General features: G+C 45.5%; 2 protein-coding genes across 2 annotated transcripts; both read left to right on the top strand.

The window, feature by feature from the left end:
* Nucleotides 1-43,571: 43,571 nt before the first annotated feature.
* On the top strand, nt 43,572-54,409 carry LOC132388024 (uncharacterized). Its single transcript, XM_059960365.1, has 5 exons — nt 43,572-46,212; nt 46,725-46,891; nt 49,780-49,951; nt 50,050-50,115; nt 54,192-54,409. The coding sequence occupies exons 1-5, from the start codon at nt 46,044-46,046 to the stop codon at nt 54,407-54,409; spliced, it is 792 nt and encodes a 263-aa protein (XP_059816348.1). The 5' UTR covers nt 43,572-46,043.
* An 8-nt stretch (nt 54,410-54,417) lies between these two features.
* LOC132388019 (NACHT, LRR and PYD domains-containing protein 3-like) lies at nt 54,418-60,385 on the top strand. The gene is made up of 6 exons (XM_059960355.1): nt 54,418-55,929; nt 56,740-56,826; nt 58,202-58,372; nt 58,897-59,067; nt 59,223-59,390; nt 59,555-60,385. The coding sequence occupies exons 1-6, from the start codon at nt 54,524-54,526 to the stop codon at nt 59,643-59,645; spliced, it is 2,094 nt and encodes a 697-aa protein (XP_059816338.1). The 5' UTR covers nt 54,418-54,523; the 3' UTR covers nt 59,646-60,385.
* The last annotated feature ends 11,704 nt before the right edge of the window (nt 60,386-72,089 follow it).

Genomic DNA, 72,089 nt, shown 5'->3' with positions numbered 1-72,089 from the left:
TAACTTTAATGACAATGTTAGTTAGAATGAAAGGGTTAGAATCCTTGTTTGGGCTAGATTTATCTTCAGCCGAGTGTGCTGGCATTGGGTGAACAAATGCAAGCAGCAATTAATTGACTCTATTCAGGAGGCCCATTCTGCTGCCACCTATAACAGGAGTCGGAAGAAACAGAAGAGCAAAGCTTATTTCGAGGTGCGAACAAAACCGCGGGTGTTGGAAATAGGACAGAAGGTTATCATGTTTCTAAATCAGTCAAGCCACTTTACAGCTTCGCGATTTGTAGGGTCATATGATATCGCTGACAGAACCGGTAGGATCAGTATATCGAATTCAGACTGCTACAAATAAGTTGGGTTGGTATCATGTTAACGAACTCAAACCCCTTGGAGATAGTCAAAGTCCTCTCGTAGCTGAGTTCCAGCAAACCTATTGCCAATGGGTTGCTCTGGACCGAGATGAGTGATCCTCTTAGATTTATGTTTCAGGCAATCGAAGGTGATGGGGATGAAGGAGCAGTTGCCCCCTCAGTGACTTGGGCAACTACTTCCAGTTTGCTCCCGTAGGATGAGGATAGGTCAAATCTTTGCACTCGCCCGAGCTAAGGTGGTGTCAATGGAAAAGAGAAACAGATGGGAGAACGTGTTTGTTGTGTGGTCTTCTGGAAATAAAGTGGGGGAAAATTGATATGATATGAACGGATTTTAACAAGGCGTTAAGCTTAGTCATGGTAGGACCATCCATAATGGCAGAAGGTTTCGTATCCAAGGAAAATTAGCTGCTAGATTCAGAAATGACGCCACAGAAGGCAGAGGATAGTTGTGGATGGAACGTTTTCTCTCTGGATGTTGGTGACAGGTGTCCTGAAGAGATCTGTCTGAGACCCAGGATTTTATTGGTGTTTTTATGTGGAAGGATGGTTTATTGTATTTCCAGTGATGTGGAGGTTGGTGGATTTATAGACAGTATAGAAGTTTGTCACAGATTACAACAGGACAGTGACAGGACGCAGAGCAGCGCTGAATAGTTACAGATGGAGTTCCACCCGGAAGGTTACGGAGTGATCCATTTTGGGAGGACGAATTTGAAGTGAGAAGTGATACTTTCATGAGTCAATCGAGGGCCGCACATCAGTATGAATTCCGCAATGGAAACGGAGTGATGACTCTCTCCAATCAGCCGAGGGACGCTCATCGCTACGTGTATCACAACAGGCACGGAGCGGTGCACTGCAGAAGGAAGTGTGATTGACAGGTGAGCTTGACCACATCCGCTGATCTGCTCACACTCATAGTGACGCTCGGAAGGCAATATACCTGACAGTAAATCAGGAGCAAAAAATGCAACTTCGTGGAAAATGACAGAACGGCCTGAAAACCTGCGGATTGTCCATAGATTTTAGTTAATATATTTACTGAAACAGAGAATGGATGGAAAATTAGCGGTAGAATAGTGGCAGGTTTGAGAATATCTTTAAGGTTAAGTAGACTGCATGGCACGTCATGGGTATGAGGGCATCAAGTCATTGACTGGCAGAGATCAGGTTCCTGCCAAACGGCCCATGTGTGCGCTGGGAAACATTGTTCTTCAAACTGTCCACAGCCCTCGCTAATCTCCCGAGGACACGCTCCCGTTCTGATCACAGGTCTCTGGGATATCGCTGTGGATCTTTACAGTGCTTGCAGGAATACGTGCAGTGTATTTTATTTTATGTCAACTGTAACTGTGATTTCCAACACACAAACAGACTGAAATGACTGGAACGAACGAAAGAAAAGAACAAACGAACGTTCCCCTTTAATAGGGAAGTTTTGTTCATTTCACCCGCCAGAACAAACTCCTTCACTCAATTTCAGAAGCGAACATGCACGCTCAAATATTACAAAATAAATCAACTTCAAGATGAATGCCGGTTTTAAAGCAATAATGATATAAAAAATGGCATTTAAATAGCTGAGGCCAGGTATCATGCAAAATAACATGGAAAAAATCACTTTCTATTTTGTTTTACAGTAATGGACTCTATTGAGGAGTCAAATTCATGACACGGGGACAGAGTGAGGATAAATAGTTTAAGATAAGTGTTTGTGCAGTTGGTTGTCACTAATTTCCCTGACGTGATAGCCACGCTAATTGCCTCAGTGGAATTGTTCTCTGCTCAATAAAAGTCTGCTAAACCGATCACCAGTCCACCTGAGCAGTTGAAACGCTCCGTACAACTGAACGCTGCTTCTGACGGAATATGGGATATTCGACGATTTACCACATCGCGGACATTTTCTATCCCACACTTGTAGCGGTTGGTGTCCCCGGTAAGATGCCGGAGCTGGTCTCTTTATGTATGGTGCCGTCGTTACTCTGCTGCGGTATCCGCACTGGTTCTAAGCACAGATGCTACCGTCGGCTGAAAATGGAGGACTCAGGCATCTAATGGTTTTATTTCTATTGTCTGTACTTTGATCGCTGAGTTTTCTTCTTTTCTCAATTAAGTTGGTCCCGATATTGTCACTGTTTCATAATTTCACCTCGTTAGGCTTTTGGAAGTGATGATGGTCTCTGCTTTTCTAGGTCCGTGTCTCTATCAGTGCAGACACTTCGACTTATAACAACGTGGCAGCTTATTTGAATGATGTTCCAGTCTATTTTCGACACGTAGGTCTGTTCTTGAAATGATAACTTGTGCTTTGTATCTTTTGATTCCACTTAGTCACGGCTGCAAACAATCCCTTCAGTTCTTTCACCACTAGTAATGGAAATGGTGTTGTTTACAGGAGCGATCGACTGCTCACCGGTACGTGAGTCAGGGAAGTTGGATACCTCGCTCTAAACTGTCGGAAGTTCGCCAATCCACAGACACTCACATCCGTCATTGTCCTCCAGCCGGAGTGCAGCGACGGATTCCAGCTTTCCTCTTCCAAACAGACCATACCCTGCATATCATCGGTAGAATGGGGGCATTCAGGGAGCTGACCATATTTCTATTTTGTTTCCAAATTGTTGCAGTTAACTTAACGGCGATTGTGATCCTATCTCGGGGAAAATGCGGACTCTCCAAATGCATCACCCGTTACCTGGTTGGAATGGCAACAGCGGATCTACTGGTTGTCATCGTTGCTGTTTTATTGGAACAGACCAACAATATCTACATTTATTCTGGATCCCTGCTCATCACTCCTGTCTGCGCTCTGACACTTATATTTCGGGTCGTGACGCAGGACTGTTCTGTTTGTTCACGGTCAGTTTTACCTTCGATCGCTTCATCGCCATATGTTGCCGAAAGCTGCGGGAGCGATATTGCACCGAGAGAACAGCAACGGTGGTTATCGTGACCGTGGTTATAGTGAGCTGCGGGAGAGGTGTCCCGTTTTACTTTGCCGTTGAACCTTACGTCATCATTGACAACACGCCCTGGCGTTGCGCCCGCACACATGAATACACCACTTCACCCGTGTGGAGAGGATACCAAGTACTGGGCAGTATTTTAACACCATTGTTACCAATCGGCTTAATCCTGGTGTTTAACGGGTTAACCGTAAGTCATATCGCTGTGGCAAATAAAGTCCGCAGAAAGCTTCGGCACAGCAGCGACAATCAGAAAGATGCCGAGGTGGAGACACGCAGAAAATCGATGATTTTGCTGTTTTCTATCTCAGCTAATTTCATATTTTTTTGGATGCCCAATGTAGCCCATTCCCTGAAATGGCAAGTGCAAAACTATTATTACCAGGACAGATATTTGAGTTCCCCTGTATACATCCTACATCAAATTGGGTTTATGTTACAAATTCTCAGCATGTGCACCAATACTTGTATCTATACACTGACACAGAGGAAATTCAGAGAAGAGCTGAGGAATGGAATGAAGTATGTGTTGACATTAAATGGCCATCTGTGTAGATAACGCCCGTGTCCTATGGCAATTCTGCGAAGTTTTCAAATAAAGCCGATTGACAATGAACAGTTTTGGCAAATTGTTATAAATTCGAACAATCATATGCCTGGCCATCCTGAAATTGTAAAATTGGCAGAAAATTGCTGACTTCATACAGTTCAGGTAGGTAGCAATACAAACGCTCAATGCTGCTTGCCTGATTGTTACATTGGTTGAAGTATGTTCCAAACGATCACAGACACTCGACTGTCAAAAGGGCAGGGATGGATTTAGTTGTTACAAAATGGAAAGGGTCGGGTAACATAGTTTTAAGGGGGCGCAATAGGAAACCAGGGATAGTATCGCAGCTGCAGAAAGGGAGGACAACGTGGAGCGTTTGCTTATTAATAGATAGTGTGACTAACACACACACATGAAGCTGATCACTCCGTTTGGAGTATTCTATACAGCCGCCCACCAGATCAACCAAATAAGTGCAACGGGAACGGTAAAGATCCGATCGGGAAGACGATATTTGACATCGGCCAGTTATTGGCATGGGTAACTGAAACTTCCAGAATATTCCCTGGCACCTCCCCAGGGTAAAAGGTCTTGGTATGGCATAATTTCTCAGTTGTGTCCAGGAAGGATTCATTTCACTGTATGAAGACAAGCGGACTGGCGAACAGTCCATACCGGATCTAGTATTAGAAAAGGAAACGGATCAGGTGACAGATCTCTCGGTGTGTCCGGATTTCAGAGCAATAGGGCAGATCTGCCCTCTATTTAACTTGCACATGGATAGGACCAGGGAGCATAGAATGTGTTTAATTGGGGGGCTGCTGTGTATGGTGCTACCTGTCAGGAACATGGGAACGTAAATTAGGAAATGATGTACTCTGGGAAATGTGCAACAGGTATGTGCAGATTGTTTAGGGAGCACTGGCATGGGGTTCAGTAAGGGTTTGTCTCAGGGCAAGGATGATAGCATAAAGTAACACTCAGTGGCAATAAAGTTGGAACAACTCGTCAAGAGGAAGAAAGAAAGGTACTTAAGGTTTCGGGACAAAACGATCTGGCAGGGTTATGGAAGGTCACAATGCACACAGAAGAGAATTTAGTAATGGAATTCGAACATTTAGAAGGGGTTTTGAGAAATCCTTGGCGAGTTGCACTGTGAAGAACAGGAGGAGACTGGAGACAGTGTGGTCAGATCAGAGGCAAAAGAGGAAATCTTGCGTCTGGAGTCCAAGCTCCTCACTGAATACATTAATGAATGTGAACACAGCGTCAAAAGGCAGACATGCTCGAAAGTGCCAGCGCCGAGAAAGAGGATGCGCTGGAAACTTGAAAAACACTATGATAGATGATTCCCCGGTGCCGGAATGGATACAGTTCAGCTGATTTGGGAAGGGAAACGAAGATATTGCTGAGATTCTGGACAGGATATTTCTTTTTTCCTTGACCACGGAAGAAGAACTAGAAGATTAGAAGGTGGCAAATGTTATGCAAATTGCAACAATGCATTCATATCTTCAAAATATTTCAGAAAGTGACATGCTCTTATTTGTTCAATGGTTAACAAACATCTGTAATTGCAATCGTAAACCATTTAATGAAGCCTTTCGACTCCAAGACAAAGAGGCGCAGAAGGTAACGTATCGTCCACGAGTTAATATTCAACACAATTAAAACATGACGTCTCCAAACCTCCAACGACTTGCAGGATTACTGACCTGCAATTTCTGACCAAGGATAGGATTCGGATTAAATGAACCTTCGTTGTATAGTATCGTGGCTAATCATCCCTTTTACCTACTAGCACCTCTGAAGCAACAGATCTGTTCACCGTACTGAGACCACTGTCACACCCACCTCCAAATCGGAACTACAGTCTTCATTTGTTTTCTGTATTCTTTCAAACTTATTTACATCTTTCCTGCAGGTAGATGAGCCCAACAGCACACAGTATTCCAAATTAGGCAGCAATGAAATCTTAAACAGCATCAACATAACATCCTCACAACTGTACTCAGTACATTAGCCTATGAAGTCAAAAGTTTATTTTTTTACGACCTGGACCGTGGCCATCCACAACTTCCAAAGCAAAAGGCCTCAGCACGTATTCTAAAGAACTTAGGAGAGTGAGACGTGGGAATCTGAGGCGAGGCTACATCAGCACTTCAGAGAATTTCGGAAAGATATGCAGCCTTCGAATTTCCCATCAGTTCCTGCAAATCACTCTCATCCGTGTATTTCTCCAATCATCTCTTAAACATTAACATCGGTATCTCAGTTACCATTGGTGTTGTCAGCACTGTCTACTCTCTGACCACCCTCTGGGTGAAGAAGCCTCCCCTCATGATTCCCTTAAACATTTCACATTTCACCCTTCACCCATGATCTCCAGTGGTATTCTCGCCCAACGTCAGTGGAGAAAGCCCGCTTGCATTTACACTCTCTATTCGCCTCATAATGTTGTATACCTCTATCAAATCTCCCCTCTGTCTTCTACTAGCTCGGAGTAACCTTTCCTTTTAATTCAAAACATTCAGTCCCGGCAATGGCCGTGTAACTTGTTTTTCCTGCATTCTTTCAATCTTATTTGCATCTTCCCTGCAGGTAGTTGAGCCCAAGCGTAAACAATATTCCAAATTAAGCCCCAATAAAGCCTTAAACGACAGAAACGTAACATCCAAACTCCTGTACTCCGTACTTTGGTCTAGGAAGGCCAATGTGCAAAAAGATCACGACGCTCTCTAACTGTGCCGCAAATTTCATTGAATTACGGACCTGCATTCCCAGATTCCTTTGTTCTATCGTACTCCTCAGTGCCCTCTCTCTCATTGCGTCAGAGCGACCCTGGCTTGCCCTCCCAAAGGGCAACATCTAACAGTTGTGTGCGTTAAATTCGATCTGACAGTTTTCAACACATTTTCCCTGCTGGTGCAGATCCTGACTCATGCTCCGGTACTCTTTCCGCCGTCGACTACACCCGTAATGTTGTTGTGATCGGCAAACTTGCTAATCGAGTTGATGACATGATTATCCAGATCGTTGATATAGATTACAAATAACAACGGACACAGGAAGGATCCCAATTTACTTCCTCATTGTGAAAGCCAAGCGACTGACCCATCCCGAGCATCCTCCCATGTAAAACCTTTCAAGTTCCTTCCATCCACTGCCTTGCCGTCAACACCATTGCTGGTCACTACCTCGTAAAGCTTTGTACGTTTCGTTAGACATGACCTAATACGCACTGGCCCATCCTGACTATCGCTAATTTTCCTGTTTGTCCATATACTTCCCTTCATACCCCATGACCAGATTTAACACTGAGGACAATTCCTCCTTACGTAGAACTTGACGAGTCCTTTCTCGGCAAAACTATGATTATCATCCTGTGGCTGTCACTGATATTTATGGCCTATTGTTAAATGATCCTGCAATATTATCAGGCGCATTGAGAGTAGTCTGGAAACGGTGTCGTAGCTTTAAATAAATAATCGACTGCACTTAAATAATGAGATGCGGTACAGTAGATAGAGCACAGAACATCGAACATTACGGCATTGTACAACCCTTCGTCTCACGAGGTTGTGACATACTTTCAACTAATTCAGAATGACACATCCCCACTGCAAGTGAATCAGAATTAGAAACAAATTTAATATCACAGGCATACGTCGTGAAATTTGTTAACTTTACAGTAGCAGTAGAATTAATCTCCCTCCCGGTGGTAACACTGTGTCGAGGGCATGTCCTGTTGGTGCGCAACTTTAGTGATGGACGCCACTGTTACAGAAATCATCACTGTAATAATAATAAGTGATGCACAGAGAATCTGCACTTATCAGCAAGTATATTTTATTATTTCAACTATAAAACACGAAGGTTCAGACGCCATCTTCACTCCACGACACTCCATGAGCAGTCAATGAACAGAAAAGTCATTACCCGGGAACCGATTCGAGGCTGGCCAGAGAGAGGGACTCGGGAGAAAGAGACGGGGACAGAGACTGGTGAGGCAGCGAGAGAAAGACGAGGGCAGAGGAAGACCCTAGGGAGGGGGCCGGGGAGGTCGAGGTATCTGGTGTGGAGAGAGATCAGTGTTTCGAGAGTGACACTAGATGTGGACTGAGATCGGAGTCGGGAGTTTGGTGTCGGTAAAAAGCGGGAGAGAGATAGCCAGGAGAGAGAAACGCAACGGAGAGGGGGACGGAGCAGAGACCGGAGGCCGATAGATTGACTGGATGAGAAACAGACTGGCGGAGTTAAAGTCCAGAGGAGGGCGAAGGGTTGGGGTAGGTAGAGAGAGAGAGAGAGAGAGAGAGAGAGAGAGAAGGAAAAAGCGGTCGAGGTGATGGAGAGATCAGATAGAGATAATGTGAGAGACGGGTGGGGGGAGAAAGAGACTGGGGAATGTAGAGAGACGGCGGCGAGTGTCTGAGAATAGAAGGACGGTGTGGGGGGGGGGGGGAGAAGAGAGATGCAGCCAAGATTCTAGGAGAGGAGAGCTGCAGAGGGAGAGAGAAACTGAGCGAGACAGAGTGGGGCGGGGTAAAGGGAGAATTGAATGACAGAGCTAGTGTAGAGAGATGAGGCAGAGACTTGGGACGAAATGACTGAGGGGAGAGTCTGGGAGAGAGACCGGTGAAATAGAGAGAGATCGACGGGGAGGGGGCAGGGGAAGTCGGAAGTTCTGGGCTGAGGAGAGATACTTGGGAATCGGGGTGTGGAGGGAGATTGGAAGAGAACTCAGAAGGGGAGATTCCGAGACGCGGCTGTGTGATGGGTAGAGTAGGAGTGACGGCACGTAGAGAGAGAAACTTGTGGGAGGGAGAGGTGGGAGGGAGAAACCAGGATTGGGAAGTCAATGGAGAGAGAGAGAGAGAGAGAGAGAGAGAGAGAGAGAGAGAGAGAGAGAGAGAGAGGGAGAGAGAGGCGGGCTTAGGTACTGGTGGCCAGAGGTGTTGGGAAGATGGGTGAATACAGGGAGACGGGAGATTATAAGAGCTGGGGAGGGAACTAGACACTTAGGTTGAGAGAGAGAGTGAGAGAGAGACTAGGATGAGGTAGGGAAGTGTGAGTCAGAGAATACTGTCCAGAAATACACTGAGCGATTTTGACTTTCCTACCTGCGGGGCATTCTGGGATTACAGCGCTTACATTCTATAATCCCTCTGAAACAAGCAACCCGTGCCATCTCTCTGATCGCTCCCACCCCGCCTGCTTGACCCGAGTCCTTCCCACACCATATCCGCGATCTCACTTTCTTCAAACGGTCTTCGCGATATTCATCCTCCCTCCCCGTCTCTGTGACCACAAAATACTGCTGATGTAACGAAAGCGCAAAGTGGTATGATGAAACTCTCATACAGCGTCATGTTAGTAACGGAACACTCTGGGCAATTTCTAGCGTTGGAGGCAGGAACCGAACCCACCCGAGAAGAAAAATACGGAGACTCGAAAGTCGCCGCGGAGACAGCGCCTAGTACGCGCAAGAGGTCCAATCGACCATGGTGGTTCAACTCTGTTTTGCCTCAGGATTTAAATTTTGTTAATTTCATTAAAGAACAAATTGTATTTTTCTTTTCAACTAACTCAACGGAAGAAATTTCCAGTGGAACATTATGGGATACCTTTAAACTATATAGCCGTGGGCAATTTTTTTCTACTTTGCAGGAAGAAAGCAGAGGGTAGCAGTGGAAGGAAAGTATTCTGCCTGGAGGTCGGTGACTGGTGGAGTGCCGCAAGGATCTGTCCTGGGATGCCGGCTGTTTGTGATTATTATAAATGACCTGGATGAAGAGGTGGATGGAAGTTTGCAGATAACACGAAGATTGGAGGAGTTGTGGGTGGAGCTGTAGGTTATCGAATGTTACAGGATGCAGAATTGGTTGAATAGCGGCAGATGGAGTTCAATCCGGGGAAGTGTGAGGTGATGTATTTTGGAAGGACAAACCAGAAGGCTGAGTGCAGGGTTATTGGTCGGTTACTTAAGAGTGTGGATGAACAGAGGGACTTTGGGGTTGAAATTTATATATTCCTCAATGTCGCTGCACAGGTTGATAGGATGGATAAGAAGGCCTATCGGATCATAGGGGGATTGAGTTCAAGAGTAATGAGGACATGTTGTAAATCTACAAACCTCTGGCGAGAGCACACTTACAGTATTGTGTTCAGTTCTGGTCATCTCATTATAGGAAGGATGCGGAAGCTATGGAGACAGTACAGAGAAGATTTACCAGGATGTTGTCTTGATTTGAAATCAAGTCTTATGAGACAAGTTTAGCAGAGCTGGGACTTTTCACTTTGGTGCGTAGAAGAATGAGAGGGGACTTGCTAGAGGTCTACAAGACTATGAGAGGTATAGATCAGATGGATATTCAGCACCTGTTCCCCAGGGCACGAATAGCAAACACCAGAGGGCACGGGTACAAGGTTAAAGGAGGGAAGATTAGGGGAGACATCAGGGGTAAGTTTATTACACAGAGGTTAGTGAGTGCCTGGGATGTTGGCGGAGGCTAAAACATTAGGGGTATTTAAGAGCCCCTTGGACAGGCACATGGATGAAAGAAATATAGATTACGGGGTAATGTGTGTTTAGTACATTTTAAGGAACATATGGGTCGGCACAACATCGAAGGCTGAAGGGCTTGTACTATGCTGTAGTACTCGAGTGTCTAGTGTCCAGAAGTCCCACTCATAGCAGATAATTCAAAGGTTAATTTGTTATCAAAGCATGTATCCATATACACCTCTGATTTTTTCTTCTCCAGACAGCCATGAAACAGAGAAAGAACATGAACGCCGTTCAGAGAGAAACATAAAATTCCTCCCCCTCCCCCACACACACACACAAACATAAATGGAATGGCAAGCCGATCGTCAACCTCAAAAAACTCCTCTCCCCGCACAAAACGCAACAACAACATCGACAACCCTCCCCGCAAAAATAAAACCTAACGCCGCAGAATGTGGAGGAATTGGTGTCACCAGTGTAGAGGAGGCCGCATCGAATTAGGCGACCCCAGGGGATTCACAGGTGAAGTGTCACCTCACCTGGAAGGATGTTTGGACAACGGAGAGAGTTCATCCGTCAGGCCCTTTCACTGTGACACCCCGAACTTAAAACTAAATCCATCCAACCAAGTCTGGGCGAGGTTTTATGACCAATAAACTTAATTTCTTTCTGCTCTCAGCTGTCCAAAAGATTCACTGACTTTTAGATGAAGGGGTATCTATGGTCCACATGTTAAGGTTGTTGAGTTTACCAGGAGACAAAGGCTGCCGAGACGAGAGGTTTTCTGTTGACTAGTACACTGTGTGTGGACCCCGCTGACAATTCTGGTGTTGTGACCCGAATCGAGACAAACACCACGCTGCCCATTCCACCAACAACACGGCAGAGCCGGACACATAACAGAGGACATTACATCCCACAACGCAGGATTCAGCGATGAACCCCATGATTAATGTTGTTGTCCCACTGAAATAATAAGAATCGTTCATTCCGGTGTTTTTAAATCCGAGCTCTCTCTCCACAGGTGACGTCACCCACAAACGGCCGTCAACAGAGGATTCTGGACCTGAGCTATCCCATTGGTGCGAAGTGATGTCAATCACTGGTGACACCCAATAGCGGATGGAGAGCATCCAAGAGGGCGGTAGCCCAGCTGAATCCGTCTCCCGCTCCCTCAGCGAGCACCCCGTCAAAGCGGTGCCAACCCCAAAGTAAATGTCCCTCTTTTTGATTTATTTCCATTTCCATCCGAGGGAATTTACGGCGCTTGTGAATTGTCTCCTGCGGCCGGATTTTGATGTATCGCTGATAGGTTGGAGGAAACTGCTCGGCCCATCGGCTTGAATCAGCTCCCAGGGGAGTTAGGGATCCCGGCAGAAGACGGAGGGGAGGGGGATATTATTGAAAAGATACCAGTGGTGTGAAAAGGAGCAAACACGATATTTGTCCCTGTGGGAATAGGAGGGGTTTAGCTTTGGAAATGTCTGAGACCATGGTGGTGGTGAGCTGGTGGACAAACACAGAAAGACTGTTTAACTCCGGGTCGGGCCAATGGTCTGGGAAAAGTGGGGATAGGAGTGGTGTTGGGGGGTAATGATGGACTGGCCCGGGATCTTATTGAATGAAAGTACAGGCTGGAAGGGCCGACTGGCTTGCTCCTGTTCCTGTTGTCTCTGTGTTTAAGGAGATGGAATAACCAAATCCTTCCTTGGTCTGCAAGATGTTTCACTGTGTGTTGTAAGGACCGGTGGTAGAAGCCCAGTTTTTCCCAAACTGTATCAGCAATCTGACCGAGGGACCAAATCCAACATTTCTGAGTCTGTTGTAGACACGAAAGTATAGGTATATACTGATAATGACACAAATGTATATTAAGATATTGTTAAGGACATAAAACTTATATCTCTACATTGTTAATGAGATTTCTAAGTCTGCTATTGATACATAATATATATAATATCATTGCATACAACCTGTATTTAAAAACATAAAACACATTTCGATATTGTTAATGACGGAGAATCGTATAATTTGTGTTCCGTGTGTTATCTGAATGTACTTGCCTGTGATGCTGCCACAGGTCAGTGTTTCTCTGTACCTGTACCTTCCCGTACTTGTGCACTTCGTTATGAATTCCACAGGACCCCACAAAACTCAGTGAGATTTGATTATCATCTTGTCATCTCAGTGGGAGAAATGTAAAGAGACAGTACATTGTTAAACACAAGAGCCTGAACATTGTTGATGAGCAGAGGGAACCTGGAGTCCAAGTTCACCGCTCCCTGAAAGAGACTACTCAGATCGACAGAGTGGTTAAGAATGCAAATAGTATGCTTACCTTTATAATCAAGGCGTTGATTTCAAATGCCAGGAAGTTATGTTAAAGCTCGAGTTTGGCCACTTCTGGAGTATTTCATACAGTTTTAGTAACATCCTTCTCGGAAGAATGTCGGGGTTTTGGAGCGATTGCAGACGAGCTTTACCAGGACATTTCCGGGATTACAAGGCATGCATAATTTCAAATGGCATATGGCAAAGTTTACATTGTTTCGTTCTAGCTTTTTCACTTTAGGATCATTTATATCATAATATAAACTGTTAATTCAGTAACTGTCTATTTCTGGAGGACCATCAATGATTGTCCTTGATGTGTTCTTCCACCAAGTTCTATCTGCTCACTCCGTGCTATATTGTTCATATTTTGCCTGTACTTTATCAATAATTATATATCAGCAATCTTCCTCCTACTCTCACCTAATTGTGAAGTATTCTGCCTCACAGAGTTATTTCCGCGCTCAGTGCTTGTTACCTAGAACTAGAAGAGGATTTATTGAATGCAGCATGAGCTAGGGTAAAGGCAGCCATTTCAAATTTTAGTTTCAACGGTATGATATGGCAGCTGTGTTAATTTTATATAAAGGCACTTTACAGGACAATGTCAGGGTAGCAGACTGTCACCTGAAGTTTAATTGAAGTTGGATAACGCGACAAGAGAATGGTCCAAAAGACAAGAGAAAATAAATAAGACAATAATTTCAAAAGAAAATTTCGCGTTTTGGAATGGCCGAGCCAAAGCCCTACCGTTAATCCCATAAGAATGTTGTGGAATGGCCTGAAGCAACAGTTCAGGCAAGGAATCCCACCAACATCCCAGAGTTGAAGCGCGTTGAATGTGTGTACTGAATGAAGAGAAAACTAATGATGATCCCTTTTCCATTCTGGTTCCATCTGCCCATTCCCCACACATCTTGTTTAAACTCTGTCCAGCCTGTATCCCACCATCCCAATGATATACATCAACCATCTTCTTCAAAATCTGTCCAGTCTGTCTCCCAACACATCAATAATACATATCAGCTATCATGTTCAACCTCTGTACAGCACTTATCCCACCACCTCAATGATATACATTAAGCATCTTGTTCAACCCAGGTCCAACCTGTATCCAACCACCTCAATATGTATCAAGCATCTTGTTCAACCTCTGTCCAGTCTGTATGCCCTCACTTCAATGATATATATATATCAAATTTCTTGTCAATTTCTGATCAGTCTTTATCACATCAATAATTACAATTTTAGGCTCAACTTTACAAAATGGCGAAGTGTTAATCTTGACAGTATTTAAAGTGAGTCTGTTACTTCATTGTCATTTTTGGAGAGCTACTTTCTCTGTTGCCAGGGTAACAGCCCATGTGACTTGCAGGCAGTGGTGCACATTTTTATCGCTCTCTGGTCACGGTCACTCAGTGAGAGACAGCGGCCTCGGGAGCAGATGTGACAGACTGATAGTGGGGTGGGGAGAATTTTGTGAGCAGTGAATGTAACGACTGTATTAGCTGTGTGTTGGAATGAAGACGAAACTAATGAATGTGGGCATTACATTTCTGCAACTTTGTTCAGGCCGTCACAGACATCCCGTAACCAGTCAATAATTGTGGATCATTTAAAGTTAAAGGAGAAAAAGCTGGAAACGTTCAGCAGATCGGGCAGTAACTTGAACAGTCCCAGTCCTGATTCCGGATCTTCCACAGTTTCTCTTTCCACAAATCTAATCTGATGAAGCGAGTTTCCAGCACTATTATTTCAATTTTATATTGAAAACATTTTATTCCTGTTAGCCTACAGGAAATATGATGACCAATTGTGCTGGGCAAGACCTGATTTAACAAAAAGACCATAATAAATTGAATTCGGTTTGTTTGCAGGGGACAATGTGAAACGTATCCCCGGTATCTGGTGACTCACGCCCAGGTTTTCCAGCCCGATCATTGGTCCAGTCAGATGACCATCAGGTTCCCATTCTGCCATAAGTTGACGCAGTGTTAGTTTTTGAGCCCTGATAGACCGAAACACTGCATCATATTACAGGTAGCAAGGAGTCCTGGGAGAGTTGCTGTTTGGACTGTAATCATTGAAACTACTACTGTCGCCTCATTGTGAATTATTTTGCTTCACTATCGGTGTTTATTAACTAGAAATATCAGAGGATGTATTGAATGGAGCCTGAGGTAAGATAAAGGCAAACATTGCAATTTTAGTTTCAACGTTATAAAACTGCTGTGTGTTAATTTTATATCACTTTACGGGAGAATGTCAGTGTAGCACTCTGTCAACTGGACTTTAATTGCAGTTGGGTAATGCAACAAGACAATGATCCAAAAGACAAGAGTAAATCAATAAGAGAATAATTTTAAAAGAAAATTAGAATGGCCTAGTCATAGTCCTAACGTTAAGCCCTTAGGAAGTTGCGGAATGGCCTGAAGCAGCAGTTCCGTCGAGGAATCCTACCAACACCGCAGAGTTGAAGCGGTTTTGTAATGCGGAATGACATAAAATTCTTCCAAGCCGATGTGCAGGAAGATCAACAGTTAACGGAAGCATTTGGTTGAATTTATTGCTGTACGGGGGATTGGGGGCGCGGCGGAGTTGGGGGGGAGGGGAGGGAGGTCACACCAGTTAATGAAAGCCAAGGTTCACAGAATTATTTTGAACAAGTACATGCAATATTGAATGATGTTAATCTTGTCATAACGAGACTCACAGCGTTTGAAATTGACCCTGTTTACATTTTCGGTCATTTTTGGAGAGCCGCTTTCTGCATTGCCAGGATAACAGCCCACTTGACCGGTATGGAGTGGTAAACATTTTTATCGCGCTCTCGTCACCGTTGCTCAGTGAGAGTTAGTGGCGTCAGGAGCAGATGTAACAGACTGATAAAGGGGTGGTGGTGATGCTGTGAGCATTGACTGCGTGTACTGAATTATTCCTGTGTTGGAATGAAGAGAAAATTAATGATGATCCCCTTTTCCATCCAGTTCCATCTGCTCATTCCCCGCGAATCTTGTTTAACCTCTCTCCGGGCTGTAACCCACCACCTCAATGATATATATCAATCATCTTGTTGAATCACTGTCCAGTCTGTATCCAACCAACTCAATGATATATATCAACCATTTTGTTCAATCTCCTGTCCATTCTGTATTCCACCACCTCAGTGATATATACCAACCATCTTGTTCAGCCCCTGTCCATTCTGTATCCCACCACCTCAGTGATATATATCAACCATCTTGTTCAGCCCCTGTCCACTCTGTATCCCACCAGCTCAGTGATATATATCAACCATCTTGTTCAGCACCTGTCCGTTCTGTATCCCACCACCTCAATGACAATCTGTATCGCATCAATAATTACAGTTTTATTTTCAACGTTACAAAATGGCGAAGCGTTAATCTTGACAACATTTAAAGTGAGTCTGTTATTTCATTTATTTTTTGTCACTTTTGGAGAGCCATTTTCTCTGTTGACAGGGTAACCGCCCATGGGACTTGCAGGGAGTGGTACTCATTTTTATCGCTCTCTGGTCACGGTCCCTCAGTGAGAGACAGCGGCATCCGGACCGGATGTGACAGACTGATAGTGGGGTGGGGAGGATTTTGTGAGCAGTGAATGTAACGACTGTATTAGCTCTGTGTTGGAATGAAGGCGAAACTAATGAATGTGGGCATTACATTTGTGCAACTTTGTTCAGGCCGTCACAAACATCTTGTAATCAGTCAATAGTTGTGCATCATTTAAAGTAAAAAGAGAAAATGCTGAGACCGTTCAGCAGATCGGGCAGTAACTTGGACAGTCCCAATTCAGATACTGGCTCTTCCACAGTTTTTCTTTCCACACATCCTATCTGATCAAACAAGTTTCCAGCACTATTATTTCAATTTTGTATCAAAATCATTTCAATCCTGTTAGCCTACAGAAAATATGATGGCCAATTGTGCCGGACAACTCCTCACTTAACAATAAGATAACGATAAATTGTGTTCAGTTTAGCTGCAGGAGACAATGTGAAACGTATCGCTTGTATCTGGTGACTCACGCCCAGGCTTTCCAGCCCGGTCATTGGTCCAGTCAGATGATCGTCAGGTTCTGCCATAGGTTGATGGAGTGTTAGTTTCTGAACTCTGATCGGCCGAAATACCGGTAACAAGGAGTCCTAGAGTTGAGGTTTGGGCTGTAATTCTTAGTACTTATACAGATGGGACACGATGTTCCTCCTTCCAAATGAATCAGAAGTCTCGGGCATCTGGACATTGGTTGTGGGTATATCCCTGAATACACCACTTGCTGTGAGATGTGTGGACGATGTGCGAGGCTTCTGGCGTCGGTAAGTGATCATCTGTGTGACACTGTGAGGTTGTGTCATGGGATATCCTAGTTTCAGATCAAGTAAAATGGACCCGGGGGGTCAACTTGCCCAGGTTTATAAGGTGTTGAGCGAGTATTTCTGGTCTGTAAAATAATTGTTCAAACCGTGTTTGTAAATTCCCCCTCACTGTCACACGTCCGCCAGGCAGTGGAAATCTAACAGAAACTAAAGATGCTGGAGAGCTGCAGTAAAAACTGAAAATGTTTGAAGTAATTGTGACGAAAGGTGTAAACCTGAATCGTCAAATTTGTTCCTTTCCCCACAGCTGTTCCTTACCTGCTGAGTGTTCCTGGTAATTCCAGTTTCCTTTTATTACATTCACCCTGGACTGGTTTATATTTCCTGAAATTAACCTGATTTAACCTGGGAATGGAAATGGCACTAAATTGTTCTGGTATCCATTTGCCTGTTGTTCCTGGGAATCTGTTCAGTGTATTTGTTAATAACAAGGTTCACATGAATAATCTCAGAAATGATCGGCTTTATGAATGAGGAGCATTTGATGGTTCTGGACCTGTGCTCGATGCAGTTCAGAGGGACGGTGAGGGTGGTGGAGGGATGTATGGTTAATAAACCTACCGAATGCTGAAAGGCCTGCATACAGTGGACATGGAGAGGATGCTTCCATTAGACAGAGAGTCTGTGATCTGAGAGCACATTCTCAGAATAAAGAAGCCTACCTTTAAAATTGTGTTGACAAAGGCAGACAGACAGACAGACATACTTTACTGATCCCAAGGGAAATTAAGTTTCGTTCCAGTTGCACCAACCAAGGATAGAGTAGAAATATAGCAAAATAAAACCAGGAATAATTAAGTAATGATAAGTAAATTATGCCAGTGGAAATAAGTCCAGGACCAGCCTGTTGGCTTAGAGTGTCTGACACTCCAATGGAGGAGTTGTAAAGTATGATGGCCACAGGCAGAATTGACTTCCTATGACGCTCAGTGTTACATCTCGGTGGGATGAGTCTCTGGCTGAATGTACTCCTGTGCCGAACCAGTACATTATGGAGTGTTTGGAAGTCATTGTCCAAGATGGCATACAACTTGGACAGCATCCTCTTTTCAGACACCACTGTCAGAGAGTCCGGTTCCACCCCCCACAACATCACTGGCCTTACGAATGAGTTTGTTGATTCTGTTGCTGTCTGCTACCCTCAGCCCGCGGCCCCTGCACACAACAGCAAACATGATAACACTGGCCACCACAGCCTCGTAGAACAACCTCAGCATCGTCCAGCAGATGTTAAAGGGCCTCAGTCTCCTCAGGAAATAGAGACGGCTCTGACCTTTCTTGTAGACAGCCTCAGTGTTCTTTGACCAGTCCAGTTTATTATCAATTCGTATCCCCAGGTACTTGTAATCCTCCACCATGTCCACACTGACCCTTTGGATGGAAAAGGTTCACTGGTGCCTTGACGCTCCAGAGGTCCACCACCTGCTGTTTAGTTTTTTTTTCCACAGTAAGCTGCAGATGATTCTGTACGCACCAGGTGAGAAAGTTTCCCACTGTAGCCGAGCTCAGCCTCACCTCCCTTGCTGATGCATCCAACTATGGCAGAAACATCAGAAAACTTCTGAAGATGGCAAGACTCTGTGCAGTAGTTGAAGTCTGAGCGGTAGATGGTGAAGAGAAAGGGAGACAGGACAGTCCCCTGCGGAGCCCCAGTGCTGCTAACCACTCTGTCTGACACACAGTGTTGCAAGCGCACGTACTGCGGTCTGCCAGTCAGTTAATCAATAATCCATGACACCAGGGAATCATCCGCCTGCATCACTGTCAGCTTCTCACCCAGCAGAGCAGGGCGGACGGTGTTGAACGCACTGGAGAAGTCAAAAAACATGACCCTCACAGTGTTTGCCGGCTGTCCAGGTGGGCATAGACACGATTCAGCAGGTAGACAATGTCATCCTCAAATCCTAGTCGGTGCTGGTAGGCGAACTCGAGGGGGTCTAAGTGTGGCATAACCAAAGGCCGGAGCTGCTTTAGAACAAGACTGTCCAGCGTCTTCATGATGTGGGAGGTCAATGCCACCCCGTCTGTAGTCATTGGAGCCACTGAAGCGCGGCGTCTTCGGTACAGGGATGAGGCAGGACGTCTTCCACAGCCCAGGAACCCTCTGGAGACTCAGGCTCAGGTTGAAGACATGGTGAAGTACCCCACATAGCTGGGGGGAGGCACAGGCTTTGAGCACCCTGGGGCTGACACCATCCGGGCCTGCAGCCTTGCTTGAGAAAAATCTCTTCAGTTAAAGGATGGCTGCTGTGTGGAAACTGTTGCCGCAGAGGGTGGTGGAGACTGCCCTTTGAGTATATTTATGGCAGATTTTAATATGTTCGTGATTGCTCAATAGCAGGATGAAGGCAGGAATATGGTGTAAGAATAAAAATCATGTTTGAATGGTGGAGCAGACTCGATGGACAGAATCATCTAATTCTCCTCCTACATCTTGTGTCGGACCATAACTGAACGATGACTCCTTCGTATCCCGTATCAGACATTGGGAAGTGCGAGGGGAAATTTCAGATTTGTTTTTTGAGATCGTTATATTTGTCTTCAACATTTAAACTTCGATAAACGGAAATAGTTTTTTTTTCTCATTTGTATTGTTAATGTGCTTTATTATCTCCCTAGTTAAAGTTAGACCTGCGGTGAGAGATTTATTGGAAGAAAAACCCCAACTGGAAGGAAACCGCGACTGAAAACGAGGGAACAGCAACAAATGAACTTGCCCGAAGACTGAGAGCATCAACTGGACAGAACCCTCCTGACTCAGAGTTTCCATTGATTCGTTCAGCAGAAAGTCAGGTGAGTCTCATTTAGTCAAACACTGGTCCTTTAGACATTACATATCTATACAAAGGAAGGTAGGAAACCATTGGAATGAGACTGAATGTGCCAGTTATTCCTCTGCCAGACCCAGCTGGTAATGTGTTGTCCGCAGCCCAGCTCTTTAAAGCCACTCACATTCCCTCAGTGTTTGCACATTTCAAGCTTTTGCGTGTTTTGAAGCAGTTTTTGGTCAGTTCTGAGTGGGGAGAGGGAATGTCTGCGGTTTGTTTATACTTACTGTCTTTCAGAAATGTAATTGCTTGAACTTAATTTGTGCCGACTCACTAACCATATCCTGTACCTTCTGAACCAAATTATCGATTTACACGACAGGTAGGAATAGGTGTCACCCCGGGAACATCACTAAGCGCGTAACTCAAGTCCAAGAAACAGCTTCTCACCGTCAGCTTCCGCTTCCTAACAACCACCTGTTTGCAGACTCTGGGGCCCTGTAACAAACTCAATGTTAACAACAAGATTAGACAGTATCTAATATAAAGAGGAAGTTGTGCTTCCTGGGGGCAGGTCTGGCACATGTGACGCTCGCAAGGAAAACCTCAAGGAGGGCGATCAGCGGGAAAGGAAGAATGGACGAGGGTGTCGCGTAGGGTGCGGATGTGTGGGGTTGGGGGGTAAGGGAAAGATATGTTTGTTGCTACTATCCCGTTTGAGATGGCGAAAGTTACGGAGAATTGGGCGCTGGACACAGAACCTGGTGGTGTGGTAGATGAGGACCAGAGGAAACCTCTCCCTTGTGGAGCCGCGGGTGGATGGGCTGAGGGCAGACGGAAGATGGGCGGAGGAAATGCGGTTTAGGGCAGCATTGCTGGGGAAGAAAGGAAGAAGGAGGACATCTCATTAGTTCTGGAATGAAAAGCCTCAACCTGAGAGCAGATGCGGCGGGGACAGAGGAACTGAGAGAAGGGATGGAATAGGTATAGTGCAGGTAGCTGAGAGAATCAATGGGTTTATACAAGATGTCAGTGGATATACGACCTCCTGAGATGAAGAAAGATAGTTCGAGAAAAGGGTTCGACGAGTCAGTAAATGGACTAAGTAAACTTGAGAGCAGGCGCAGGAAGAAGCACCAATGCATTCTGAAGTGTTGTGTCAGAGGAGTAGGAAAGCGATACCGGTGCAGGCTTGGAACAAGGATTATTCCACATTCTCGGCAGTGGGTAGCGGTTAGGTCGAAGGTACATTGTGCTTATTGTAAATGTTATTGTGTAAGGGAGTGACATGACTTCACTTCTTTGTGCTTTGTTTAGATTGTACCTGTATTAAGGTGTAAAATCCCGCTCCCCATACTAACACTGGTTATCCAGACCAAAGAAAAAACTGCCGCAGGAACTCAATGGGTCAGACAGCATCTGTGGAGGGAAATAGACCGTCAACATTCCGGGCCGAGACCCTCCCTCTGGAATGAGAGTGGACGGGAAATAGTCAGAGAAAAGAGGTGAGGGGTGGGGATGGGGCAAGAGCCGGGGAGTAAGAGGTGGATCCAGGTGAGGGGGGGAGGTGGGAAAGTGGAAATAGTGACAAGGGTGGGGGTGTGAGTGGTTGGGGCAACACGAGGCTGCAGAAGATGGAATTTAATTCCATAGAGGATTAACAAAGTGGTTAGAGAGTATTTGTTATAGAGAGTGCGATGAAGATTCGCCAGACTGATCCCTGGAGTGGTGGGTATCGGCAAAGTGAAAATTATTTGGGATTTGATGAGATTTTACCTGGAATATGGTGTAATATCCTGCTCCTCATAAAAACACGGGTTATACAGACCAAAGAACAAACTGCCAGAAGAACTCAGTGGGTCGTGCAGCATCTGTGGAGGGAAATGGACTGTCAACATTTCGGGCCTAGACCCTCCCTCTGGACTGAGAGTGGACGGGAAATAGTCAGAGAAAAGAGGTGAGGGGTGGGTATAAGGGTGGGCTGGGGAGGGAGAGGTTGATCATGGTGTTGGGGAGGCAGTGGGGTAGAAGTGGCGACAGTGGTTAGGAACTGAGTGGTGGGGTCAGAACAGAGCTGCAAATGATGGTGCCAAGATGAGGCCACCCTCGCGGTGGACGGTCAGCTCGTAAACTTCCAGCTGGGTTCCCTCACCTCATGGTATGAATATCGATTTCTCAATTTGGTGATCAACATTTCCAATTTCCACACTTACCCTATTCGCCAGTCTGACCTTTTACTGCTTTTCACCTGCCCACTACTTCTTTGTGGAACCCCTCTTACTTATCTTCAGTCCAAAACGAGGGTCTTGGCCCGGAATGTCCACTGTTTGCACATTTCTATGAATGCTATCTGACCTGATGCCTGCCTGCTGCATTTCGAGGAAATTATTATCATAGAGTATTGACAAAGAGGTTAGGGAGTATTTGCTACAGAGAGTGCGATAAAAATTCAGCAGACTAATTCCGAGGCTGTTGGAATTCTTAAATGAAGAGCGATCAAATTCGAAAACTCTTCCATTTGGGGAATTGAGGACTGACAAGTGAACACACTGAAATACCAAACATCTTTAACGAGTGAACTGAGGATCCGAGTCTCTGAGACAGGTGACGACTGTTCGAGACTGAGATGAGGAAATGTCTCCACTTGGAGGGTGGTAAATGTTTGCAAGTCCCCAGCACAGAGGGCGGTGAAGACTCAATGACCTTCTTTACATAAAACAGTGGCCGGCAGATGTGTGGAGCCGAAGGGATCGAGGAAATGAAGATCGGGCAGAAACATGTGGCTGAGATGGAAGAAAAGCCTCCATTTGTTGATGGTTAGACGGGCTGAATGGCCCCTGCTGGTGTTTCTGACTTGATGTTTCAGTGTTCCTGTACATTAAGGCCGGAGGATTGTGAATAGAAATTAGTGTTTATAAACATAGACTGATTTAGATCAAACCTGCACAGTTCCGTTCTGTGTATAAATTCTATGTGAGCCCGGCATGGGGAGGAGCTCTTGACTCTATGACCAGGGAAAGCGGAAAGGGGAAGTGTACAGAGCAAAGCGTTGAAATGTATCTGCTGTCAATATGAAATACTGTGGAAAATGCAGCATGTGGGTCGGGCGGTATGTGATGGGCGATCAGCGGAGTCACCGGTTCAGTAAGGAGAACCCCCACAAGTCACCTGATCCCGTTTCCCGCTCCCATTTTACCACAGATCTGCAGCATCTGCGGATCACCCCCCCTCCCCCCCGTGTATGTGTAGATTCATTTTCCGTCCGTTCAGACAAGGCAGTGAGATCCCGATCTGTCACGTTCACTCATTGAAGGCTTTTTTTTTCTTGACTCCACTCCACTATTATGACCTGCTAAGCGTAGCCAATGTTTCCCGATGTTTGATCGTATTTCTGAGAGAATTAAGCTTTTTCCAATCATCTGGGCTTCTCAAAAATTTTTAAACTTCTGTTAAGCCTCCCTCTAGAAGTTCTGAAATAGCAATCTAGGCCGAATACCATTTCCACACGATTAAAACGGGCTACCGGTTTATTAGTTTTCTGTTGTATTTTTGCACTGCTTATTTAATTATATACTTATTGCATTTCATTGTGTCCGATATTGTTATGTATTGCATTCTGGTGCTGCCGCAGATTCATTTAAATGCATTTATCAGAAAATGAAGTTTCCCTCCTGAATTTCCAAAGGAAGACTCCAGCTGTCTTATATTTCCGCACAATTAAAATGGGGAAACAGTTTATTATTTTTGTCATGTACCGAGGTTCAGTGGAAGTCTTGTAATCGGTAAAATCCAGGCAGGTCAATACAGTATATTGAGGTGAAATCGGGTAAATCAATAACAGCGTAACAAATTATTGTGGTTAGAGAGAAAGTGCGGTGCAGGTATATATGTGGTGCAAAGTCACATCGAGGTACATTGTGGGGTCAGGAATCCATCTCGTCACACTGGGAACATTCAGTTCGCTTATAACAGCAGAATGGACACGGTCCTATGTTTCTGTTCTATTTTATCTTCGACCCGATGGGAGGTGAGAAGTGAGAATGTCCAGGTCTGTGCGGATCTTTGATAATGTTGCCTGCTTTACTGAGGCTGCGGGCAGGACAGAGAGAGTCCATGAAGGGAAGACTTGTTTCTCTGATCTGCTCAGCTGTGTCACAGTTCTCTGCTGTCTTCAGTCCAGCAGGTATCTCATCAGCTCAGTGCTATACTTATATCTACAACGTTTCTTCCAACAGTTGTCTTCATTGTGAAGTATTTTCTTCCGCCTTGTACCTCATTGAGTTTTCCAGGAATTGCTTTTTGTTGGCTAAAACTACCAGAGGTTTAACTGAATCAACACGCGGGGTAAATAGAGCCATTAAAATTTCAGTGTTTCTGTTACAAAATGGCTGCTTTGTTAATCTTTGTCACAATGTAACTCATAGCGGATGATGTGGATTTTGTTATTTCCTCTCTCAATTATCTTTTGGCGAGTTACTTCCTCCGTTTCCACGGTAACAACTGGCCAGAACTGCAACAGGAGTTGCACAATTTTATCGCTCTTTGGTCACTGCCTCTCAGCATCCTGTCAGTGGCCTCTGGAGTAAATGCAACAGAGTGACAGTGGGAGGAAAGGAGGCTGTGAGCATTGACTGTGTGGAATGTATTACACCAGGGTCAGAGTGGACTGAGAACTAACATATTAATGGTTGTGGCGATGGCATTTTCATCACACGGCCGAACAGTTTGGGGTGACACAAACATTTCTACAATCAGATTGTATCTGTGTGTTCAATAGAGAGGAAGTACTACTGTTGCAGGGAACTTAAAGCAAGAAGAAGAAAATGCAGCATACGCCCAGCAGGTTGACAGCACCTTGAGCAGCCCCAATTATGAAACTGGGTCTTCCACTATTTCTACTTTCACAGATGTAGCTGAGATCCCAGCATTTTCTATTGCATAATTTTACATTATGAACATTTTGTTCCTGCCACACTGTGGGAAAAAATGGCAGCTAACAGTGCAGGGTAAGATCCCACACAGCGATGACACAGGGATCAAATGTGCTCGGTTTAGCTGCTGTGGACAGGCTGAAGGACATCCTCATCCTCTGTACCGACCGGGGAACCAGCCTGAGCACCGGCACCGGCAGAGGGTCATTAGGTTCCAATTCACGATAGTTTGTGAATTGGAAATGTCCAGGAACACCACGGCAAATCGCTGGCACCAAACATCGCAGAGTTGTGTGTTATTATATCGGGACGAAGTCTCTGAGAAAATGGAATGGGCTGTTTGGGGCTTCAGTCCACTTGGTAATTATACAGGTGTTTACTGGGAACTTCTCAGTCTGCAGTGAAGCCGAGGATCCGCGAGATTGGACATTGGTTGTACGGATATCACCGACTACAACACGTTTTATCTGTCAAGCCGACTCGATGACAGGAAGCAGAGAGTGAAGACTGAAGATTGATTTATTGAATGGAGGTTTGTGACGAGTGGCATGCAAGTGATAACACTGAGGCCTCTATAATTCATTAGTCAGGACATTTACTTGAATGTGAATGTGCATGGCATCGTCAGCAAGTTTGATATAAAATTCGGAAGTATGCTTGATATTACAACAGGATACAATGAATTTAAAGAGATCTTGATCAGTTATAGAGTTGGGATGTGGAATGGCAACTGTTTTTCAAATTGGACGAGTGACTGATGGTGCATGATGGACAGTCAGTCCATGGTGGGACTGAAATAGTGAATGGTGGGACACCGAGTGTGTGGAACAGAGAAACCGGGGAGTACAATTGTACGTTTTCCTGAAAGTTCAGCAAAGAAGGCTTTAACCATGCTGGCCTTCATCAGTTGTGGCATTGAGCTTTGGGTTATGGGTATTATATTGTGGTTACATAAATTACTGGTGAGGCTATTACAGGCCTATTCATAGGCAGACGTTTGGCCAAGCTGGATCTTTATTCCGCTGAGCACAGGAGAATGAGGTGGTATTGTAGAAGTTTATAAAATCAGGAAGGGACATAGATAATTTGGTTGGTCGTGGTATATTCTCTCGGATTCAAGATCCAAGTTATTTAATGTCATTCCAGTACACAAGTGAAAAGGAGAATAACATATTCTGGATCTGACGCAGGAACAATAGAAAAAACACTGGAAGATAAAGAGCACAATTATAAAAACACACACTACATATGATAGCTTTAAACATTGAACGTATGTCCATGAAATGATAATAGGAAGAGGAGTGTCTGGACATATGGTGACTGACAGGAAATTTTAAAATAGTGGTGATGGGGGTGTGGAGCGGTGAGTTATTGGGTGGAGGTGTTGATTTCCTTTACTGTTTGAGAAAATAACTATTTTTGAGTCTACTGGTCCTGGAGGTGATGCCACGTAGCCTTTCCTGTTGGGAGTGGGTCAAAGAGTCCATGCGCAAGACCGGGTGGGACTGTTGCCGGCCTCTTTCCCGCATGCACTGCACATAGTCCATTCTTTGCAGCCTTTTTAGAAAGTAGAGATGTTGGGGAGCGAGCATTGTGGAATGTGTTCTGGGACCATGAGGGTTTGTGTGAGATGTGCACGCCCAGGAGTTTGAAACTGCTTCCGGTTTCCACAGCTGCTGATGTAAAGACGTGTGTGAGTGGTGCAAGTTCTCCTGAAATGGATAACCATCTCCTTTGTCTCGTTGACGTTGAAGAAGAGGCTAGCCAGTAGTCATTTGCTTCTGAAGGTATAGATTTGAAGACACATGAGTGAAGTGTTGACGATGGCCGTGAAGTCATCAGTGAGCTGGTGTCCACACTGACGGAGTACATGGACTGGGATGTTTTCTGGCCCGGCTGCCTCACAGGGGTTGAATCTCTGCACAGTCCTCTCATCTGCTGTTGTTACATTGTGTGTCTGTTCTCCTCGGAGAGTGTAGCTTTCGTGACTTGCTCGAGTTTCGAGCCTCGAAGCATTGTTTAGAGCGCACGGGAGGGGAACGTGACTCATGCAGTCAGCGCCATTTTTCCCAACGTAGTCTGTAATGCCGTTGATGCCCAGTCAAATATACCAAGGATTCTTCCCCAGGGTTGGGGAGTCCGAAGCCAAAGGCCACAGATACAATGGAGCGGAGACACCAGAGACACCTGAGAGGCCATCTCAAAACACAGTGCGAGTGATTATCTGGAACGATCTGCGCAGTGTTTGCATCATTGGTTCTCTGCTTCTGGTTCAGTTTTCTCACCATGTTTGGAAATTCCCACTCATTTTCAGCTGTCTGTGACTCAAGTTGTAGGAGACCTGAAATCAAATCAGAAAATGTTTGAAGCCATTCCGACACAGCGAGTTGGAGCTGAAACATTAACTTTGTTTCACTTCACAGATATTCCTTATCTATTGACTGTTTCTTGCATTTTCATTTATTTTTAGAACATTACATTGGAATGATTTACGTCTCCTGGGAAATGGAATTGTATAGGACACACAACATAATCATTCCCTTACAGAAACAGGGCTTTCAGACAATCTAGTCAGTGTCATTCTCCGCCTAGGCCCATATACGTGCACCCAGACCACAGCCCTCAATACCTCCCTTATCCATGTACCCATAGAAAATTTTCTTAAATTTTGCAATTTAACCTGAATTTGCATTCGTGAATTCTGATCGAAATAGTTCCTCCTCAGATTTCCCCCTTAATATTCCACTTTTTGCCCTAAATCCATGACCTCACCAAACCTGAGGGGCAAAAAACTACATGAGTTCACGCTATCTAAACCATCATAGTTTGTATACCTCAAGCAGGGGTATCCTTTGTAAACCTCTGGCAGGGGTTCGCAGACTGGGAGCCACGGACACCACGGTTAATGGTAGGGGTCTGTGGCATAAAAAAAGTTTCATCACAAACTCTTGTGCTTCACAGATTTCTAACTTGTTCAATCTACCCCTGTGACTCAGCTCCTTAAATACTAACAACATCCGTGACTGCCAGGCCTCCTGCCGTCTCTACACTTGCCTGTCAAGAGCTATTTAGTGTAAGCTGGTCCATCTCTGACACATCCGTGCGCTTTCCTGATCTCTCCATCTCCAGAGACAGGTTGTTAACCAACATCTTTTATAAACTTACTGATTCCCGTGATAATCTCGACGATGCCTCTTCCCGGCCTATCACCTGTAAATTTTCTCAGTTTCATTGCTCCCCCGGCATCTGTTCACAGGATCCGGCAGTCCTCCCCCCACGATTGATGCAGGCCTCAGTCACATTTACCGTACTTCCGTGCTCACCCCATCTTCCTACCACCGTAACAGTGATAGACTTGCTCTTGTCCTTACCTACCGCCCCTTCAGCCTCTGCAACTTCCACCATCTCCAAAGAGATCTTACAGCTAAACAAATTTTCAACTTCCTCGCCCACCCCACCCTCTTCTTTCAACAGAGATCACTCCCTCCATAATTCCCTTGTTCATTCATCCCTCCTCACTAATCTCCCTCCATCCACTTATCCCTGCAAGTGGCCTAAGTGCTACAACTACCCGTCCACCTCCTCCCTCCCCTCCATTCAGACACAAAACAGTCCTTCCAGCTGAAGCGACACTTCACCTGCGAATCTGCTGGTGTCATCTATTTTGTCGTGTGCTCCCGATGCGGCCTCGTTTACATTGGTGAGAACAGCCATAAATTGGGAGACCATTTTGCCGAGCATCTCTGTATCATCTGCCGCAAGGGAGACTCTGCAGCGGCCAAACATTTTAATTCTGATCCCCATTCCGACGTCCCGGTCAATGGCCTCTTCTTGTGCCAAGATGAGACCGCCCTCAGGGTGGCGGATCAACATCTTATAATCCATCTGGGTCCCCTCCAACCTGATTGTATGAATAATGAATTCTCCTTCCAGTAAACAAAGCCCAACCCTCCCCCCCCCCATTCTGAACTTTCATTTCTCCCTGGGTCCCCTCATTCCCTTTCTCCTATTGACAACGCTCTGATTCTTTCCTCTCCAGCCCTTGAACAGACCATCACCTGACTTCACCTATCACCTTCCAGCTCCCCACTTTATCCCCACCCCCCCCCCCCCGACACTTGTATTCATATCACTTCCCCCTCCTGCTCAGGAATGAAAAAGGCTCGTGGTCCAAACTGTGGACCGTTTACTCTTTTCCATAGCCACTGCCTGCTGTGCTGAATTTCTCCAGAATTTTGTCTGTGTTACTCTGGATTTCCAGAGTTTGCAAGCTTTCTCGTGTTTAAGTGTGGCAATTACCGTAAGAATTATTTGGGCTTTGTTGAGATTGTACCTGGAATATTATGTAAAATCCCGCTCCACATACAAACACTGGTTACACAGACCAAAGAATAAACTGCCGGAGGAACTCAGTGGGTCGGGCAGCATCTGTGGAGGGAAATGGACCGTCAACATTTCAGGCTGAGACCCTCCGGCTGGACTGAGAGTGGAAAATAGTCAGAGAAAAGAGGTGAGGGGTGGGGATGGGGCAAGAGCTGGGGAGTGAGAGGTGTATCCAGGTGAGGGGGGAGGTGGGAAGGTGGAAATAGTGATAGGCGTGGGAGGTGAGTGATTGGGACAACACGGGGCTGCAGAAATGGAATCAAATTCTGTGGAAGATTATCTAACAAGTAAGAGAGAGTTTGTTTTAGAGATTCACCAGATTGATTCCTGGAGGACGTTGAAGTCTCAGTGATCGTCTTCACATAAAACAGAGACCGGCAGTTGTGTGGAGACCGAAGGGATCGAGGAAATGAGGATAGGGTATAAACATGTTGCTGAGATGGGAGAGCCGCCGCCATCTTGTTGATGGTTTGATGGGCTGAATGGTCACCTCCTCCTGTTTCTCACTTGATGTTTCAGTGTTCCTGTCCAGTGAGGCTCCGGAGGAATGTGAATAGAAATTAGTGTTTATAAACGGAAAAGTGATTTCAATGAAACCTGCACAATTCTTCTTCGGGTGGGAATTCAGTGTCGGACCGGGATGAGAATTGATCCAGTAACTCTGAGAACCGGGTGTGGAGCGATGGGGACGGGGAAGATGCAGAGGGAGATATTAAAAATGTAGCTGGGCTAAATATGAAATAATATGTAAAATGCGGCCTGTAGATTGGGCAGTGTGTGAGGGGCGAGGAGCAGAGTCACCGGTTCAGACGGGATACCCTCCACCCGTCACGTGATCCAGGTTCTCACTCCCATTTCAAACGCAGACCTGCAGCATCTGAGGGTTTCGCTTCCGAAGCCCCGCCCCCACTCTCACAGTCTCCGGATGGGCGGGGGTTTTCGTTCCGTTCTCTGTTGAAGCGGATCGTCGTCTGGGAGCCGGAGGACCGATCGCTTTCTGCGGGAACAATTGATCAAGTTCTCATCGGTGGGTGTTGATAACCGGTCACTACGGGTAAACGTGACCTACATTTTCCCATCGGTGAGTACGGAAGCCGATCCCGGGGGAAGTTGGGCACCTGATGATGGGCAGGGAGTCCCGTTAACATCCTCGAACCGGTGGTCTCGTCCCGCTTCCTGGACACAACCTGTCGTGGTCGGTCCGGGTTATGGGACCTTCACACTGAAACGCCTGAGATGAGCCGCCGCTCAGCCCCTGGTGTTCTGGTCCCAGGAGAGGGATGAGGTGGTGATGCCGAGACTGAACCCATCCATTAAGATGTACCTGGGGAACTTTAGCTCCATCACCCGGCCCGGTATCGGATCCAAACTTCACCTGTATGGATGCCTGGGGTCGATAATTGTTTTACATATTTGCAGCACACTGGAAGCGGCCGTTCGGCCTGTTGTGTTCTTGCAGACCGCGAGGGTTAACCAGAGTAATCGCACCCTCGGGACACTCCTCCACGTGTATGAGTAGTTTCATCTTTCCCAGTTCAGACAGGACAGTGAGATCCAGATCTCTCACGTCCTCTCGGGGGACTGGGAAGTTTATTTCAATCTTCTTTCCATTGCTACGGGTCGCCGAAATGCTGACAGTGTTCCCGATATCTGGCCCTATTAATGAGAGAATTAAGCCTTGTTCATTTATCTGGGTTTCTCGGAAAAGTGTCCACTCCCTCCAAAATTTCCAAAGGAGCAACCCAGGCTGTCTAATATTTCCACACGATTGAAATGGAGAATCTTTATTTTGTACAAAGGTAAAGTGAAAATCGTGTCTCCGGTATTGTCCACACAGATCAATACATTGCAGCAGTACATTGAGGTAAAACAAATCATTCTGGTTACAGAGAAAGTGCAGTGCAGGTAGATATGTGGTGCAAGGTCTCATCGATTTAGACTGTGAGGTCAGGAGTCCACGCTGTTCGCTTCTAACAGCAGAATGGACACCGTCCTTGAGCCCGGTGGAATGTTTCTGTTTTGTTTTATCTTCGCCCCGATGGAGCATTAGAAGTGAGAATGTTCAGTGTTGTGGGGATCTTTCATTATGTTGTTTGCCTTACTGAGGCAGTGGGAAGTGTAGACAGAGTCCATGGAGGGGAGGTTGGTTTCTATGATGTACTCAGCTGTGTCCACAGTTCTCCGCTATTTCATTCAATTAAAGGAAGAGCAGTAGCCGTATGAAGATGTGAAGTATCGGGATGGGATACTTTCTACGGTGCATTGATAAAGTGTGTAGAGTAGAAAAGGGCATATACCAAAGTTCTTATTGTTAGTTCTGGTTTTTTAAATTGCAATCTGTTATCTACTATCTATTTTCTATCATCTGAGGATCTGTGCATTGCGGGAGGATCATCAGAGATTGTCCTCGATCCCCTTATCTCATCTGGCTCCATCTGCTCATCCCCTGCCCACTTGGTTCAATCTCTGTCGAGCCTGTATCCCACCACCTGAAAGATATATATCAACCATCTTGTTCAACCTCTGTCCAGTCTGTATCCCACCACTTCAATGATACATATCAACCATCTTGTTCAACCTCTGTCCAGTCTGGATCCCACCACCTCAATGATATATATCAACCATCTTGTTCAATCTCTGTCCAGTCTGTATCCCACCACCTCAGTGATATATATCAACCATCTTGTTCAACCTCTGTCCAGTCTGAATCCCACCACCTCAATGATACATATCAACCATCTTGTTCAACCTCTGTCCAGTCTGGATCCCACCAACTCAATGATATATATCAACCATCTTGTTCAATCTCTGTTCAGTCTGTATCCCACCACCTGAAAGATATATATCAACCATCTTGTTCAACCTCTGCCCAGCCTGTATCCCACCAACTCAATGATATATATCAACCACCTTGTTCAATCTCTGTCCAGTCTGTATCCCAAAGCCGCAATGATATATTTCAGCAATCTCTCTTTCAAACCTCGTCTTCTTTGTGAAATTTTGTTTTGCATCTTTTCCAGGATATTTTTATATAGACAGGACTACTAGAGGTTTAATTGAACACAGCACGTGGCAAGGTAAAAGCAGACATTTCAATTTTAGTTTCACCGTTACAAAATGACTGCAGTATTAATCTTTGTCATTATGGAGCTCATAGCATCTGATGTTGAGTTTGTTATTTCCTTTTTCGGTTATTTTGGGTGAGCCATTTCCTCCGTTTCCAGGGTAACAGCCTGTCAGAGCTGCAAGAAGAGTTGCACTTCTTTATCGCTCTGTGGTCACCGCCTCTCAGCGTAGAGTGGCCTAGGGAGCAAATGTAACAGAGTGATAGTGGGAGGAAAGGATGCTGTGAGCATTGACTGTATGGAATGCAATACACCAGGGGCGGAATGAACTGAGAACTAGCAAATTGTTTGGTGTGGGGTGGCATTTACAGTTTAGGGTGACCATCAGTTACTGTCTATGCATCGAATTGAAGAGGGAGAAAATACTACAGTTGCAGGAAATTTAAAGTAAAGAGGAGGAAATGCTGGAGACTCTAAGCAGATCGGCAGCATCTTGGACAGTCTCAGTTCTGGAACTGGGTCTTCTACCTTTTGTCCTTTCAGTCTGATGTACTGATTTCCCAGCATTTTCTAGTGAATGGCAGGGCACCAAATGTTGTGGAACAGAGCGATCTGGGAGTACAAGAGTACAGTCACTGAAAGTGGACGGGCAAGTATAGAGAGCGGAAAAGAAGGCTTTAATCATGCTGGCTTTCATCAGTTAGGGCATTGAGTTCTGGATTATGGGCATTATATTGTTGGTGTCGCTACACAGAGTATTATGTACAGTTGTGTTCACCCTACTGTAGTAAATATATTATCAAGCTGGAGAGGGTGCAGAAGAGATTGCTGAAGATGTTGCCTGGACTACAGGGCCGAGTCGTAGGAAACATTTGGCGGAGCTGGGTCTTTAGTCCAGATGAGAATGAGGGTGACATTGTAGGAGTCGATGAAATCAAGATGGAATATAAATAATGAGGTTGGATGTGGTATTTTCCCCAGGATTCAAGATTCAAAATTGTTTGATGTCATTCCAGTACACAAGTGTAAAAGAGAACAATATAATTCTTAATCTGGATCCAAAGCAAGACAGAAAAAAAATAATGAAAGGGACCACAATAATAACAAAACACAATACATAAAGTATGATAGCTTAAAACGATTGATTGTGTGTCCATAAAGTGACGTTAATCACTGGAGTGTCTGGACATATGAGACTGACATTGATAATTCTTCTGCATGTGCCTTGCGCGTTACACACTTGGGCGATCATGGGTCTCCAGATCCAATGACTCCTCACAGAGTCAATGATATCTCGCACACTTAGATCTGTTAGTTCTTTCACAGTGTCCATATATTTTCTTCTTTGTCTTCCTCTTCCCCGTTTCCCAGGCATACGGCCTTGCAACGTAAGGCATTCTATTTCTCCCTTTGTGATGACATGGTGCAGGAATTTAAGTTTTCTCTCATTTAATGTTCTCATTAAAGAACTTTTTGTATCTGCACGTTGGATACCGTCTCATTAGTTACCCTATCTCTGTATGATATTTTCAGTATTCTTCTAAAAAACACATTTCTGTTGCTTCTCAGTTTCTTTGGAGTTCAGGTGTTATAGTCCATGTTTCGGAAACATACAGCAAGATTGACCAGATGCAACATTTCAGTAGCCTAAGCCTTGTTGTCATAGAAATGTGTTTGTTGGGAAAAATGGGTTTCATTTTTTGGAAACACGAGTGAATCTGCAGATGCTGGAAATAAACAAAAACACAAAATGCTGGCAGAACTCAGCAGGTCAGACAGCATCTATGGGAGGAGGTAGTGACGACATTTCGGGCCATAGATGCTTTCTGGCCTGCTGAGTTCTGGTAGCATTTTGTGTTTTTATTCATTTTTTGGAAGTTGGTTTTGGCAATGGCAATTCTTCTTTTTATTTCTACTTTACTTCTAGCATCTTTTGATACAAAGCTACCAAGGTAATTAAAGCCGATCTTTTCTTTAATCTCTTGGTTACCAATGGACAATTGGTAGTTGGGAGTATCCTGCCCATTTTATATTTCCATATATGTGTTTTTTTTTTACCGTTGATGGTTAGACCAAAATCTGCACTTGTTTGTATTGCTTTGTCTAGGAGGATTTGTAAGCATTCTGCAGCAATTGCTATTAGGGTGGTATCATCTGCATATCTTATATTGTTGATGTAAACATCTCCAATTTTTATCCCATCTAGGTCTTCTATTTCTCTGAGAATCATTTCAGCATAGATATTAAATAATTCCGGTGAGGCAACGCATCTCTAACTCCCCTTTGAATATTAGTCCAACTGCTTATATTATCAACAATTTGTACAGACACTGTTTGATTCCAATATAAATTTTGAATAAGTTGTTGGTCCCTTCCGTCAATGTTTAGTTAAGTGAGAATTTGAAATAGTTTTTCATGTTACACTTTGTCGAATGCTTTAGTGAAATCAATAAAAAATAAAAAGACATCATTTTGACATCAATTGCCCTTTCTGAAAGCGTTCGTGGTATGAAAGTTGCGTTCCTGGTTCCTCTATCCTCCTTAAGCCCATATTGCAGTTCAGAAGTTTCTGGCCTTAACTTGTTTTTAATTCGACTCAGAACAATTATCAACAAAATCTTTATTATGTGACTCATCAGACTGATTGTTCTATAATTTTCGCAGTCAATAGTTCCAGGAATTTTAGGCAGAGTTATAAATACTGATTTCAAGAGATCGTCGGGCAATACAGCAGACTCATATATGCCATTAAGCTCTTCAAAATGAATATCTACTCCCGATCTTCTGGGGCTTGTATCATTTCCACTGAAATCCCATCAGGTCCAGAGACTTTACCATGCTTCATGCCTTTCATTGTTTTAGTTCTTTCTTCTTTGGTAATAGGTGGGCCAGGATTAGGATGTTTATTTTATGGGGTTCCCCTCTATTATCTTCAAAAATCTGATCTATATACTGAATTCAACTCTCACATACTTTATCTGGGTCTGTTAGGATGGATCCGTCTGCTGATCCTGTGCATCCTGTAGAGGAGGTTTTCTAAATTGCTGTAACTTCCTTAATTTTCCTGTGCATTTATTTGCTGTTGTTAATATGACCTTCTACTTCATTGCATTTTTGATTCAGCCATTCTTCCTTTCCAATATTGCACAATCGTCTGGTCTGTGACGTTGATTATCTGTCTATAAAGTGACATTAGGCACAGGAGTGTATAGAACTGTCAGGGAATGTTAACCTAGTAGTGGGTGGGGTGTGGAGGGTGTAGTTACTGAGCAGAGGTGTTGATCAGGCTTACTGCCTGTGGAAAATAACCGTTTTGAGACTGCTTGTCCTGGCGTGGATGTTACAGATCCACAATTCCTTTGAGGATTGAAAGTTGCGTTCCTGGTAATACCAGATTTGTAAAGAGATTTTTGGGCTTATTGACCATTAGGAAGAAGTGACGGGATATTAACGCTAAAGTTGTAAAAGTCACAGTGATTCCAAAATATGCAGAATTGTGTGCAGCTGTTGTCCGAACTTGGAGGAAAGATATCGATGAGAGTGGAAGTGTGCAGGGAAAATTACACGGACATTGCTGGTGTTTCAGGAAATAATTATAGTGATAGTTTGAACAGGTTAGGGCTTGATTACCTGGAATACAGGGGAATGAGGGGGTATCCGAGCAGGGTTCCAACTTTTCTACGCCATTTTCCCCTACAATTAAAGAAAGGGTCCATGGGCCCGAGGTTCCAAACCCCCGCTAGAAACATAGAAATCGATGATGGTATAAAAAGGGTGAATGCAGGTATGCATTTTCCCCTCATGTTGGGTAAGATAGTGAACTTAATTGAGAATGTGACACATTTAAAGGGGTTCTGAGGGGGAAGTAAGAGATGAAGGTTCAATTGTAGTATTTGAGAGATGGCTGGGTAGTTACATGGATGAGGGAGGTTTGGAGGGCTATGGTCTAGGTGCAGGGGGCGAACATGACACGGACTGGATGGGCTAATAGTCCCGTGTCTGCGCTCTGAGGGCTCTGTGAATTTAATTTGATCGTTCGACACATATTCGACATTTGTTGCCGACAGATGGTATCCAACAATGTGTTTTTATTTTGGACCAGCGTCTGCAGTGCCGAGAGTTCTGTAGAGCTGGAACCACCATGAGATTTGCTGAATGCCCCTCGTCAGGGTAAAAACAACCAGTGGAATTTTAGGATCACCATCACAAAATGGTTGAATGTTCAGTTCATCTTTGCCGTAATGTCACACTGAGTTTGTTATTTCCCCTCTCGGTTATCTTTGCGAGCCACCTCCTCTGTCACCAGGGCAACAGCTCGCTGGAGCTGCAGAGAGTGTTGAACATGTTACTGACTCTCAGCGGAGAGACAGGGGCCTCAGCAGCCGCGGTTGATACGAGGATGCTTTGAGCTTTCACTGGGCGGGATGGATGATGTCTGTGTTGGAATGAAGAAAGAACTAATGATTGTAGAGATTGCATTTATGCAATTTTGTTCACTGTGTCAAACATCTTGCAGGCTGTCAGTGTTTTGTGCATGAAAAGAACAAAAATATCTCCTATACTTATTATTTTGAAATTTATATTTACAACATTTTGTTCCTGTTACGTAATGGGAAAGTGGCTGCTAATTGACCCGGGCTACAGCGCACTCAACAATAAAAAAAGTAATGAACAAGTGTGCTCAGAGTAACAGTGGAGACAAGTTGAAATGTATCAGCACCCTCTTCGTGACCCAATGCCCATGTTTCCCGGCTGATCCCCGTCCAGAACAAGGATCAACAGGCTCCAGTTCTGTCACGGGTTGGTGTGGGAGGGTAAGTTTTTGAATTGGGATTAGCTGAGACGCTGCCGCATATTACCGGCAGCAAAGAGCTCTGGGAGAGTTGGTGCTTCAGATACAATCTTGGGATGTGGTTTCCAGGAATATGGGACTGTCAGTGTTTGGGCTTCGGTCTACGTTGGTGCTTTTACAGAAGCGGCTGGATGTCCCTCCTTCCGCAACGAAGCAGACGTCTCCGGGGGCTGGATATTGGAAGCGGCTTCTCTCAGTGTGAAACGTGGGAACACCCACCTTGAGATGTGGAAAAGATGTGCGAGGCGGGAGTCAAAGAGAAACTCGAGATGCTGAAGATGGAACAGAACATAGAACAGTACATCACAGGAACAGGCCCTTCGGCCACAGTGGTGTGCCAGACAAGCTGAAAAGTAAATCACCCCCCGCCCCTCAAAAAATCTAATGACTCCTACCTACACAATGTCCATATCCGCTCAATCTTCCTCACACCCACGTGCCTATCTAAACATCTCTTAAAAGCCTCCGATGTATTTGCTTCCACCACCATAACAGACAGCGCATTCCAGGCATCCACACCTCTCTGAGTAAAACAACTTACCCTCACATTTCCATTGCATCTACTCCCTCACACGTTCATTGCATGTCCTCTGGTATTAGACATTTCAAAAACAGCGAAAAGATACTCCCTGCCTATTCTATCAATGTCTTTCACAATCTTATAAACCTCTATCAGATCTTCCCTCAATCCCGACCGCTTCGTGGAGAACAACCCGAGATTTTACACAGAAGAAATGGATGACGTTTGAAACCATTCTGACGAATGGTCAGGAAACCGAATCGGTAACTTTTTCCCTCTCCCCGCAGCTGCTCCTTACCTGCTGAGCGTTTCTAGTGATTCCCGTTTCTCTTTATTACATTCACCCTGGAACATTTTAAATCTCCTGCCAATGGATCAGCGCACCAGCGCTCGTTTTGTGACAGTTGATAGAAAAGCGAAGAAACCACCGCTTTTCCCAGTACATTATCCTGGTCCCAATTGTCCTGTTTTCTCCCCTGAAAATGCATTCAGTATTGTTGTTGATAACACGGTTCAGAGAATAATCCGAGGAATGATAAGCATTATGCATGTGGAGCATTTGATGGCCCTGGGCCTGTGTTCAGTGGAGTTCAAATGGTTGGCGGGTTAAGACAGGGGTGATTATTTACACCGACTGAATGACAAGAAGTTTGGTTGCAGTGAGAATAGAGAGGGTGTCTGGATTAGACGGAGAGTCTGGGATCTGCGAATAAAGAATCTCAGAATAAAGAAGCTTCACTTTAAAACTGAGATGAGAGCAATTACTTTAGCCAAATGTTGGTTGATCTGTGGAATTTGATGCCACAGAGGGTGGTGGAGGGTGTCGTTGGGTACATTCATGTTATGGATTGCTAAATACGTTGCGTGCTATAGTAGGGAAGCAAGAATACGGTGTTGGGAAAAAATCATCCATGATTGATTATGCAGCAGACTAGAATGACCGAGTCACCTAATTCTGCCTCTATGCATAATGATTTTTTATCTTATACCATGACTGAGTGATGACTTCTTTTTATCCCATCACAGACAAAGGAAGATCTTCAGATGCTACCAAGCAACACACACAAAATGCTGGAGGAAATCAGCAGGCCAGGCAGCATCTGTGGAAGAGAGTAGAGTCGACATACAGATGCTGCCTGATCTGATGAGTTCCTGCAGCAATTTTATGTGTGTTTCTTTGTATCCCATGTCAGGTTTTGTAAAGTCGAGGGGCAGTTACAGATTTCTTCACTCGCATCATTACATATGAGTTCAAGATTAAGTTCCAATAAGCTTAATCCTCTGTTCTACTTTGTATGAGTAACATGCTTCATTATCTCTCTGGTTAAAGGTTGACCTGACCTGCGAGATTTATTGGAGGAAAAGCCCACGACTGGAAGAAAATCACAACTGAAGACGAGGGAACAGCAACAATGAACCAGCCCGAAGACGGAGAGCACCAAATGGAGAGAACCCATCTGACTTGGCGTTTCCATTGATTCAGTCAGGGGAAAGATTGGAGAGTCTTATTTACCCGAACACCGGTCCTTTTGGTATTACATTTTTGTACCAAGGAAGGTAGGAAATAGCTGGAGTGGGACTGAATCAGCCTAGGAATACCAATATGCGTCTGTCAGACCCAGCTGCACTCACTGCAGATTTGCTAGTTACTCTGTGAAGCCACGCACATTCCCTCATATTGTTTGCTCATTTCAAACTCTTATCAGTTCTGCTGTTTCCTTGCTTGCCTGTGTTACGTCACAATAATCTCAAAATGTGTTGAGAATTTCCTCCCTTTATAAGAGGCCACAGTTTTTTTCCTGTTCTGTTGATTGCGGAAATGTGGAATTACCGTGAACTGCAGCAACATGTCATTGACTCCTCTGTCTATTGCAAGCTGCAATGATACACTTGCCCTCGAGTATATCGTCGAGCAAGCCTCTGCTAAGAGCAAACCCTCTTGAAGCCAAATGTCCCAGCACCATATTTCAGTCTTAACTAGCAAATGCCAAACAATAATTTACATTTGTATACCCTGTCGCCATCAAGTGCTTTTCTACTAATAAATTGTCAGAACGTACGAACCTGTGATTAAGCATATTTAGGTTTTATAATGAAGTTATGTTCCCATTTGGCCCTGTACCAAAGGCATGGGTTATATCTGTACTTGGGATGAATAAATGTCCCTGCAGCCAGGACTGCTGGAGCTGCCGAGGTCGGATTAAACTCAGTGGTTGCGGGTTGGGAAACAGAGCGTTTGGTCAGGTAATAGAAGAGTTGATATAAAGGTAGATGCAAAGTTCACAGAGACTGGTGGAAAGGTCGGATGTGGACAGGACATCATGTAGTCAGCTGGAAACGTGTTTAATTCAATACAATAAGTATTAAGAATAAGAGTAACTTAGAACATGGATGGTGCATATTATCACCATTACACAGACCTGACTGTTATAAGGGTAGGATTGGTGTTTGATGCTTCAGTTTTTAGTTGTTTCAGAATACATATGGAGGATTGTCTTTACTAATTAGGAATGGTATCACAGCTACATAAACAGAGAACATCAACGTAGGTGAAAGTCAGAAACGGGAAGGAGGCTATCAATCTGGGAGCATTCTGTCAGCCTTCCCGAAAGCCACTGGGATAATGAGAGCAGATAACTCGGCAGTTTTGGGAAAGGTGCAAAAGCAACAAGGTTGTTGTCATTGTTGACCTCAACGTTCCTGATGTTGATTCCATCTCCTTGTTCCAAAATGTGTCAAAGGGCCAGAATGCGTTATGTGTCCTGGATGAATTCTTGACATAGTATGTGGCTGGGCGAACTGGAGGAGCTGCCATACTCGATCTAGTATGAGACAATGATGCTGGTCAGGTGACAGATATTACGATGCGTGACACTTTTGAGATAATGACCACAACACCTCAACTTCTAACATGGTCATGGACACGGATGGTAGCGGACGATACGAGGCAGTATTTAATAGTTGCAATGGTATTCGAAGCATCTTGGGAGTGTAAATTGGGAAAAACAGTTTCAAAGGGAAATGCACAATGGAACTCTGAAGTTTGTTTCAGGAACACTTGAATGCGGTTCGGGGAAGATTTGTTCCAGACACCGTGAAAGAATGTTTATATAAACGAACCGTGGTTCACAAGAGATGAGAGCATTTAAGCAAGAAGGAAGCATTATTTAGGTTTAGGAAGCAACATTCAAGCAAGGCTCTAGAGAATTATAAGGTCGCCTGGATGGAACTTAAGAAGTGATTTAGAAGTCGAAGGGAACTTGAGAAGTCCTTGGGAAGTAGGATGAAGGAAAGCCCAAGGCGTTCTACATGTGGGTGAAGAAGAGGAGGGTGAATCGATTGAGTGTAGGACTACGCAGGAGCAAAGGTGGAAACGTGCCGGAGGATACGGTGACAGGTGAGGTGCTTAACGAATGCTTTATTTTAGTGTTACCAATGAGATGGACAGTGATGCTGACGATAGCATAACATTGTCATTCTGCTAAGAAAGAGATGTTGTTCATTCTGCCAATAAACACCACGTTACTACAGGAAGTGACGGGGGGTGGTTACGGGGCACTGATAATGGTCATTGCATCCTCTCTGGCCACAAGGGTAGCAACACATGATTGGAGGCTGTCAAATGTTGTTCTGTAATTCAATAAACACAATGGGCTTAATCCAGGGGATTATAGACCAGTGTGTGTTACATCGGGGGTTGGAAAACCCTTGGAACGGATACTTGAGGACAGGAATTTTGAGCATTTGGAGAAGCATAACCTTACTACGGGTTATCATTTTGGATTTTTGATGGTGAGTAGAGAAAATGGAAGGGGATGTGCCCGAGACAATTTTCCACAGTACGGACCAGTCACACACAGAATATCTACCAACATTTGTGTCGACAGAGACTGAGTAGGAGTCACCATGGCATGGTGCATGGAAAGCTGTGTTCAACAATACTTTTTAAGGTTTTTGAAGATGATTGTCAGTGAGGATGGGCGAGTGGATGTTGTACATTGAACTTCAGTAAAGCCTTTAACAAGGTGCCTCATGACAGCTTGGTCTGGAAGACAAGGTCCCATGCGGTACAGAGAGAGAAAGTTAGATGGATTCAAAAATTGCCTTGAAATTAGTAAGCAAAGAGTGATGGATGAAGGTTTCTCCTCAGAATGGAGGCGCGTAAGTAGTGTTGTACCGCAAAGCTACAAGTTGCAATATTTGATATTTGTTATTTGATAGCAATGAATTGAATGCAGGTGCACAAGGCTTGACTGGTAAGTTCGTGGATGACGCAAAATTAGTAGATGGTACCCACGGTGAAGAATATCGTAGCTTGTAGGGGATCTAAATGGGCAGATGAGTGGTATATAGATTGCAAAACCAACATGAGCAGCAACGGTTTCATGCAGCGGCTGGTGATTATGTGCAGGGACCTGCCAGAGGAAGTGGATGAGGCAGGCACAATTGTATAATTCCAGAAGCAGTTGGGATGTGAAGATGGAATAAAGAGGCCAGGAGGGAAATGGGCTCAACACAGGAAATTGGGACCAGCTCTGTGGGCACTGTGGTCGGCATACTTCATCAGTAGGATGAGCCAGATATCACTGGACAGACGTACAGGCATGGTGTGGGAAGTGATGTTAACAGGGAATGTTTGGTTCCTAAACGAACTGCTGCTCAGATGCAGAGGATGCAGATACTGTCACATTTGCACATTTGCACATTTGCTCTCTGACACACTGCTTGTTTTGTGTAATTCAGGGCATCACCAGCGGGTGGAGCTGTCGTGCATCGCGATCAAAGTGTAAACAAGACGACGAAAATCGACAATCATCAGTCAGAATAAGAATGGCTACAGGTATGATCACCGGGATCTTTATAATTAAACTTCTGCCCTGTTGGTGCACAGTAGTTCAGATGAAGAAACTTACATAGGCGCTAACAGGGCAGAGAAGTTTTATCAAACATTGATCCCACTGGTAAAACGGCTTTGTGTTCCAGTTCCAGCGCAGGGACCTGACACCAGTAATGGTCGAATGACTCCGCTCACCAGGCCAAGCTTCACCTGAGTGAAAGGAGCTGGAGACCCTGAATCAGCAGGTTGAGAATGAAACACATACAGGAATGAGACAGCGGTGTTGTTTGTTACGTAAAAGTCCAGGTTCAGGGTTTGTTGTACATCAGGGCCTGTTTAGAGGTGAAAGACATCTCCAATTTTCATTTATAAAATTCAGAGACAGGTGATAAGTGCATTTCCGGGATTTCAGAGATTCTGTGATAACAAAACATTTCAGGATTCGGCAGGGCAGCTATCAACACCCCTCTTGTTGACAAAGTAGATGAGGGGAATTTTCCAAACTCTGTTTTCTGTAGCCGAGCCGAGAACTTTGCCAGACTTGGAAATGGCTGAGGATCAGGAGACCCTTCATTTTAGATAGACTTGTGGTCAGCTTCGGAGCATCACTGTTTGGTTTGGAGGGGCTACTGCACAGGACCGAAAGAAGCTGCAGAAATTTGTAAATCTACTCAGCTCCATCTTGGGTACTAGCCTACAAAGTTCCCAAGACATCTTTGGGAACCAGGGTCTCAGAAAGGCAGCGTCAAATTATTAAGGACCTCCAGCACCCCAGGCATGCCCTTTTCTCACTGTTAGCGTCAGAAAGCAGATACAGAAGCCTGAAGGTACACACTCAGCGATTCAGGAACAGATTCGTCCCTTCTGCCATCTGATTCCGAAATGGACATCCCATCTTTGGACACTTGCTTACTTTTTTTTGATATAGAGTCTTTCTGTTTTTGCATGATTTTAAAGATCTACTCAATATACGCAATTGGTTTATTTGTCTTCTTCTTCTTCTTCTTCTTCTTCTTCTTCTTCTTCTTCTTCTTCTTCTTCTTCTTCTTCTTCTTCTTCTTCTTCTTCTTCTTCTTATTATTATTATTATTATTATTATATATTTTTTTATTTTTTTAATATTTCTTTTCCCTGCTAGATTATGTATTGCATTGAACTGCTGTTGCTAAGTTAGCAAATTTCACGTTACATGCCGGTGATAGTAAACTTGATTCTGATACTGTTTTAATACCCCAATCCATATCTGGTCTGTGACCAAATGGGGAACCTGAGGTCTCATAGTCCCTCATGAGATGATCTGCTACTTGAATTTAAATTCCAAGTATCTCTGATAGGAGACCCGGTATAACCTGTGACCAATTGTCTCTGTCTCCTGTAAGCATTGTGATTGTGCTCAGCTCTGTGATTCCAGGTGGAATAAAATAGAGATTACAGCCTTGAAACAGGTCCTTCTGCCCAAATAAATGCTGTTCTAAATGTCTCTGAGCTTGTCCGATTTCACAGCTGCCCAACTAAATGCTGTTCTAAATGTCTCTGAGCTTGTCCGATTTCACAGCAGCTTTTCCCATGTTTCCCTTGCAGACTTATTCTATCTTTTTTCTTGCCCACATCTTTTCTCAACTTTGTAATTTTATTTGTTTTTACTACCTCATCTGGCTGCATGGGTAATTTATACCCATCACCTACCACGTGAAAAAGTGTATATACCACCTTCGGTCCATTTTAAATTTCTGCCCTCTGGTCTCAGACTCCCTTACCCTGGGAAAAACACTGTCTACACCCTGATTATTTTATGTACATGTGTAAGGTTTCCCTTCAAGCTCCCGTGATATAACCAGATAACCATATAACAATTACAGCACGGAAACAGGCCATCTCGGCCCTTCTAGTCCGTGCCGATCACTTACTCACACCTATCCAAACTGACCTGCACTCAGCCTATAACGCTCCATTCATTTCCTGTCCATATACCTGTCAATTTTTACTTTAAATGACAATACCGAACCTGCCTTTACCACTTCTACTGGAAGCTCAATCCACACAACTACCACTCTCTGAGTAAAGAAAATACCCCTCGTGCTACACTTAACCGTTTGACCCTTAACTCTCAAATCATGTCCTCTTGTTTGAATCTCTCCAATTCTCAATAAAAAATACTATCCACGTCAACTTGATCTATCCCCCTCATTATTCCCTATCAAGTCCCCTCTCAACCTTCTAAGCTCCAAAGAATAAAGAACTAACTTGTTCAAACTTTCCCTGTAACTTAGGTGGTGAAACCCAGGTAACATTCTAGTAAATATCCTCTGCCTCTCTATTTTGTTGACTTCTTTTCTATAATTCAGTGACCAGAACTGTACACAATACTGCAAATTTGGCCTCACCAATGACTTGAGCAATTTTACCATTACATCCCAACCCCCATACTCAATGCTCGGATTTATAAAGGCCAACATACCAAAAGCTTTCTTCACCAGCCTATCCACATGAGATTCGAAAAAAAAAATATTGAGGCTCCAGTCGGTCTTGAACTCACAAACTCGTGGTATAACAAAACCAGTGCTCTAATTCACAATAAAAAACAAACAGCCCCATCCAGTAACGTACTTGTCAATCTCCTCCTTACTCTTTCGAGCTGAATACCATCCATCCTCTAGATTAACAATTGCAACTGTTTGTAAAGCTCTCTCAGCGTGTCTTTAAGTTTAGCTACTAGAAATGCACGCAAGACTCTTCAATTGCCAATGACTTGTATAGTTGTTCCATGACGATCATCATCCAGGAGACGGGACGGGACCCAGGGGACCAGGCTTCAGGGGCTCAATGTTATGGTCAGTCTGTAACCCAGGGGAATGGACATTGTTCATCACAAGGCAATGGTCAATCTTTGACCCAGGGGACTGGACATTGTTCGTCTCAAGGCAATGGTCAGTCTGTGACCCAGGGGACTGGACATTGTTCGTCTCAAGGCAGTGGTCAGTCTGTGACCCAGGGGACAAGACAGTGTGTGACAAAGCAAACAGAGAACGTGTTACCTACAGGATCGGACCATGAGTAATGCAATGGCGTGTCTGTGTGTGACACAGGTGACTGGACAGTTTGTGATCCAAGAGATTTATGTTTATTTATGCTTGATGATCCCAGTGATAATTCCCGGTATCACCTGATGCCGTTCCATTAATAACCGTTGGTTATCAGGGCATTCAACTAATGCGTATTCCGATAACAGTATTACTGTGTCTATACACTTCTTTTTCTGGGAGTGGATGTGTCCAGACACTGGTTTGTCGTGATGGTCACCTAGCAGGAAGTGTGGTTCACATTCACCAGCACAGTCCCACTCCAAATCTAGTCAGTCAGAGTCTCGGCTTCATTGCAGACACCCATTGTGAAACCTTGTTCGAGTATAAATCACTCCGAACCTGCTATTCATCATTCACTTCCGATGGGAAATTAAAGCGGGTACGAAAAGTAGTCAAGAGGTTTTTACTAGGCAACTCACCGAGGGAAGATCATCGGGACGCGGGAAGCAAGGTACCAAAACAGGGTCAGATTGAGAGCAATGTCACAATGGAATGTGACAGCCGCAGCGGAGGAGGAGCAAAGTCAGCCCGTAGACAGTTACGTCAGAGACACCGAGCAGGACCTTGGAAATGGCACAAGCGAGGCGACTGCCTGTCAGCTCGGAAGCTCACTGAACACGGAGTTGTCAACTCCCAAACAAGAAGCGGGTGAGTGAAATATGAGGGTGATGTGTTTGCAGATTGAATCAGGAAGCAGGTAAATGTGATTCCTTGTTGGAGGGTTGTTCAGAGAGGGGAAATGTGTTGGTGTGGTGTATGTGGTGTAGTGAGGCACCCGTTACCCCACAACATGAAATGCAGCTATCTGGATAAGTGATTAGTTCCAGGATTTGAGTTATGGGAAATGTATCCGCCAGGATAGAGAGAGTATATCTCTGGGAAGCGACTATTATGGACAGTCCCAACATTTATTGCCCATCTTAAACTGAAATCAGTGAGTGGGTGGGACGGTAGGAGAGACAGGTTACTACTGAATGTGGTCTTTCTGGTAACGTCATGCCCAGCGCATTGATGGATCGGTTTTAAGGGCGATACGTGTTTTCAGCTGAAAGCAGGTCAACACTGAGATTCAAGACGTGACTGGTTTGTTGAGCAGGGCCAGAGCGGTGGAGACAAGCGATATTTGAGTTTGTGACTACATTCTCTTTTTATATTCACAGAGCCAGAGTTTACAATCTCCGACCTCCTGGCAGAGGGGGGCGAGTATCGACTGTACCAGCTGACAAAATTCTACAGGGACAGACTCAAACAAGCGATTGAAGAAAAGGTTGAAAGACTCGGTTGGATGTTGACAAAGGAGGGACATTTCAGTAGAGAAGAAAATGAGGTGAGTGTATTTAGTGTATTGTCACTGAACTGCTGGTATCTGAGGGAATAGTAATCGATATTAATCTCCTGCACATTCTAGTTCTACATGGTAATGGAAAATTTGATCTCTGACTTGTCTTCAGCAGATCTGTTTTCAGCTGCTAAGGTGGGGAGCACTGGGAACAACAGGTTCAGCGTCACATTTTCCTCTCACACCTGCTGCATTTATCAGTGTGAAATAAGAGCAGTGGCTGCATATCTGGACTGTTGAACAGACATTCAGTCTAAATTTAATATTGCATCTTATCAGGACCATTGGTCAAATTCGCCTCAGCTTATTAATCCAGGATGAATATTAAACTGTCAGATTGTAAATTGGACCAACCGGCTTCACTGTGGTACTTGAGGGAGGGAAACCTGCTAACCACAGCTGATCTGGTCTCCATCTGAGTTCCCAACGAGTGGCCGACTTGTTATAGAAATAGAAAAGTACAGCACAGAAACAGGCCCTTTCGCCCATCTATTCCATGCCACACTACTGAAACTGCCTATTCCTATTGACTGCACCGTGTCCTGGCGCTCTATACCCTTATCATTCTTGTATCTATCCAGTTCTCTCTTAACCGCTTGTACCATTTGCACTGCTACCTCGTTCCACACTGTCACCACCCCCTGAGTGAAGAAGTTTCCGTTCATTTAACCTATCTATAACGCTCATAATTTAGTGAACCTCTATCAAATCGCCCTTTAATCTTCTGCGTTCCAAGGCTTAAAGCCCTAAACTGTTCAATATTTTCTTATACCTCAGATCCACCAGTCCTGGCAACATTCTTGTAGATTTGCTCTGTACTCTTCCAACATTCTTTGCATCTGTGCTCTAAGTAGATGATTGGATCTGCACACAATGCTGAAAACTAGACCTCACCAACGTTTTATACACGTTCAACATCACATCTCATCTCCTGTACTCAATACCTTCATTTCTGAAGGCTCATGTGCCAAATACTTCCTTTCCGATCTATCTACCTTTGCTGCCACTTTTAATGATTATGGACCTGCATTCCCAGATCACTTTGTTATGCCACACACCTCAGTGCCCTACTGTCACTGTATAAGATCGATCCTGCTTGGTCATTCCAAAGTGCAACACGTCTCACTTGTCTGCATTATATTGCATCCGTCATTTTCCAGCCGATATCTCAGCTGGTTTAGACACCACTGCAAGCTTTGGCCGTCTTCTTCACTCTCCACCACACATTCCCACTCTTGGTACCAGCTGCAAATTTGCTGATCCAGTTAACCACATGTTCATCCAGATCGGTGATGCAGATGACAAACAACAAGGGACCCAGCACTGATCCCTGTGGCACCGCACGAGTTACAAACTCCCAGTCAGAGATTCAACAGTCTATAACCACTTTCTGTCTTCTTCCAAATAGCCAATGTCAAATTCAAATTACCATTTTACCTTGAAACCTGAGCAACTGAACATTCTTGCCCACCCTCCTATGCAGTAGCTTGTCAAAGGTCATGCTAAATTACATGGAGACAACACCCACTTCCTTGAATCCGTGAATCCATGCACTTTCCTGGTCACTTCCTGGAAGAACTTTAAGATTGGTTAGACATGAACTACCGCACGTAAAGCTGATATCTTATTGCCCCAAAAATCAATAGGTTGTCCTAAAAGAGTATATATATCAGACAAACCTTTTGATGAACCATTTTACGTTATTAGCTAGCCTACCTTCACATTTCATATTCTGTCCACTTATGGCTTTTTTGTTGTTTTCTGCTGGTTAGTAAAAGCTTCCCAGTCCTCCAGCTTTCGACTATATTTTGCAATATTCTCTGCCCTCTCCTTTGCTTTTGTGCTGCATTGACTTCCTCGTCAGCCACGTTTGATCATCCTCCCTTTGGAATAATTTTTCATCTTTGTGATTATCTACCTCTACCGACGCCTTCCGAATCGCTACGAGAATCTTCATCTACTCCTCACCTACTTTGGTGTTTCCTCTGCTAGTGTCATCTTCCAATTTATTTTTGCCCAGACTGTAATTCCTTTATTCCACTGTAACACAGATGCATCTAAATTTACCTTCTCCCTCCCTTTCTGTTATTTTATGATCAATGCTTCTTATGGGTTTATTTACCTTAAGCTTCCTAACAAATCTGCTGCAATACACAACACCGGATCCAGATCCGCTTTTCCTATAGTGGGCTCAACCACAGGCTTCTCTCAAAAGCCATCTCATAGGCATTCTATAAATTCCCTCACTTGGGATTCAGCACTGACCTGATTTTCCAAAGCTATCTGCATATCGAAATACCCCATGACTATTTTAACACTGAGCTCTTTATTTGCCTCTTCTCTTTCCCACTGGAATTTGTAGCCCACATCCTGGTTACTGTTCCGTCAGGGTCATTTTTCCTGTGCAGTTTCTTAACATCTACATCATCCAATCCAATATCACCTCTTTAGAAGGACTTCTATTTTTCTACGAGAACGGAGTCAAGCCAACCGTTTCACCTACCCGCTTGTCCTTTTGATTAAGTATGTATCCATCTTCTTTTCGCCACAATTCAGTGATGCCTGCCATCCTCTCACTCTCCCACTCTTCCGTTCTTGTTGTCGCATCTTTTTTGATGTAATGTTGCACACTTATGTAAGTTAATCACGTTGAATATACAGCAGGGTGTCAGTAAAATCTTATACTTACAGAATATTGATGTAGAATTTCCTTCAGTTACTGTTTCTCTGTTAATGACTGAACCCAGGGAGGATGAGACAGCAGCCCAGTGACTGCATCTGTTCTGAAACTACCGGGACCATGAACAGATATTTTCCTCCACATTCCCCATGTCTGTCTGTCTGCTCCACAATATATTCATTGTTTTCTTTTATAGAAAGTCACTGAGCTGACAGAGAAGGGAAACCGGGCAGAGAGTTCCAGACTCTTCCTCAGTTTGGTGATGGGCAAAGGCTCCCGGGCCCGGAGGGCGATGTGGGAATCCTTTGTGACATGGAGGACTGAGTTACCGAAGTTGGACAGAATACTGAGGGAAGTACAGGAGCTCGGTATGTTAAAACCACGCACTGAACACAAAGGCACATTGAAATAAACAGTTTTTATTATTCTAGCTCTGTTTTCATGGACATTGTTTTGATTCAAACAGGTCCTGATCCACAAGAATACATGGACATCGGCCAAGTGTTATCTGAGTTACCCTCTCATCTGATAGGTGAGTGATGAAATGCAGAGTTCAAACCAGATCTCAAATGTTTGACTGTGAATTGCTGGAACCTGGGAATCAAAATTCACCATTAATCATTCGCTGATCTCTGGTTCGGTGTACAATTCAGAGAATATCTCGCTGCAGCCTGAATATCCTACATTGCATTTTTCTATTAATCCAGCTGTTGGGTGGGTGTGCTGAACCCTTCACTCCTGTTTCTAATGCTCAAGGAATGCCCACACACCTCAGGCGGGCTCCTGATACACTTTATCGTCCAGCTGAGGTGTCTTTTCTACATTCAGACCTTTCAGATTCCGAAGCCCCTTGCCCTTCGTAACAACAGCTACACTCAATTATGTCTGCTGATGCTCTTTACATTTTGTAATTCCCCTAATGACTTCTACAGAGTGTGTCTGCCATTTCCTGTTCACCCATTACGACATCTACAACATCATTTTTCAGCGCTCCGATATCGACCCTCTCACTGTCTTTTACTCTTTATATATCTGGGAAAGAAAAAAAATACTTTGGTATCCTCTGTTTTTTTATTGACCATACCCTTGCATTTACTGCGCACTTCATGTGTAGACCTCGGAGAATCTATATCATAGTTGCATCCGACATGACGCAGGCAATAAATTCCAGGCACCCACCACCATGTGAAAACTCGACCAATGTGCTGTAACTTTACCCAGTCTAACCCTCACCAAATGCCCTCTGGTACTAGACACCAGTCACATGTGAAAAAAAAACAACAAAATACAGGCTGTGTACCTAAACTCTCATCTCTCAAAATTGTACTCCTCAGTCAGATCTCTATTCTAACTCCAGAGTAAACAAACCAAGTTTTTCAAACCTCTACTTGTAGCACATGTCACCGAATCCAGACAACACCCTGATGAACCTGTTCAGCACCCTTTCCAATCCTTCCAAGAGCTGGACAATCAGAAGTGAATACAATACTGCAGATGCTCCCTAAAACCGTAAGATCCAGGGGCAGAATTAAGCCATTCGGTGCAGTAAATTTGCTCTTCAATTTCTCCCTACTCCATTATCCCAGTAAACATTGACACTCTTCCTAATCAGGAACATATTGACCTGCATTTTACATATACCCAATGACTTGTCTTCCTCAGCTGTCTATTGCAATGATTTCACAGATTCACTACCCGCCAGCGAAATAAATTTCTCCCAATGTGGGTCCCCGGCAGCCAGGACAGTTCACACAGTACTCAAGCATGTTAATTTTCTGTATGAGCCTCCCATGTGGGATCTTGTCAAACATCCGACTAATATTCAAGCAGAAAATATCCATGTGTAACTTCATCCATCGCCTTTGTCACCTCCTGGAGGAACTCAATCAAGTTAGCAAGAAACTACACCCCCCTCCCCCAAAGCCTCACTGCTGAACCCTAACCCACCTCAAACATTCTCTCTTTCATACTCCCATGGGGCAGAAAATATAAAAGGCTGAAGGTATGAACCGACAGCCTCAAGGACAGCTTTAATTCTGCATTTATAAGACTGTTGAATGGTCATCTACTATGTTATTATTGGCTTCTTAATAATAAATCCAATATGTATGTATGTATGCATGTATAATTGTAACATCGTTCATCTCGTCACTAATTACCACTCACATGATAACCACAATAGACATAGAGAAGTGCAGTAAGAATACAGTGTTGGTATGAACGGATTTAAGGAACAACTGCTAATAGATTATGTAATTCGATAGCAAGCCCTGGGGTAAGCAGAAATCTTTCAACATTATATTGTTTATCAAACACCGGTTGATTCTGAGACAATCCTGACGGAAGTACTCGGCCCGAAACGTCGACAGTGCCTGTTCCTGTAGATGCTGCCTGGCCTGCTGCGTTCCACCAACATTTTGTCTGTGTTGCCTGATTCTGTCCCTCGTGTGTTTAAGAGAAGTTCCTAATATATATAAAATGCAACAAATCTTTGTGAAATTTCCACAACGTCTGATGAAGCATCGGCATGAAATAATCGCCCTATTAACATCCACAGAGGAACAGCCACTGTTATAAAAATAAATGGAGGTGTATTCCAGAGCGACTTCCACAGCTCTCTGTGGTTTTGTCTAGTTGTAAACCTGCTTTCTAATTTACTGAAACGGACAAAAATCAGGTATCAAATCTGAAGAAAGAATAATAAACGAATTATACTTTGACACAGCTGTACAGGGATGATTGGAAATTAGTTGTTCTTGCATCAGTAAAGCTAAAACTATTAATTCAAATACTGGAACTAATTTCCAAAGAAACCGTATATAGTATATATAGCTATGCATGTCTGTGTGGTTCTATAAAATATTAAACTACTTGTGTAGAAATAGAAATACAAAAGAGATTAGTGAGTCACTATCGACGGGTTCAATGTCCATTCAGAGACTGGATGGCAGAGACGTTATCCCTGAATCGTTGAGTGTGCGCCTTACTCCGATCCTGTACAGTAGTCCCCATGAACCAGACGGTGATGCAGCCAGTTACAATGCTCTGCAAGTTACACCTGTAGAAATATTCGAGTGATGTTGGAAAGTCCTGATGAAATATAGCCGCTGTTGTGCCTTCTTTTAGCTGCATCGATATATTAGGCCCAGGTTAGATACTCATAGAACATAGAACAGTACAGCACATTACAGACCCTTCGGCCCACAATGTTGTTCCGACCCTCAAACTCTGCCTCCCACATAACCCACCACATTAAATTCCTCCATATACCTGTCTAGTACTCTATTAAACTTCACCTGTGTATCTGCCTCCACCAGTGACTCAGGCCGTGCATTCCATGCACCAACCACTCACTGAGTAAAAAAACTTCCTCTAATATCCCCTTTGAACTTCCCTCCCCTTAAAGCCATGTCCTCTTGTACTGAGCAGTGGTGCCCTGGGGAAGTGGCGCTGGCTGTCCTCTCTACCTATTCGTCTTAATATCTTGTACACCTCTATCATGTCTCCTCTCATTCTCCTTCTCTCCAAAGAATAAAGCCCTAGCTCCTTTAATCTCTGATCATGATCCATACTCTCTAAACCAGGCAGTATCCTGGTGAATCTCCTCTGTACCCTTTTCAATGCTTCCATATCCTTCCTATAGTGAGGCGACCAGAAATCAGTGTGGCCTAACTGAAATCCACAATTAGCTCTAAGGTTATATTTTCATCAACGCAAGGAGGATTCAGCACTCCGGACAAGCATATGCAGTTCTGATAAAGGGTACGCATCACTGAACGGAAATAAAAGCAGAATCCATAAAAATGAAGGAACTATCATAGGAGAAGGAAGTTAACCAATGGAAGAGTGTCCTGGCTTGCGTATCTAGTCATCCGGGCCGCAACGTCCATGGTCGACTCTGATAGGCGGAGGCATCATAATACAGTGCCCCACACTCCACCTGCCAGACTGATCAGTAGCAGTTGCCAAGACTTCACCACCTTCTCCACACACACGATGTACACCACTGATACGCTTATGGTCTCTGCCATTCACGGAGATTCCTTTCCATCTTTCCTCCGCTCCTCCATCACTCCATCCTCCTCCATCCATTTTCATTCTTGTCGTTCTGATGGGTTATCGATCCGGAACTTCACTGTCATTCTTCTCCAGATGCTACCCGACTTGAGTATTTCCTACATATTCTGTTCCTGTTTAGATGCAAGAGCAGTGGACACCTCTGACGCCCCAGTGTGCAGCTTTGTCAAAATGCACAGTGTCCTGCTCTCCATATTTCCGCACCAGATCACCATTAACATCGACTGTTAATGATGCAAACAATGCTTTAAATATAGTGAAATGTTGTTGTAACATAAGTACAGTCAGGATTGAATTAGGATATCGGGGGAATGATTACCTTCACAAGTCATTAGTACCAGAATTTAAGGATTGGACATTTTCTCTCAGTTCTAGTGTCTGTGAAAATAATTTTGCTTTCTGTCCTAATTTCCATGGAAGCATTGAATTAATTCATGTAATCTCAAACACTGAATGTTGAAATGCAGTTATGATATTCTTTGTCAGTTGAACAATTTGATATATTGACAATGTTCTCTGTTCCCATGGAAGATGTTCAGCAGAAACACAAGGAGACTCTGAGGGCACAAACTGAAACACTGAGAGTGAACACGATCCTGATGAGGGAGAAGGTGAAGGTTTTCAAGCTGGTTGATCGATACGCTGAGCTCACGGTCATTTCTACTGTTCGAGATCGGACACTGGTGGAACATGAGCTGCTGGCAAGAGGCAGAGACCATGAGGAATTGAGAGAGAACCATCTCCGCTGAAAGCTGGAAAAAATCCGGACTGATCAGTTGTTCCAGAGTAGCTTTTCCCGGAGTAAATCCAAATCTGGGAGCTCGGCAGCAGTGGCTGGAGTCCCGGGGATTGGGAAAACAACAATGATACAAAAGATTGTTTATGACTGGGCCACGGGGAAAATATACCAACAGTTCCAGTTTGTATTCAGTTTCAAATTCCGGGATTTAAACACCATTAACTGCAGAATAAACCTGAAGGAACTGATTCTGGATCAGTATCCTTACTTTGGGAATATCCTGAGAGAGGTCTGGAAGAACCCAGAGGGATTGCTGTTTATATTCGATGGTTTGGATACATTCAATGACAGAATTGATTTTTCTGACAGTCGCAGAGACACAGAAACTCAGTCCACATGCACAGATCCTGAATTCAAGTGCAAGGTGTCTGACATTGTGTACAGTTTAATCCAGGGCAAGCTGCTCCCAGGGTGTTCAGTGCTGGTGACCACCCGTCCCGCTGCGTTACATTTATTGAAAAAGGCTCGGATTAGTGTCTGGGCCGAAATTCTCGGATTTGTTAGTGAGGAACGGAAGGAATATTTCATCAGGTATTTTGAAGAACATACGATGGCAGCAGCTGTTATCAAACACGTGGAAGAGAACGAGATCCTGTACACCATGAGCTACAACCCCTCCTACTGCTGGATCCTTGCTCTGGCACTGGGCCCCTTCTTCACACAAAGAGTCAGGGACCCGCAGCGAGTACCCAAGACCATCACCCAACTGTACTCCTACTATATTTACAACATCCTGAAAAACCACGGCCGTGAGATTGAGAACTCCCGCGATGTGTTTCTCAGGGTTGGTCAGATGGCCTTCAGAGGAGTGTCCGAGAAGAAGATTGTGTTTACAGATGGAGATTTGATCAAGTACAATCTGCAGTCTTCCCAGTTCCTGTCCGGGTTCCTGATGGAGCTTTTGGAGAGAGAGGATTCTGCCCGGGGCATAGTGTACACATTCCCACACCTCACCATCCAAGAGTTTGTAGCTGCAGTCGCACAATTCCTGAATCCACATCCCGGGGATATCCTGATATTCCTTACTGAAGCCCACAACACGACAGATGGGCGATTTGAAGTATTTCTCCGTTTTGTTGCTGGTCTTTCCTCCCCAATGATAGCTCGGGGCCTGGAGGAGTTTCTGGGTCCATTGACTCATGAAACAACCTGCCGGGTGATTGACTGGGTGAAGGAGGAGGTTAAACGCCAGAGTGGAAACACGAGGAGTGAATCTGGTAAAAGGAGCCTCCTGAACATATTGCACTACCTGTTTGAGTCTCAGAATCGTGGACTGGCTCAGGCCGCACTGCGATCTGTGGAAACACTTTCATTCAGTGGAATCACACTAACCCCGATTGACTGCGCGGTCCTGTCTCATGTCATCGGACTCTGTGATACAATAAAATACCTCAACCTAGAGTACTGCCACATTCAGTGTGAAGGAACCCAGCGGCTGGGACCCGGGTTGTACAAGTGCCGGGAGTTGAGGTAACTTGATTTATCTCTCACTCTGAACTGCGAAACTGTTCCATTGTGTTGTTTCAATGTAAAGTTTTTTGGGTAAAACTGTAGTAATTCAGATTGCCAAGACTTCTGACAAATGCCCAACGATGGGAGGGTTCCTTGTGAAAGGATGCTGGAGACTTCATCAGATCAGTGAACAACGGACATTAGTTTAATGGTAGTAAATCACAGGAATGGCCGTGTTTCTCGCTGCCTGTGACACGTCCATTGACAATATTCCTTCTCACTGTTACTGACACCCAGACCGACACTGACTGCAGCAGGTGGGTCAGAGATTCACACCCCCTTCCCGGTGAGGGACAAGAGACCGTCTGCAGACTGTCCCAGTGAGAAGGAAAGAAATACCATTATGAGATTGTCCTTGCCTGCCCTTCCCCGTGTGTGACTATCACCATCAGTCCACCTGTGTGACTGTGCTCACTACCAGATACCCAGACCCCACGGGCGCATCTCCTCTCCCGATTGTGGACATCAGTTCAGACCCACCCATCTCCTGCAGGATCTGTCTTCCTATCCCTTTCTCTCAGGTGGGATCACTTCCAACATCTCCCATTAATACTTACCCATTTACAAATCTTCCTCACTGTGGGAGTAAATTACTGGCATTCCGTAAATACCCTGGAGTTGGGCAGTGAGGGACATTGACAGTGACGGGAACTCCGATTAGCGATTTATTGAAGGGTTTAATGTTTCCTCAAATATCCGAGTGAGAGAAATTCCCTCAGAAACATGGCTTGAATCACTTTGATCATCAATTTGTCTGTTTCTGTTTAGACTTGGGGGGAATCAGCTGGGAGATTCAGGACTGAAACTGGTGTCTGCGGCTCTGAGGAACCCCGAGTGTAAAATACAGAAACTGCGGTAAGTACCAGACTGTGGGAGATTGTGTTTACAGTCACAGGGTGTCTGACACTGAACATTATTGTGATCAGTGAAACAAAGAAGCATAGAAAACAGACAGCGCAATACAGGCCCTTCGGCCCACAAAGCTGTGCCGAACATGTTCCTACCATAGAAATACCTAAGCATTACCCTTAGCCCTCTATTTTTCTGAGCTCCATGTAGCCATCCATGAGTCTCTTAAAGACTCTATGGTTTCCATCTCCACCAGCGCTGCCGTCAGCCCATTCCACGTACTAAATAGTCTCCGTGTAAAAGAAAACTTACCCCTGACATCTCCCCTGTACCTACATCCAAGCACCTAAAAATATACCCTCTCATGCTAGCCATTTCAGCCCTGGGGAAAAGCCTCTGACTATCCACACATTCGATGCCACTGATGATCTTGTACACCTCTGTCAGGTCACTTCTCATCATCGGTTCCTCCAAGAGAAAAGGCCGAGTTCACTCAAGGTATTCTCATAAGGCATGCTCCCCAAACCAGGCAACATCCTTGTAAATCTCCTCTGCACCCTTTCTATGGTTTCCATGTCCCTCCTCTAGTGAGGCGACCAGAACTGAGCACAGCATTCCAATTGCGGTCCGAGCAAGGTCCTATATAGCAATACATTACCTCTCGGCTCTTAAACTCAATCCCACGATTAATGAAGGCCAATACACCGTATGCCTTCTTAACTACAGAGTCAATATGCGCTGCAGCTTTGGGTGTCCAATGGACTCGGACCCCAAGATCCATCTGATCCTCCACGCTGCCAAGTCTTACCATTAATACTACATTCTGCCATCACATTTAACCTACCAAAAGTAACCAACTCACATTTATCTGGGTTGAACTCCATCTGCCACTTCTCAGCCCGATTATGCATTCTATCAATGTCCCATTGTAATCTCTAACAACCTTCCACACGATCCACAACCTTTGTGGATAACCTTTGTGTCACAAGCAAACTTACTAACCCATCCCTCCACTGCCTCATCTAGGTCATTAATAATAATCACAAAGACGACGGGTCTCCCACATCTGACACTAAGCAGAGACAACTAGCCTCACACACATACTCTCTGTCTGTATTGTAAACAGATAACCTACCTCGCCTCGACCCTTTATCGCCGAAGCCCCGTTGAGCCAAAGCCTTCCTACTCTGTCTCCCGCTCCTCTGACGCTCGCTCTGTAAATCGGTCTTCCTTTTAAACTCTTCTCGCTGTTCTCACTGGCCGACCTGCACAGTCGTGCTGAAGAAAAAAACATCAGTAATTGTGTTACTGATAAACAGTGGGGATTTGTACCGTCTCCTGTCTCTCTGTGTCCTTCACCCTCACTCTCTCTCATCTCCAGGCTGGACAATGTCGGTCTCACAGATTCTGGTGCCGAGGAACTCGCCTCAGCTCTCAGTACAAACCCATCACTGTCGGAGCTGGACCTGAGTTTTAATAAACTGGGAGATTCAGGAGTGAAACTGGTGTCTGTGGCTCTGAGGAATCCGGAGTGTAAAATACAGACACTGTGGTAAGTACCAGACTGTGGCAGATTGTGTTTATAGTCACTGAGTGTCTGACACTGAACATTAATGTGATCAGTAGAATCAAAGAAACATGGAAAACATACAGCACAATACAGGCCCTTCGGCCCACAAAACTGTGCCGAACATGTTCCTACCTTAGAACTACCGAAGCTTTACCTATAGCTCTCTATTTTTCTGAGCTCCATGTAGCCATCCAGGAGTCTGTTAAAGACCCTATGGTTTCTGCCTCCGCCATTCCACGCACTCGCCACTCTCTGTGTTAAAGTCTTACCCCCGACACCTCCACTGTACCTACTTAAAAATATGGTGTCTGCGGCTCTGAAGAACCGCGAGTGTAAAATACCGAAACTGGAGTAAATGCTGGACTGTGGGAGATTGTGTTTACAGTTACTGGGTGTCTGACACTGAACATTAATGTGATCAGTAATTGTGTTACTGATAAACAACGGGGATTTGTACCGTCTCCTGTCTCTCTGTGTCCTTCACCCTCACTCTCTCTCATCTCCAGGCTGACCCATGTCGGTCTCACCGATACGAGTGCCAAGGATCTCGCCTCCGCTCTCAGTACAATACCATCACTGACGGAGCTGTACCTTAGTGATAATAAACTGGGAGATTCAGGAGTGAAACTGGTGTCTATGGCTCTGAGGAACCCGGAGTGTAAAATACAGGCTCTGCGGTAAGTACCAGACTGAGGGAGATTGCGTTTACAGTCACTGGGTGTCTGACACTGAACATTAATGTGATCAGTAATTGTGTTACTGATAAACACTGGGGATTTGTACCGTCTCCTGTCTCTCTGTGTCCTTCACCCTCACTCTCTCTCAACTCTAGTCTGGGGAGTGTCGGTCTCACAGATTCTGGTGTCGAGGATCTCGTCTCCGCTCTCAGTACAAAACCATCACTGACGTGGCTGAACTTGGGATCAAACTCGCTGACAGACCGATCTGTCCCCGCTCTCCGCCACCTCATACTGACCCTCCCGAGTCTGGAGTGGATCGGGTGAGTGTTTGTGTTAATGTTCAATGTGATAAAATATCAGCGGATCCGCGGGTTTTCTGGTGATATTTGTCTGTGAGTGTTGTTGAAACATTAACCCCGGTCCCCTGTTACTGACACTGTTGTGTAATCTGTTTATTTCACCTTTATTCCTCCATCTGTTTCAGGCTGCACTGGAATCGGTTCAGTGAGGCCGAGGGGAATAAACTGAGATCTTTGCAGGGACTCAGACCCGGACTGATAGTAGTGGATCTGTGAACATCTGGCCTTTAACCTTTATCTTACCTGGAACCCAGACCCGGACTGATGGTGGATCTGTGATCCTGTGAACATCTGAATGTGTGAACATCCCCGCTCGCGGGATGGGGACATTTTGACAGATTCCACACCCTCCATTTTAACTCCCGCCGTTACATTTAATGGCCGTGATCCAGGTGTGATTCCCAACGGTTTTAACGGAACTGGCTCCAGTCTCGCGCTGTGTGTTGTTCGTTGTGATCCTGCACTGACGTATATCTCCTCCGGTCCAGCACCAGCTTCCGCCGGATGTGCGGGTTCAAGACTCCCCCACGCGAGACCCCGGGGTATTACACAGGCAGGAAGAACCCGGGGGCGGGGCTTAGTCTGGGACACCGGTATCCCGGGGTGGGATTATCCCCGGAGAGAATCCTTTTGCTCCCTTTGCTGAGGACGGTGCATTCTGCATCCTGGCCGATATAATGATGTTAAATGGACAAATCCCTCGGCAGTGACCCTGGATCTGCAGCGATCCCGGACACGGCCCTGAAGTGTGATTTGATAATCATCGGTTCCCCGATGCAGAGTGACGGTGAGAAACGGGACTGATTATTCAAACTGTCACTCCTTGTCGCCGGTCAGTTAATTGTGTGTGACTGTGAGTGAGTCGGGAGCAGCTTATTTATTCCCGCACGTCAGCAGCTCACTCGTTGTTTAATTTATATTTGTCATGATGAAATCAATAAACCGCTGTAACTTTCCGTCTTGGTGTCGGACTTGAGTCACTTGAAAGGAGAAACAGTGACCTGGGGTTACAGCTGCCCCCGCACCCTGTGCACTGTAATAGTGGGTCTGAGCTCCTCAGCAGCGTATCAGAGTCTGGGTGCCCAGGATCGCATGTCCACCCTACCCCCATTGTGGCTGATTGCCCCCGCAGACAGTTAAAATCGACTGTAATGTCAGACGTGATTTCACTTGGGTCCCGAGTACGATAGGGATGGGGGAAGGCACACCGGCGTTGAGCCACATTATTCCATCATAGACTCCCGGGGTCAAACACAGAGTGAAGCTCCCTCCACACCGTCCCATCACACACTCCCGGGGTCAGACACAGACTGAATCTCCCTCCACACCGTCCCATCACACACTCCCGGGGTCAGACACAGTCAGATTCTCCCTCCACACCGTCCCATCACACACTCCCGGGGTCAGACACAGAGTGAATCTCCCTCCACACCGTCCCATAACACACTCCAGGGGTCAGACACAGAGTGAATCTCCCTCCACACCGTCCCATCACACACTCCCGGGGTCAGACACAGAGTGAATCTCCCTCCACACCGTCCCATAACACACTCCAGGGGTCAGACACAGAGTGAATCTCCCTCCACACCGTCCCATCACACACTCCCGGGGTCAGACACAGAGTGAATCTCCCTCCTCACCGTCCCATCACACACTCCCGGGGTCAGACACAGAGTGTATCTCCCTCCACACTATCCCATCACACATTCCCGGGGTCAGACACAGAGTCAATCTCCCTCCACACCGTCCCATCACACACTCCCGGGGTCAGACACAGAGTGAATCTCCCTCCACACCGTCCCATCACACACTCCCGGGGTCAGACACAGAGTGAATCTCCCTCCACACTGTCCCATCACGCACTCCCGGGGTCAGACACAGAGTGAATCTCCCTCCACACCATCCCATGACACTCTTCTGAGGTCTGACACGGGAACAAAAAGGTCTGCAGTTCTCGAGTCAAAACAGATTACAGAGGAGACTCTCATTGTGTTCATTTTGGAACTGTAGCACTGGGAACTACACACACACACACACACACACACACACACAGTGCACAAACCAGGAGAGGGTGGGAGGGGGCACAAACAGGCAGGGGACTACAGACGGTAATCATAACCATAGCGGTTAACAATCACATTTGACTTCTAGGTTCCAGAGGTAGACCAGAATGAAATCAAAGTTGAGGATAATTTTGCAAAGTGGGACTCCACCCCTTCCCGTCCCTCCCGTCCCTTCCCGCCCACTCACACGGACCGTGATCCCAATCAAATGTCATTCTTTCCCATTCCTTCCCACCATCCACACTCCCAATGGACCCCACCCATTCCCATTCAGTCCAACTATCCGCATTCCTAACGGGACGCACTCTGACCCATTCGCTTGCATCGTCCAAACTTCCAGTGGGCACCGCCCCTTCCCATTCGCTCCCACTATTTGCCTACCAGTGGACCCGCCCCTTCCCATTTACCCCCATCGTCTTCACCGCTTCCTATGCACTCCTGTCGTCCGATCACCCAGTGGCATCTGGCCATTCCCACCGTCTGCCTCCCAATGGAACTCCTTTCAGTTCATTTCCGACAGGAATGGGATGCTGGAAATTGTCGGGGACGCCTGAATTCTGTATTTGACAGAACTCGGAGAGGATTTAGGAAATTTGACGAGAACGCCGATGGGTTTATTAGTTACTCGGAAAGTCGAGGGTGGTGCGGATGGTGACGGCTTTGTAACACTGACGATGCTCATCTCCTGGCGGAGACGGCGGATAGGATCGGACTGAAGGACATTCGACACATCTATCTGAAGATGGCGGGGGGTGGGGTGCGTATGAGAGAGGTTTACCCTTTCCGTTTCCCCACGTCGGGAGATTCATTGCGCCCGGTTCCCTGTGTCCACGTAGCACACAGGAAGTTATACACGGCACGGTTCCCGTCCTCAAATCCCAAATTGGGAATTTTGCCAGGCAGAATTTCCGATCTCTGTCTCCGCACTGAGAGTTTTACCGCGCACCGTGTCGGGTCTCTGTATCGACACCGGGAGTATTACCGCACACGTTACCTGGTGTCTGTATCCTCCTCTCTCCACGACACTCGGAGTGATGACGCACAGGATCCGGAGATGAGGATGTCGGATGGGTCTCTATTGTTTGCGATATATTTATTATTTGTGATAAACAGTCTGCGCAATCGAGTGGAGGGTGGTCGAGAGTGTCTGTCCTGCGAGGGGCTCCTGATGGAAAATGGTGACATGGGAAGGAGCGACAGAAGGATTTAGAATGGTCACTGGGGAGGGAGTGAAAGGTTGACTGAAAATGGTCTCCGCGGAGAAAGTGATGGGCTGAGTGATAATGGCCGACAGAGTGAGGCTTGTGCACTGACTGAAAATTATCACCGGGGGCGGGGAAGGTTATGTGCTGATTAACTATTGGATTCTGGATTAAAACCAGAATATAGAATTAATAACAGGGAGAGAGTGACGCGCCAATATAACATTGTCAATAGGGAGGGGGTGACGCGCGCTTTGAAAATGGTTTACATGGAGGAAGGGAGGGATGCACTGAGAGAAAATGGACGCCAGGAGGTGACAAATCCGAGGGAGTGGCGACCCGACCTGAAATAGTCTCTGATACCTTTGTTACAATGGCCGACAGGGAGAGAGTGATGGACAGACAACAGAGCAGGAGAGACGCACCGGGTAAAATGGCCGAAATGGAGTCAGTGGCATATTGAGAAGGGAGAGGGGGTAATGGGGCGATTTAAAATGACCTATTGCTCTGACATAAAATGGCCGCGGCTTCGCTTATCCTGTCTGACGGGGCAGTTTACTGTTGTGATAACTTGTTTAAATTGAACGCCGGGAAAGGAGTGGGTGAGACGGCGATTGAAAACGACCGTCAGCATCGTTAATTTTATTGATAAAAAGGAAGAGATGTGGTGACTGAATGAGACCCCGTTCGGCCGGGTCGAAACGTAACCAAGGAGGGAGCGACGCCTTGGATAAAATGAATGGCAGAGAAGGAGTGAAGGACACGTTGAATTCAAATAATCCAACCCTGCAAAATCTCATTTCAAGGCGGTAGCACCATCAATTTGCGGGATACTCCCGGAATTCCCGGGAGAGGTGGGATGTCTGCAATAGAGTAGCTCCTTAGCGGCAAGCCAGCTAGTTTAAATAGCGTTAGCTGTGCTGATGAATGAATGACACCCGTTAAACTCACCTCAACAGTGATTTAACCCCCCATGGGCAATAGAAAATTCACTGTTGCAAACAGTGCAGCGAGCAACACTGTCATTATTCCTGACCCCTATTAGGCAGGGGAACACTTCAGTGTAGTGTGGGGTGAAGTACGTTTTATATTTTTTTTGGAACACTCTGCCATGGTTTCTCTCTCTCTCTCTCTCTCTCTCTCTCTCTCTCTCTCTCTCTCTCTCTCTCTCTCTCTCTCTCTCTCTCTCTCTCTCTCTCTCTCTCTCTCTCTCTCTCTCTCTCTCTCTCTCTCTCTCTCTCTCTCTCTCCCTCCCTCCCTCCCTCCCTCCCTCCTTCCACCGTGATATTTTATATAAATTACGGGCGTCAGGGAGTCACTATCAATATACGGGAGACTCCCAGAACTTCCGAGAGAGGTGGGATCTCCGGCGCTTCACTTGAAATGGCCGCTGGAGAGGTGGGACGGCTTTGGTGGAAGTGAGCACAAGAGAGGGAGGGACGCGTTTATTTAAAATGGGCGAATCCTTGGTTAATGTGCCCGCCAGGGATGGAGTGAGACACTGACTTACAATGGCCACTGTCACATACAGAATATATGGCGAAGGAATATTCGGTGCCCATGGATACAATCCCGGGATCGAGTGTGTTATTGATGGTAATAACAGTATTTTAATTTGTGTTTTATATAGTCTTGGGTATTGTATATATGTTTTATTTCTAATGATGTTGTCATTGAATAAACTATATATCTCAGATATTCAGACATACACATATACACGTGGGCTTTGAGGAGGAGGGATGAGAGGTTTGGGAGGAAGAGGAGTGATGGGACGAGGAGTGGACTGATAAGACGGTGAGCGTGGCGAAGTCACTGACTCAATAGGGGATGGAAAGTTCCTGTCACAAACTGGTGACCGACATGGAGAAGAGAAAGACGGGGTGAGGAGGAGTGAAACGACAGGAAGGGAGAGGGAGTGATGGGACGGGGAGGGAGGGGAAGTGATTGGACGGGGAGGGAGGGAGAATAATGGGACAGGGTTGGGAGGAACAGGATGGGATGTGTGCGGGAGTGGCTTACTCAATAGAGGAGAAAGGGTGGGTGGTGACATTTCCTTCGTAAATAAGACGGACGGCAAGAAAGGGGAAGGGTGTGCTTACACTGTGACAAAATGGCTATTAGCAGAAGGTGAAATGGAGAGTTGGAAGAGCGAGGAGGGAGAGAAAGGAGAGGAAAGATGAGGAGTTGAGATTGAATAAACAGGGAGGGGAGTGGTAGGTGAGGAAATGGGTCTGCCCCATTCTAGGAAGCTGGGAGAGCGGTTGTCAATGGTAATCATCACAAAAATGTCCGCCAGCCAGGGTGAGATGTGCAGTGATAGAGGGAAGAGCGAGGGGACAGAGAGCGGAGTGTTTCAGAAGTGACGGGAGCTGAGGATGGGATAGGGCGACTCATAACATGGGAGCTGGAACTGGGGGGTTCCCACGGGGGGGGGGATATAACTAGCACTGTTACCCTCCTCCCCCCTTGGTCTCCAAAATCCCGCCTTGACTTTTCTCTCGGGCCGAGTCTCAGGTCGGTCGGTCCGAATCCCTCAGGCTGTCCCGTGGAGTAGGGGGACGTGTCGTCACTCGGGCCCGTCAAAGGCAGAAGTGGGCGCCGTTTTGCCGGAGAAGACGGAGGTGAGGTCTGGCAGTGCGGGCTGGTTGGCGTGGATCACCACCATTTTCTGCAGGGTGGGGGAAAGGGAGGTGTCAGATTGAGGAGCGGAGAGGAGAAAGAGGTGAGAAGAGTAGACGAGATCCACTAACTACTCCCTCGACTTCTCTCTCCCACCCTCTGTCTCCTCTTCTCTCTCCATCTCTTTACCCCACCTCTCTCTCCCAACTCTATCCTCCTCTCTCTGCACCCCTCTCCCCACCCTTTTATTCCTTTTCTGCCTCATCTCTCTGAACAGTCTCATCCATCAGCAATAACAAGAAAGATTCTCTAATTCCCTATAAAGTATGAAATTAAAAGTATTATCTCGGATAAATTCCCCCGTGGAAAAGACAGTGACATGCGAGTTTGCATTTGAACAATCGTTGTCAGACGAAAAATACAGATGTTGGCAACAAATTATTCTTTTTTAGGGTAGCAGTCAATCACATGTGCGGTACCGCACAGGATGGAACCCGTCTGTCACGATATAGACTGTATCGATTATGTCGATGAGATCGGGACCGGGCGTTTTATTCTTTTCTGCCGTTCACTGCGAGGTGAAATTGGGCGATGTGAGAATTATGAGGACGGGTTTTATTGTTCCCGGCGAGGTGAAATTGGGCGATGTGAGAATTATGAGGACGGGTTTTATTGTTCCCGGCGAGGTGAAATTGGGCGATGTGAGAATTATGAGGACGGGTTTTATTGTTCCCGGCGAGGTGAAATTGGGCGATGTGAGAATTATGAGGACGGGTTTTATTGTTCCCGGCGAGGTGAAATTGGGCGATGTGGAGAATTATGAGGACGGGTTTTATTGTTCCCGGCGAGGTGAAATTGGGCGATGTGGGGAATTATGAGGACGGGTTTTATTGTTCCCGGCGAGGTGAAATTGGGCGATGTGAGAATTATGAGGACGGGTTTTATTGTTCCCGGCGAGGTGAAATTGAGCGATGTGAGAATTATGAGGACGGGTTTTACTGTTCCCGGCGAGGTGAAATTGGGCGATGTGAGAATTATGAGGACGGGTTTTATTGTTCCCGGCGAGGTGAAATTGGGCGATGTGAGAATTATGAGGACGGGTTTTATTGTTCCCGGCGAGGTGAAATTGGGTGATGTGAGAATTATGAGGTCTGGTTTTATTGTTCCCGGCGAGGTGAAATTGGGCGATGTGTGAATTATGAGGACGGGTTTTATTGTTCCCGGCGAGGTGAAATTGGGCGATGTGAGAATTATGAGGACGGGTTTTACTGTTCCCGGCGAGGTGAAATTGGGCGATGTGAGAATTATGAGGACGGGTTTTATTGTTCCCGGCGAGGTGAAATTGGGCGATGTGAGAATTATGAGGACGGGTTTTATTGTTCCCGGCGAGGTGAAATTGGGCGATGTGAGAATTATGAGGACGGGTTTTATTGTTCCCGGCGAGGTGAAATTGGGCGATGTGGGGAATTATGAGGACGGGTTTTATTGTTCCCGGCGAGGTGAAATTGGGCGATGTGAGAATTATGAGGACGGGTTTTATTGTTCCCGGCGAGGTGAAATTGGGCGATGTGAGAATTATGAGGACGGGTTTTATTGTTCCCGGCGAGGTGAAATTGGACGATGTGAGAATTATGAGGACGGGTTTTATTGTTCCCGGTGAGGTGAAATTGGGCGATGTGGGGAATTATGAGGACGGGTTTTATTGTTCCCGGCGAGGTGAAATTGGGCGATGTGGGGAATTATGAGGACGGGTTTTATTGTTCCCGGCGAGGTGAAATTGGGCGATGTGGGGAATTATGAGGACGGGTTTTATTGTTCCCGGCGAGGTGAAATTGGGCGATGTGGGGAATTATGAGGACGGGTTTTATTGTTCCCGGCGAGGTGAAATTGGGCGTTGTGGGGAATTATGAGGTCGGGTTTTATTGTTCCCGGCGAGGTGAAATTGGGCGATGTGGGGAATTATGAGAACGGGTTTTATTGTTCCCGGCGAGGTGAAATTGGGCGATGTGAGAATTATGAGGACGGGTTTTATTGTTCCCGGCGAGGTGAAATTGGGCGATGTGAGAATTATGAGGACGGGTTTTATTGTTCCCGGCGAGGTGAAATTGGGCGATGTGGGGAATTATGAGGACGGGTTTTATTGTTCCCGGCGATGTGAAATTGGGCGATGTGGGGAATTATGAGGACGGGTTTTATTGTTCCCGGCGAGGTGAAATTGGGCGATGTGAGAATTATGAGGACGGGTTTTATTGTTCCCGGCGAGGTGAAATTGGGCGTTGTGGGGAATTATGAGGACGGGTTTTATTGTTCCCGGTGAGGTGAAATTGGGCGATGTGGGGAATTATGAGGACGGGTTTTATTGTTCCCGGCGAGGTGAAATTGGGCGATGTGGGGAATTATGAGGACGGGTTTTATTGTTCCCGGCGAGGTGAAATTGGGCGATGTGAGAATTATGAGGACGGGTTTTATTGTTCCCGGCGAGGTGAAATTGGGCGATGTGGGGAATTATGAGGACGGGTTTTACTGTTCCCGGCGAGGTGAAATTGGGCGATGTGGGGAATTATGAGGACGGGTTTTATTGTTCCCGGCGAGGTGAAATTGGGCGATGTGAGAATTATGAGGACGGGTTTTATTGTTCCTGGCGAGGTGAAATTGGGCAATGTGAGAATTATGAGGTCGGGTTTTATTGTTCCCGGCGAGGTGAAATTGGGCGATGTGAGAATTATGAGGACGGGTTATATTGTTCCCGGTGAGGTGAAATTGGGTGATGTGGGGAATTATGAGGACGGGTTTTATTGTTCCCGGCGATGTGAAATTGGGCGATGTGAGAATTATGAGGACGGGCTGTATTTTTACTGGCGTTCCTGGCGAGGGGAATTTAGGCGATGTGGGGAATTATGAGGACAGAATTTTTTTTTCTGGCATTCCTGGCGATGTGAAATTGGGCAATGTGGAGAATTATGAGGACGCCGGGATGATCCAGTGCCATTTAGTGAATCTCGTTGTGTGCAAAAATCTATGGCAATTTTAAAAAAAAAGTAACGTGGATAAATGTAATGTATGGCGGAAATTAAAAGCGAAGTGCTACCAAAATAGCGTTTTGAATAATATATTGGAAATTTCTCGTGTGCCAATTCTCAGGTCACCTGGAACACTGTTCACTGTTCACGTGTAAATAGGGCAACCAGTCAGATTCAGAGATGGTCAGTTGATATTCTCGGCAAGTAACATTTATCCCCCGTCAAAGTAATGTTTTCCTACTCCATATTCGTCTCGACATTATGAGACAAAAACTGTTGTATTGCATGCACCCTGTGCTCCTTGCTTAAGAAATACCGACTCGCATTTGAGGAATGTTCACCATCTTGGCTTCTGACGTGGCTGTACTGTGACGGGGATTGGATCACGTGGACTGGACGCTCCGTCACGAAGCTGCTTCATTCAAACAATGACCTGTACATTCATTCACACCGAGCAAGACGAATGATTTGCAAATATTGCAGATAATCTCTGTCTGAGATTACATGGTCGGCACAACATTGTGGGCCGAAGGGCCTGTAATGCGCTGTAGATTTCTATGATTCTATGATTGACAGTCTGGGTGCAGGGAATATGTATCCTGTACGGTGCCGTCGAGGCCTAGGAGGCAAAATTTCAGAAAAATGAATACACTGCTCACGACGGATATCAGATGAAATTCTTTACCGCTCGTGATCGGTGAATCATTGGAATCGGAGAGCCTTGAATCTGAGGTTAACAGTAACTCAACCTTACCCTTGATGGGTTGTGGAGGGCGGTTAAGTTGGGGGTGCCTGACTGCGAATCATATTTTTATAATGTCATTCCGTTCTCTTTCTCCAGTGAATTTAGTGGCAGTTGTCATCCTGTCCCGGGGCAAGGGCGGCCTCTCCTTCTGCACCACACGGTACCTGGATGACTTGGCAGCGGCGGATCTACTGGTCATTATCACTCAGGTCGTTTTATATCAACTCCATAGGACCAAAGGTCAAAGGAGCAGAGGTCGGCCGTTCGGCCCATCGAATCAGCTTCGCCATTTGATCATGAGCTGATCCAATCTCCACTTCAGTCCCATTCCCCCGCCTTCTCACCATAACCTTCGATGCCCTGACTACACAGAACCTGTCAATCTCTGCCTTAAATACACCCAATGACCCGACCTCCACTGCCGTCCGTAGTAACGAATTCCACAGATTCACCACAGTCTGGCTAAAATAATATTTTCGCATCTCCGTTTTGAATGGGCGTCCTGCAATCCTCAAGTCATGTCCTCTCGTACTAGACTCCCCCACCATGGGAAACAACTTTGCCACATTCACTCTGTCCATACCTTTCAACATTCGAAATGTTTCTATGAGGTCCCCCCTCATTCTTCTAAACTCCAAGCAGTACAGTCCAAGAGCGGTCAAAGGTTCTTCATATGTTAACCCTCTCATTTCCAGAATCATTCTAGTGAATCTTCTCTGAACCCTCTCCAACGTCAGCACATCCTTTCTTAAATAAGGAGCACAAAACTGCGCACAATACTCCAAGTGAGGTCTTACAAGTGCCTCATAGAGCTTCAATATCACATCCCTGCTCCTATACTCTATTCCTCTAGAAATGAATGCCAACATTGCATTCGCCTTCTTCAACTCCGACTCAACCTGGACTCAACTTTCCGACATTCTAATTCATTTGCCACTTCTTTGCCCATTCCCCCAGTCTATCCAAGTCTCTCTGCAGACTCTTTGTTTCCACCTATCTGTGTATCATCAGCAATCTTGGCCACAAAACCATCTATTCCACAATCCAAATCGTTGATATACAACGTAAAAAGAAGCGGCTACAACACAGAATCCTGCAGAACACCACTGGTAACCGGCAGCCAGATTGAATGGGATACCTTTATGACCACTCTCTGTTTCCTGCCAATCAAACAGACCTCTATCCACGTATGTAACTTTCCTGTAATTCCATGGGCTTTTAAATTCCATGGGCTCTGAACTCACTTATCATTATTTTCCCGTTTGTTTCCTGAACGTCCCCTCTGTGTGTACTGTTATCCGTGTCCTGTCCCGCATTGCCGTGAACTGTTCCGTCTGGTTCACCGTCACTTTCACCTTCGATCGGTTTGTTGCCATTTGCTGTCAGAAACTGAAAACAAAGTACTGCACGGGGAGAACGGCGGCCGTGGTTCTAGCGACATCTAGCGGTCCGTTCTGTCTGAAAAACGGCCCACTCTCCTTCACTTACATGTACCAGGGTTCTGTTAACCGAACCCAAGTTACTTCACTGAACCGGCGTGGGTGGCGTATGACTGTCTGAGATCGTTTTGACTCCGTTCCTCCCATTCGGCGTAATTCCGCTGCTCAATGCTCTGACAGTCAGGCACATTTTAGTGGCCAGTAGGGTCCGTAGGGGCTGAGGTGTCAGAGCAAGTGGGGGAAACAGCAGTGACCCGGAGATGGAGAGCCGGAAGAGGGTCTGTGGTTCTGCTCTTCACCGTCTCCGGCAGCTTCATCCTCCTGTGGCTGACGAATGTTACAGAATTTATCTACTATCACATCACCAGGATAGGAAAACAGGAGAATGACTCGGAAATTATTTCCGCCTATGCCGGATATTTGCTAAGGAATTTCAGCTGCTGCACGAACACATTCATTTACTCCGCCACTCAGTCCAGATTCCGAGAGCAGGTGAAAAGCGCGGTGAAATATCCGTTCATTTCAGTACTCCGGTTCACTAACAGAGCAACCCCCAAACGAAGCACAAACCTGCTCACCGTCAACCTCGCTGCTCCCGACTTTTACCCAATCTTCCCTAAGGTGGCGCAGCTGGCTGAATATCGACAGACCGTACAGCTACGGTGTCCATACAGTAAGCGTTGTCACTCTCCTTCGATCGCACGTCCGGGAACGTGACGCTGTATATCAATTTCCCATCGGTGACGGGATTCTCTTTCCCCAGGTCAATGTGTCCGGTGCGTGACATCATCCTGCAATCTCCGAAAACAGAGACCCTCCCCCACACTGCCCTCTGTCGGAGACCCCGTCCTCTCAGTGACAATGGGGAGGTCCCACTTTCTCCTCAGTGCCCAGATACAGTGACTCTGCGCCCACAATTTTCAATCATTACGAAGCAAGGATACAAATTACAGCGATTCGCTGATGTCTGATGGTGGTGGCCCTGCATCCATTCATCCCGTTAGGTATGAGCAACCATCCCTTGTACCCGATGGTTGGCCCTCCATCTATTGTAGGGGTGACCAGATCCCATACATCCCAGTGGCGCGGAATCTCCATTCATTGTTCCCGGTGGTAGTGAAGCCTCAGCCATTGACCCGTGTGGTGTTGACCCTCCATTCATTGTTCCCGGTGGTAGTGAAGCCTCAGCCGTTGACCCGTGTGTTGTTGACCCTCCATTCATTGTTCCCGGTGGTAGTGAAGCCTCAGCCATTGACCCGTGTGGTGTTGAACCTCCATTCATTGTTCCCGGTGGTAGTGAAGCCTCAGCCATTGACCCGTGTGGTGTTGAACCTCCATTCATTGTTCCCGGTGGTAGTGAAGCCTCAGCCATTGACCCGTGTGGTGTTGAACCTCCATTCATTGTTCCCGGTGGTAGTGAAGCCTCAGCCATTGACCCGTGTGGTGTTGAACCTCCATTCATTGTTCCCGGTGGTAGTGAAGCCTCAGCCATTGACCCGTGTGTCGTTGATTCTCTATCCAATATTCGTTGTGTGAGTGACCCGCAATGCATTGACCTCGCTGGGCTGACCA

This window comes from Hypanus sabinus, unplaced genomic scaffold (genome assembly GCF_030144855.1).
Source record: "Hypanus sabinus isolate sHypSab1 unplaced genomic scaffold, sHypSab1.hap1 scaffold_251, whole genome shotgun sequence".
NCBI classification, from domain to species: Eukaryota; Metazoa; Chordata; class Chondrichthyes; order Myliobatiformes; family Dasyatidae; genus Hypanus; species Hypanus sabinus.
This window is presented reverse-complemented; position numbering and strand designations above follow the sequence as displayed.

What these genes read in the sequence shown, in the direction of transcription:
- LOC132388019 (XM_059960355.1), top strand. Translation starts at nt 54,524, where the DNA reads ATGATACAAAAGATTGTTTATGACTGGGCCACGGGGAAAATATACCAA. An exon ending in TGTAAAATACAGAAACTGCG is followed by an intron (nt 56,827 to 58,201) that starts GTAAGTACCAGA and finishes TCTCATCTCCAG; the next exon opens with GCTGGACAATGTCGGTCTCA. An exon ending in TGTAAAATACAGACACTGTG is followed by an intron (nt 58,373 to 58,896) that starts GTAAGTACCAGA and finishes TCTCATCTCCAG; the next exon opens with GCTGACCCATGTCGGTCTCA.
- LOC132388024 (XM_059960365.1), top strand. Translation starts at nt 46,044, where the DNA reads ATGTCACAATGGAATGTGACAGCCGCAGCGGAGGAGGAGCAAAGTCAG. An exon ending in TCAGTAGAGAAGAAAATGAG is followed by an intron (nt 46,892 to 49,779) that starts GTGAGTGTATTT and finishes TTTCTTTTATAG; the next exon opens with AAAGTCACTGAGCTGACAGA. An exon ending in GAGGGAAGTACAGGAGCTCG is followed by an intron (nt 49,952 to 50,049) that starts GTATGTTAAAAC and finishes TGATTCAAACAG; the next exon opens with GTCCTGATCCACAAGAATAC.